Genomic DNA, 72,089 nt, shown 5'->3' on the forward strand with positions numbered 1-72,089 from the left:
GTTATTCTGATGCAATTGTCATCCTTACTCGAAGTATGAGAGGCATGTTCTACTGGCCCTAGAGCTACTTCATTAAAGTGGCACATTAACTCATATTGGCATGTTTTCTGAAACATTCCCTTTAGTTGTCATTATTCAATCGGCAAATACTGTACCCAGTCTGAATTTTTTTCCAGCCGCATCAAATATGATAAGCAATATTTGTTTTTTGTATTACACATGAGCGTTTTCTTCCAAATACATTAAACATTTTCTGCATTACTCTGAGAAGTGTCAAAAAATTAATAGCCGCAACTAAACTTATTGTTCATACTGAGCATACAACGCTTTTATTTGTGCATACACATATTTTTCTTTGCACAGGAGTGCTTTTGCTGGGTACTTTGTCAGATCTTGAAGTCTTGGACAGGTTGATGAGCTCTCTTTATTTATATTTATATCTTTGGGAAAGTGTTGTAAAATGCATCTTTTACACTGATTTGTAATGAATTGCAGTTGATGGGAATGGAAAATTCCCTTTCAAAATCTCTTTGAATTTGATAGCCTTGTTAGTTGCGCACATGGAAATTAATGTGTGCACAAAGTCCAATCATTTCTGCACTTAGAGAAAAATAATTAGAGGAACATTAGTGTGGATATTCAAATGGTGAAAGAGAAGGTGAGTCTAAAGGCCGAGGATTGCAAGAGATGCTATGATGAGGAACATGGATGTTTTTTGATGTGTGTCAAGAAAGGAGATGAGGTTAAGATAAAACGTCTGCGGTGGACCAGGAAGACCGATAATACATTTTCTAAAGCCAGGAGAGTGAGTAAAGATCTTGGTAATGCCGTCCGGTTGGAGGGACGAGAAATTCGGAATAAAGGGTGTTTGTTGAAGTTGTGAATTGCGCAACCCCCTGTAAATATGTTCCCTAGATTACCCACAGAATTCCTTTCCTGTTAAAGAGAAGGAGGTGTGGTATATTGTAAATAGCTTACCTTGTACATATCTCATGTGTGTTCTAAGTGACTGCGTTGCAACATCATTCCAAATGGAAAACTGCACTTGGTTGTCATAAGAACTTGGAGGGTGGAGAATGTTTATGTAGGAATCTGTTGTCAGTTGAGTGGCTCACCAGAATAAGGGAGCTGCAGCCTATCCTGTACTCTTAATAAAGGCCTTGGTGACGTTGCCAGAGGTGTAACTTATTTGAACTACAATACATTCCTTTTCCACAAAGTGGATGAAAAAGCGAACATCAATATGGAAGCATAATGAATGATGATCTAAGAAAGTTAAGCAAAAAGGCTTATAATGTTATGTTATGTTATGTTACTTTGCATTTATATAGCGCCTTATGTACCATTGGTATGATCTCAAGGCGCTGGTAGGTTGAACGCCCTCGTGAACCGTAGTTCGAGTCAGTAGAGAGAGAGAGAGAGAGAGAGAGAGAGAGAGACATAAGGTGTGTGTGAGCACCAGATATGTGTGCAGCAGGTGTGGCACTCGTATGATAGCTGCTTCTTAGCGGTAGGTGTGGTTGTTGGGAGATCAGGAGTATGTGTTCCTTCTGGCAGGGTGATACCAGACTGATTCTGGCTGCGTTAGGCCTGAGGAGAATGCCTAGGCTGGCGGGTGTGCAGCCAGCTGTGTTCAGTTAGGAAGATGGGGAGTATGTGGCAGGTGTTGGTATGAGAACAGCAATACTGAATGTATCATAGTATCACTGTGTTCTAGTTGAGTGGTGGTGTATAGAAGAGAGTAAGCATGGTGATGTCATATGGTGATTTTCAGTAGGTGCTTGAGATCGAGCTCATATCTGAACCATTTATTCTATCTGTTTTATTCACTCAGTCTGTTCAGTCAGCTTCGTCTGGTCAACTCCATCCGTTGAGTCCGAGCCATCCGTAGTGACTACTCGATGCATTCCGTGTACTCAACCATTCCATGTACTCTAACCATTCCATGCACTTCAACCGTTCCATGCACTCCAACCATTCCATGCACTCCAACCATTCCATGCACTCCAACCATTCTTGCACAATGTCCATTCCATGCCCTCTATCTGTTCCATGCATTGCATCTGTCACATGTACTCCCTCAGTTCTATGCAATCCATCTGTTCAATCAGTTCCATGCATTCCTTCTGATCCATGCACTTCGTCCGATCCATGCATTCCAGCCTTTCCACACACTTCATCCTTTCCATACACTCCATCCTTTCCACACACTTCATCCTTTCCACACACCTCATTCTTTCCGCACACGTCATTCATTCCGCACATGTCATATTTTCCGCACACGTCATCCTTTCCACACACGTCATCCTTTCCACACACGTCATCCGTTCCACACACTTCATCCACTCCGCGCACTTCATCCGTTCGGCGCACTTCATTCGCTCCACACACTTCATCTGCTTCACACACTTAATCCGCTCTGCACACTCTTCATCTGCTGCACACACTCTTCATCTGCTCTGCACACTCTTCATCCTTTCCACATACTTCATCCTTTCCACACACTTCATCCTTTCCACATACTTCATCCTTTGCACACACTTCATCCTTTCCACACACTTCATCCTATCCGCACACTTCCTCCTTTCGACACACTTCATCCTTTTGGCACACTTCATCCTTTCCGCACACACCATACTTTCTGCACACGTCGTCCTTTCCGCACATGTCATCCTTTCCACAGACGTCATCCTTCAGCGCACTTCATCCATTCCATGCACTTTATCCGTTCCGCACACTTTATCCGCTCCGCTCACTTCATCCGCTCCACACTCTCCATCCACTCCACACACTTCATCCTTTCCACACACTTCATCCATTCCACACACTTCATCCTTTCTACACACTTCGTCCTTTCCACACACTTCATCCTTTCCACACACTTCATCCATTCCACACACTTCATCCTTTCCACACACATCATCCTTTCCACCTTTCCACACACATCATCCTTTCCACACACGTCATCCGCTTCACACATTTCTTTCGCTCCACACACTTCATCCACTCCACACATTTTATCCGCTCCACACACTCGTCCACTCCACACACTCCATCCACTCCACACTCTTCATCCGCTCCACACTCTTCATCTGCTCCACACTCTTCATCCGCTCTACACTCTTCATTGGCTATACCCTCTTCATCCGTTCCACCCACTTCATCTGTTCCACCCACTTCATCCGTTCTACCCACATCATCCGTTGCATGTACTCCATCCGTCCCATGCACTCCATCCATCCCATGCACTCCATACGTCCCTTGCACTCCATCCATGCCATGCACTTGATTCATCTATTCCATGTGTTCCGTTCATTCCATGCACTCTGTCATTCCATGCCATCTATCTGTTCCATGCACTCTATCTATTCCGTGCACTCCATCGGTATCATGTACTCATCCTTTCCATCCTCTCGTCCACTTTATTCCTCTCGTTGCCTCGTTCCTCTCGTCCATTTAATTTATTTCATCAATTTCCTTAATTTCATCCACTTTGCTGCTTTCATCCAGTTTATTCCTTTCATCCACTTCACTACTTTCATCCACTTCACTCATTCTATTTAGTTTATCTGTTTTAATTTACGTTAGCGGTTATTAGTTTTCGATTTCTCGCTCGGATCATGATGCTGGATTGTTATTTATGATATAGCAGCTTTGGTCTAAGGTCATTGATTGCTGTTGTCCAGTTTCAGTTAAGAGTCGATTTTAGGGGAAGAGCCATGTTTTCAGTAATTTGTGGAAAGAAATGGGGTCCTCATGAGTTGGATGTGGGGTGGAAGTGCGTTCCACAGAGTGGGGGCCAGGGCTGACAATGATGATCCACCTAACCTGACTGAGTTGGTTTTTGGTATGACTAGGAGGCTGGCAGAGCTTGATCTTAGAGTGCGTGGAGGATGGTAGGGTTTTAGTTTGTCTTGAAGATATTGAGGTCCGGTTTTATGCATTGCTCGTGAGAGATGCATAAGGTTTTGAAGGTCACCCTTCGGGCAACCGGAAGCCAGTGCAGAGTTTTGATGGCTGGGGAGATGTGATCTCTTGGCTGCAGCGTTGTGTGCTCTTTGTAGTTTAGTCAGTTGGTACGCGTGGACTCTTAGGTAGCGGGGGATAGCATAGTCCAGTCTTGACATAACAATTGATTGAACCACGGAGAGTCTGTTGCAAAAGGAGAGGTATGGAAAAATGCGCCTAAGAGTTTTAAGGTGGTAGTGGCAGGACTTGGAGATGTTGCTGACTTGGAGCGAGAGGGTTAGGTCTGAGTTTAGGGTGCATCCAAGGTTTTTTACTGAATTTGAGGGTGTCAAGGAATTGCCCATGGCAGATGGCCAGGGTAGTGGGTGTGGAAGAAGTTTGGTGTTGCCACATACCATGATTTCAGGTTTGGAGGGGTTTAGCAAGAGGTGGTTTGTGGGCATCCAGTGATCTATGTCGAGGAGACAGGAAGCGAGGTCGGTTTGGCAGTTGGGTTTTGAATTCAGGAGTTTTAGGATTAGTTGTGTGTCATTGGCGTAGTTGTAGCACAGGATATTGTGTGAGCGGATTATTCGTGGGAGGGTGGACATATAGAGGTTAAACAGGAGGGCTGATAGGCATGTTCCTTATGGAACTCCAGTGTTGACTGGTCGGGCATGGGAAGCATAGGTAGAGAGTAGGGTTATGTGGTTCCTATTGTTGAGGAAGGATGCTATCCATTTGAGAGCGTTTCCACGGATTCCCAGGGTGTGGAGGCGGTCAAGGAGGATTGTTTATGATGGTTCTTGCGTGTTCTCCTGCGCAGGTAGATGTGAACATTTCTTTGAGGGTTGTGGCTGGGCAGGGGTCCAGCAGGGAGCCGGATGGTTTGCGGGCAGAGAAAAATTTGAGAAATTGGTCAGTTGATATTGGAAGGAAGGAGTCGTAAATTGGTTGGATAGCGGTCGCAGGCATTGACATTGCAGGTAGGGTGGGTGGATTGCGTGGTGAGTGTAAGAGAGCTAGTTTGTTGGTTAGAGAGTTTGTTCTTTCGAGAGCTGTGGTGTAAAAGTGTACAGAGAATGAGTCGCACAGTGGTTGTGAGGGGGTGGGAAGGGTGGTGGCATATGATGGTTTGGTGAATTCGGCTATGATTTTGTGAAGTTCCTTGCTGGGGTTTTTACAGTTTAGGATTCAGGAGTTGTAATGGGTTTTTTTTAGCTTTCCGGAGTTCGGCCTTGTAGTGGCGATGGTGCCGGACCAAGGTGGATCTGCTCAGGGCTGTTTTGTCTTTCCGCCATTTGCATTCTAGGGATTTATACAGTTGTTTAGTGGTCTTCAGTTCTGGTGTGAACCATCTAGGAAAAAGGCAATGACGAGCTGATGCTTTGCAAGAGGGGGTGAGCGGGATTAGTGAGGTGTTGAGCCATGAGTCAAAGTCGTCGGCGGTTAGGTGTTCTTTGGGTAGGTGGGTAGGGGGAGGAGACTGAAGGAGTGCATGGGCTAGGTCGGGAAGGATTTTTAGTTTCTTCCAGCATTTGCATAGATTCAGAGGTTCTGGTTCGGGGGTAAGGGGACTGGGTTGGGTGAGCGAATGGCGAAAGAAACAATGAAGTGATTGGACCAAATGATAGGGAAGGGGGGGGTTAGATGTATCAGGTTGTGGGAGCTGAAGATGGCATCAAGTATGTGTCCTTTATAGTGAGTTGGCGGTTAATCGCGTCTAGGCCGTCAACCAGAGAGTGGGTCATAGGGTTGGTGGGGATGTCAAGCCATATGTTGAAATCTCCTAGAAGGGTGAGGGTGGGATGGTTTAGTTGGAGTGTGGCAATAGAGTCGCATAGGTGGTTAGATAATTGTCTATCATAGCCAGGGGGTCTGTAGATGATTAGGAAGCTGTGGGAGAACGAGGGGGGGGAGGATAGTTTTAAGAGGAGTGATTCGCAGGAAGGAATGGATGGCTGATTGTCGATGATTGAGGCGTAGAAGTGAGACTTGAAGATGATTGCTATTCCTCCTCCTCTAGAGGGACGGTTCAGTGGGATGAGGGAGTAGTCGGAGGGGAAGGCTTCATTGGCGATAGGAGCGAAGTCATCAGAGAACCAGGTTTCCGTGATAAAGAGCAGGTCCGGTTTGTCAGAGGCGAGGAGGTCAAAGATGCTGTGGTGTTTTTTGGCATTAAAAAGGATGCAATTTACTTCAGTACAGGAGGATGATGAGGGAGTTGCAGAGGTGGGGGGTGGGAGGAGAGAGGGTGGAAAATGGGGAGTAAGGGGGAGTGGTTGGTGGTCGATAGGAAGAGTAGGCAGGCAGTTGAGTTGGTGGGTCTGGGGGAGGAGGGGTTGTAGTGGTGTGACGGGTTGATTGGATTTGGGTTGGAGGATTTGAAGGTGGGGCGAAGGCAGTTAGGAGTTTCAGTTGTGGTCAGTGAGAATTTGAGGGAGAGGGGTTTCAGGTAGGGTGAGGCAGGGGAGGAGGGTGGTGATGATCGAGATTGGGAGGATGAGGAGGTGGGTCGAGACATGAGTGGCGATGAGTACTGAGAGATTGAGGGAGACCAGGTACGTTTTCTCTTCAGTGTTTTTGTTACGTTTGGTGTGTGAGAGAGGGTAGGATGGTTAGGGGAAGGGGGGGATGGGAGGTAGGGCAGACGGGAAGGGATGCGGGCACGAGGGTGTCATTTTTGGCAGACCTTGGTGGGTTGGGTGGACTCATGGTTTGGTTTAGTTTGAACTATGTTATAGTTGGTGTTGTATGATTTTGTTCACACCTTCCCACTTCAACTATACCACCAGATGTTAATTGTATACACTCTCTATGATTAACTCTACTACAGCTGTACCACAGCGATTATTCACACTTTCTAAGTTCAACTATACAACCAGGTGGGATTATTCACAGTTTCTAAGTTTAACTAAACCACGGGGTGATAGTATTCACATATTATAAGTTCAACTATACCGCAGGGTGATATTATTTACACTTTCTAAGTTCAACTATACCACAGGGTGAGATTAATCACAGTTTTAATATTCAACTATAAAATAGGGTGATATTATTCACACTTTCTAAATGCAATATACCACAGATATGCTATTAGGCGCATTTTCTAAATGCTATTACACCACAGATATAGTATTTGGCACACTTTCTAAATGCAATTACACTACAGACATGTTATTTGGCACAATTTCTAAATGCAACTACACCACAGATATGCTATTAGGTGCACTTTCTAAATGCTATTACACAACAGATATGCTATTTGGCACACTTTCTAAATGTAATTACACCACAGATATGCTATTCGGCACACTTTCTAAATGCAAACTAGACCACAGATAGGCTATTAGGTGGACTTTCTAAATGTGATTATACCACAGATATGCTATTAGGCAGACTTTCCAAATGCAACTACACCACAGATATGCTATTAGGTGGACTTTCTAAATGCAAACTAGACCACAGATATGCTACTAGGCAGACTTTCTAAATGCAATTATACCACAGATATGCTATTCGGCAGACTTTCTGAACGCAACTACACCACAGTTGTGCTATTTGGTGGACTTTCTAAATGCAAACTAGACCACAGATATGCTATTAGGTGGACTTTCTAAATGCAATTATACCACAGATATGCTATTATGTGGACTTTCTAAATGCAAACTAGACCACAAATATGCTATTAGGTGGACTTTCTAAATGCAATTATACCACAGATATGCTATTAGGTGGACTTTCTAAAGGTAATTGCAGCACAGATATGCTATTAGGTGGACTTTCTAAAGGTAAACTACACCACAGATATGCTATTAGGTGGACTTTCTAAATGCAATTATACCACAGATATGCTATTCGGCAGACTTTCTAAATGCAATTACACCACAGATATGCTATTAGGTGGACATTCTAAATGCAGACTAGACCACAGATATGCTATTAGGTGGACTTCCTAAATGCAATTATACCACAGATATGCTATTATGTGGACTTTCTAAATGCAAACTAGACCACAAATATGCTATTAGGTGGACTTTCTAAATGCAATTATACCACAGATATGCTATTAGGTGGACTTTCTAAAGGTAATTGCAGCACAGATATGCTATTAGGTGGACTTTCTAAAGGTAAACTACACCACAGATATGCTATTAGGTGGACTTTCTAAATGCAATTATACCACAGATATGCTATTCGGCAGACTTTCTAAATGCAATTACACCACAGATATGCTATTAGGTGGACATTCTAAATGCAGACTAGACCACAGATATGCTATTAGGTGGACTTTCTAAATGCAATTATACCACAGATATGCTATTATGTGGACTTTCTAAATGCAAACTAGACCACAAATATGCTATTAGGTGGACTTTCTAAATGCAATTATACCACAGATGTGCTATTAGGTGGACTTTCTAAATGCAAACTAGACCACAGATATGCTATTAGGTGGACTTTCTAAATGCAATTATACCACATATATGCTATTATGTGGACTTTCTAAATGCAAACTAGACCACAAATATGCTATTAGGTGGACTTTCTAAATGCCATTATACCACATATGTGCTATTATGTGGACTTTCTAAATGCAGACTAGACCACAGATATGCTATTAGGTGGACTTTCTAAATGCAATTATACCACAGATATGCTATTTGGTGGACTTTCTAAATGCAAACTAGACCACAGATATGCTATTAGGTGGAGTTTCTAAATGCAATTATACCACATATATGCAATTAGGCGGACTTTGTAAATGCAATTATACAACAGATACACTATTCAGCACACTTTCTAAATGCAAACTAGACCACAGATATGCTAATAGGTGGACTTTCTAAATGCAATTATACGACAGACATGCTATTAGGCGGACTTTCTAAATGCAAACTACACCACTGATATGCTATTCAGTGGACTTTCTAAATGTAAACTTCACCACAGATATGCTATTAGGCGGACTTTCTAAATGCAATTATACCACAGATATGCTATTAGGTGGACTTTCTAAGTGCAAACTACACTACAGATATGCTATTAGGGGAACTTTCTAAATGCAATTATACCACAGATATGCTATTAGGTGGATTTTCTAAATGCAAACTAGACCACAGATATGATATTAGGTGGACTTTCTAAATGCAATTATACCACAGATATTCTATTAGGTGGACTTTCTAAATGCAAACTAGACCAGAGCTATGCTATTAGGTGGTCTTTCTAAATGCAATCATACCACAGATATGCTATTAGTTGGGCTTTCTAAATGCAAACTAGACCACAGATATGCCATTAGGTGGACTTTCTAAATGCAACTAGACCACAGATATGCTAATAGGTGGACTTTCTAAATGCAATTATACGACAGACATGCTATTAGGCGGACTTTCTAAATGCAAACTACACCACTGATATGCTATTCAGTGGACTTTCGAAATGTAAACTTCACCACAGATATGCTATTAGGCGGACTTTCTAAATGCAATTATACCACAGATATGCTATTAGGCAGACCTTCTAAATGGAATTATACCACAGATATGCTATTCGGCACACTTTCTAAATGCAATTACAGCACATATATGCTATTAGGTGGACTTTCTAAATGTAAACTCCACCACACACATGCTATTAGGTGGAGTGTCTAAATGCAATTATACCACAGATATTCTATTAGGTGGACTTTCTAAATGCAAACTAGACCAGAGCTATGCTATTAGGTGGACTTTCTAAATGCAATCATACCACAGATATGCTATTAGTTTGGGCTTTCTAAATACAAACTAGACCACAGATATGCCACTAGGTGGACTTTCTAAATGCAAATATACCACAGATATGCTATTAGGTGGACTTTCTAAATGGAATTATACCACAGATATGCTATTCGGCACACTTTCTAAACACAATGACAGCACAGATATGCTATTAGCTGGACTTTCTAAATGTAAACTACACCACAGATATGCTATTAGGCAGACTTTATAAATGCAATTATACCACAGATATGCTATTCGGCACACTTTCTAAATGCAATTACACCACAGATATGCTATTAGGTGGACTATCTAAATGCAGACTAGACCACAGATATGCTATTATGTGGACTTTCTAAATGCAAACTAAACCACAGATATGCTATTAGGCGGACTTTCTAAATGGAATTATACCACAGATCTGCTATTCGGCACACTTTCTAAACGCAATGACAGCACAGATATGCTATTAGCTGGACTTTCTAAATGTAAACTCCACCACACACATGCTATTAGGTGGAGTGTCTAAATGCAATTATACCACAGATATTCTATTAGGTGGACTTTCTAAATGCAAACTAGACCAGAGCTATGCTATTAGGCAGACTTTCTAAATGGAATTATACCACAGATCTGCTATTCGGCACACTTTCTAAACGCAATGACAGCACAGATATGCTATTAGGTGGACTTTCTAAATGTAAACTCCACCACACACATGCTATTAGGTGGAGTGTCTAAATGCAATTATACCACAGATATTCTATTAGGTGGACTTTCTAAATGCAAACTAGACCAGAGCTATGCTATTAGGCAGACTTTCTAAATGGAATTATACCACAGATATGCTATTCGGAACACCTTCTAAATGCAATTACACCACAGATATGCTATTAGGTGGACTTTCTAAATGCAAACTAGATCACAGATATGCGATTAGGCAGACTTTCTAAATGGAATTATACCACAGATCTGCTATTCGGCACACTTTCTAAACGCAATGACAGCACAGATATGCTATTAGGTGGACTTTCTAAATGTAAACTCCACCACACACATGCTATTAGGTGGAGTGTCTAAATGCAATTATACCACAGATATTCTATTAGGTGGACTTTCTAAATGCAAACTAGACCAGAGCTATGCTATTAGGTGGACTTTCTAAATGCAATCATACCACAGATATGCTATTAGTTTGGGCTTTCTAAATACAAACTAGACCACAGATATGCCACTAGGTGGACTTTCTAAATGCAAATATACCACAGATATGCTATTAGGTGGACTTTCTAAATGGAATTATACCACAGATATGCTATTCGGCACACTTTCTAAACACAATGACAGCACAGATATGCTATTAGCTGGACTTTCTAAATGTAAACTACACCACAGATATGCTATTAGGCAGACTTTATAAATGCAATTATACCACAGATATGCTATTCGGCACACTTTCTAAATGCAATTACACCACAGATATGCTATTAGGTGGACTATCTAAATGCAGACTAGACCACAGATATGCTATTATGTGGACTTTCTAAATGCAAACTAAACCACAGATATGCTATTAGGCGGACTTTCTAAATGGAATTATACCACAGATCTGCTATTCGGCACACTTTCTAAACGCAATGACAGCACAGATATGCTATTAGCTGGACTTTCTAAATGTAAACTACACCACAGATATGCTATTAGGCAGACTTTCTAAATGCAATTATACCACAGATATGCTATTCGGCACACTTTCTAAATGCAATTACACCACAGATATGCTATTAGGTGGACTATCTAAATGCAGACTAGACCACAGATATGCTATTATGTGGACTTTCTAAATGCAAACTAAACCACAGATATGCTATAGTCTAAATACAGACTAGACCACAGATATGCTATTAGGCAGACTTTCTAAATTCAATTATACCACAGGTATGCTATTAGGTGGACTTTCTAAGTGCAAACTGCACCACAGATATGCTAGTAGGCGGACTTTCTAAATGCAATTACACCACATATATGCTATTTGGCACACTTTCTAAATGCAATTACACCAGCGATATGCTATAAGGTGGACTTTCCAAATGCAAACTAGACCACAGATAAGCTATTAGGTGGACTTTCTAAATGCAATTATATCACAGATATGCTATTAGGGGGACTTTCTAAATACAATTATACCACAGATATGCTATTTGGCACACTTTCTAAATACAATTACACAACATATATGCTATTAGGTGGACTTTCTAAATGCAAACTAGATCACAGATATGCTATTCGGAACACCTTCTAAATGCAATTACACCACAGATATGCTATTAGGTGGACTTTCTAAATGCAAACTAGATCACAGATATGCGATTAGGCAGACTTTCTAAATGCAATTATACCACAGATATGCTATTCGGCACACTTTCTAAATGCAATTACACCACAGATATGCTATTAGGTGGACTATCTAAATGCAGACTAGACCACAGATATGCTATTATGTGGACTTTCTAAATGCAAACTAAACCACAGATATGCTATAGTCTAAATACAGACTAGACCACAGATATGCTATTAGGCAGACTTTCTAAATTCAATTATACGGCAGGTATGCTATTAGGTGGACTTTCTAAGTGCAAACTGCACCACAGATATGCTATTCGGAACACTTTCTAAGTGAAAACTACACCACAGATATGCTATTAGGCAGACTTTATAAAGGCATATATACCACAGATATGCTATTCGGCACACTTTCTAAATTCAATTACATCACAGATATGCTATTCAGCACACTTTCTAAGTGCAAACTACAACACAGATATGGTATTAGGCGGTCTTTCTAAAGGCAATTAGTTCACAGATATGCTATTCGGCAAACACTTTCTAAATGCAATTATACCACAAATATGATATTCGGCACACTTTCTAAGTGCAAACTACACCACAGATATGCTATTAGGCAGACTTTATAAATGCAATTATACCACAGATATGCTATTCGGCACACTTTCTAAGTGCAAACTACACCACAGATATGCTATTAGGTGGACTTTCTAAATGCAAACTAGACCACAGATATGCTATTATGTGTACTTTCTAAATGCAGGAGTATCGGAGAGGTGGGCACCACAAGTTCCTTTCTTTGCTTCAATTGAATGTACACATTTCTCATTCAGTATCAGATAATATTGATTTTAACCTGGAGCTGCCAGTTCCAACCTAGTCCTATAGCACAAGGACCTTGATAAACTGAAAACAAAAAAACAAGGCAACTCTGCCTTATTATAACTGGCGCATCTCAGTTTGCCCCTCTATAGGGCTGCAAATTTTCCAAAAAATTCGATTTCTTTTTCAATATATTAATCTAATTAAATCAAAAAAGTCAGTTGTATCTGTATAGTCTTAGCCAGGAATGTTTATTCACATTCCCGTCTTTATATAATTGTTGATACACAATATACTGTGTTGGGCGATCATATTTTGCCATCAATATATATTCTGCCAATGCATTTCCGTTAGAACCTTCGTCAGGGCTGTGTATAGGCACTTGATTACATCATCAAGCTAATCATAATTATATATCATGGTAAAAATACAGTATATTAACGAATTCACACATACCATTTGGTTTGTCCCACGAATATTCAATTGTTGCGCCAGATGAAAAATAAATAACCAGAAATAGCCATTTAGTTTCAGCATTATGAACTCTATATGCATTGATTTTTAGGGCAGGAACGAGTCCTACCTGATTGCTTTGAAAGCGTTTTCTCTCTAGTGTTTACAAGCCCCAAGGGCTTCTGTTCCTCTATTTCGTATTGTAACGCCCACGGCCTCACAGTTGCGTGTGTTTAGATGCGTAACGAAACGCATATGTCCATCGTGCCTCTGTTGGAGAGACAAACGATTAGACAGCTATTCTCATATTGCTATTTATATTGTGAAGAGCGGCGAGTATTCGCCGATGCTTACCTAGAGTTCCAGCGTTGTCCTGCCGTCTGAAGAGAGACGTGCACGCGCTTGTCTGTGTGTTTGATTTAAATGTTGTCATGGAGACGGTAGCAAGGCGCCGTGGTCCAACCGGTGTGCTGGAGCACGTACGCCTTGCGCCCCACCCCCGGGTTATAACCCTGGGGCGGGGATGTCTCCATGGCAACCTCTGTACCACTGTGTGCGATTAGGCTGTCAAAGCCTTACTCATGTATTTAACCCTTTTATTCGAATAACTAAACATACTCTCTGTTAAATACACTATGTGTAATTGCACATGAGTTTCTACGGTGTGTTACGTGTATTGCATGATGCATGAACTATGCTGTTCCTACTATTTCTCTTTGCTCTTTTGAAAGGTATGTCTGCCGTGTGTTTAACCCTTTTATTCGAATAGCTAAACATACTCTCTGTTAGATACTCTAGGTGTGGTTTCACATGAGTTTCTACCGTGTGTTACGTGTATTACATGATACATGAACTATGCTGTTCCTACTATTTCTCTTTGCTATTTTGAAAGGTATGTCTGCCGTGTGTTACATGATGCATAAACTACGCTGTTCCTACTATTTCTCTTAGCTGTTATGAGAGGTATGTCTGCCTCATTGGCAACTATAAGCAAAAAATAGCTGAGTGTGTACAAGGCAAACAGCCTTGAGCTCATTACCTAGATTTCAACCAATTATGGGTACTAATGTAATAAGCTGAGAGCAGTGGATCTCAATATGAATATAAAGAGCGCCAGTGGAAATATTCAATTATGTATCATAAGTGCAACCCAAGAGAGTTCACCTAAACGATAATTTAAATAGTGTGTAGTGTTAAAAGTACTTCATCTACAGGTGCAAGCAACAGACATTCACCCAAACTAGTTTTTAAACAATTAAACACGCAATGATTGTTCAGGTAAGCATGGATGTTAATCCAAGTGTCTAGGTCTATCGGTCTCATGCACCAATGCCTGGAATCCATGCCAGATTAACAATTAACAATTAAACACGCAATAATTGTTCAGGTAAGCATGGATGTTAATCCAAGTGTCTAGATCTATCGGTCTCATGCACCAATGCCTGGAATCCATGCCAGGTTATCCGACATCTGTGGGTATTTATGCAAAGTCAAAAATTACAAAAAACACATAAAGTTGATCTCCTCATTCATTCCTCTAGGTATCAGAGAACTCAAACGGCCAATCCAAAAAGTTTCTCGTTGATCCATAGTTTTTTGGAAATGTTCATGTGGATCTCTCTTTTCCACTATCTCTAGGATAGCAAAGCATATTTGTGCCAAGTTATGTTTCTTGTCTTGCCAGTGTCTGGCCACAGCCGAGGTTTTGTTGTTATTGCGTATACAGGATCTGTGTTCATTCCATCTTGTTTTAGCTGTTCTCACAGTTTGGCCAACGTAATGTTCACCACAGGGACATTTTATAGTGTATATCAAGTTCTGAGAGTCACATGTCCCGAAACTTTTTAATTTTATAGTTTCTCCTGTGTACGGATGTTTCAAGGGATCACCTTTCATTATGTAGCCACAGTTGCTACAATTCAGGCAGGGGAAAGTGCCACATCTATTCGTAGTTTTCTTCTTCTGTACTGGTTTCGTTTTTACAAGTTTATCCTTAAGATTGTGGCTTCGTTGATATGCGAATATCGGGACCTCTTTGAATAGGTGTTCTACTCGGTGGTCACAGGTCATTGTGTTCCAGTGTTTTTTAATGATTGTCTTAATGCGGTTACTCTGTCTTGAGTATTTAGATACAAATACTAGGGGAGATTTTTCATCCTTTTTGATTTTTATTTTCAATAGGTCTTCCCTTGTCTGTGTTGCTATGCGTGTTTCCGCTGCCGACACTTCTTCTTTCATGTAACCCCGGTCCAGGAATTTCTTACCCATTTCTTTGACCTCCTTTTCATACTCTATTGGATCACTCACCAATCTTTTCACACGAAGCATCTGGCTGTATGGTAAGTTTTTGATGAGGCTTGGTTGGTGAAAGCTTAGCCGTTGAAGTAAATTATTCCGGTCTGTGGATTTACGAAAAATGGTAGTCTGATATCCTGTCTTTGTTATTCTAATTTGTACATCCAAAAAATGTATACTTTCACAAGAGTATTCATGTGTAAACTGTATTCTTGTGTCTCTGCTGTTTAGGTAATCAAAGAATTCAAGTAGTTCCGATTCGCTGCCTTTCCATATTCCGAATATGTCATCAATATATCTTATCCAGATCCCTAGCTGTTGCTGCCACCGTTGGTTGAGTAGAACATTTTCAGTTTCAAATTTGTGCATGAATGAGTTAGCGTAAGAAGGGGCCATGGTAGCCCCCATCGCTGTGCCAGCTACCTGTAGGTAGTATTTATCTTTGTATCTGAAGTACGAGTTGTTGCTAATGAACTCTAGGAGTGCCATTATAAATTCTTTTTGTGCTCCTATTTCGTCTGCTTTAAGAAGTATCCATTCAACTGCTTCATTTCCTAGATCGTGTGGGATTGACGTGTATAAGCTCTTGACATCGATTGTGAAGCAAATGTTCCCGGAGTCAAATGGTGTTGAATTCAGATGTTGCAAAAAATGGGTGGAGTCTCTAATATATGTGCTTGTTTTTTGAATTAGAGGTTGTAGGAAGTAATCCACATATTTACCAAGGGGTTCTAGGATGCTGTTTATCCCTGCAACGAATGGTCTTCCTGGTGGTTTTACTAAGTCCTTGTGCACCTTTGGGAGAGTATAAAAATGTGGTATCCGTGGATATAAGTTTGTCAAGTATTTCTTTGTGTGATGATTTATCCATTCCAGTTCCTCTGCTTTATCCAAAAGAATCCCCAAATTTTGTTTAATTTCTACTGTTGGGTCATTTGCTAGTTGTGCATAGGTATTAATGTCTCTGAGTTGCCTTTCGCATTCTTCGTTGTAGTCCGTCGTATTCAGTAGTACTAGACCACCACCTTTGTCTGCAGCTCTTTTTGTAATGTTTGAATCACCATATAAATCTTGTATTAGTTTTAGTTCATGTGGTTTCATATTGCGTCCAGTTTTAGACTTGAAATGTATTTTTTCAAAATCTCTCGTTACTTGTTTTTGAAAAATATCTATTGATGGAACACTAATTGGAGGGATAAAGGTGCTTTTACTTCTGAATTCTTTCAGATCGTCTTCTTTTTTCTTTGTGTCTTCAATTTCTAATTCCTCAAAAAACACTTTTAACTTCATTTTCCTAATTAGTTTGTATAGTTCAATTTTGGATTCAAATAATGTGCTATCATATGTTGGCACAAAGCTTAGGCCTTTTTGTAGTGTCTGTAGTTCTTGAGTCGTCAATATCCTTGTTGATAGGTTTATCACAATGTTTTCTTTTGTTGTAACCTTGTATTCGGTTTCCCTCTTTGTCTTTCTCTTCCCCCTTCTTGTTCGCCTCTGCCTTTCTCTAAAAAAGCTGTTCTTCCTCTTGTTGAGGCTTCTGGGGGTCTTGTGTACCCTGAGGCTGTTGGCAGATTCTCTTCTTCCACGTTAGTAGACTCTCTTTCCGTATCTGTTCCTGAACTGGACGTTTCACTAGTGTTCGTAGGTTTAGGTTTTCTTATTGGAGGACCATATTTGTCCATCCAGGTATAAACGTCATCCTTCAAATAGTCGTATGTATCTCTTTTGAATTTTCAAATCTTTTTGGTTTCAAGCTCTGCCTTGTATTCTGCTAATTTACTATTGATTTCTTCCAAGATTATGTCAACCTCTTCTCTATTTAATGTTGCCACGAGTTCCTTTTCTATCTCTTGGATTTCATTGTTAAGGTCTGCTAAATTGTTTGCTAGCTCTTGGATAGTCAGTAGTATAAGGTCCAAGGAACATTTATTTAATATGGCCTCCCTTTTCTTGACAAAACTCTTACTCTCTTTGCATAATGTCGGTCGTAGTTGTATTCTTAGACCTCTTGGGATCCTTTGACTCTTGTGGTATCTCCCTAATGTAATTGCATGCAATTTGCGATTTATTTCTTTACGTATCAGATATTCCAATTGTTTAATCTGTTGTTTAGGATCTTGTGTCTTCTTACTGCTTGCCCCAAATCCGCTGTCTCTTGTGGTGTACATTACGTTGGCCAAACTGTGAGAACAGCTAAAACAAGATGGAATGAACACAGATCCTGTATACGCAATAACAACAAAACCTCGGCTGTGGCCAGACACTGGCAAGACAAAAAACATAACTTGGCACAAATACGCTTTGCTATCCTGGAGATAGTGGAAAAGAGAGATCCACATGAAAATTTCCAAAAAACTATGGATCAACGAGAAACTTTTTGGATTGACCGTTTGAGTTCTCTGATACCTAAAGGAATGAATGAGGAGATCAACTTTATGTGTTTTTGTAATTTTTGACTTTGCATAAATACCCACAGATGTCGGATAACCTGGCATGGATTCCAGGCATTGGTGCATGAGACCGATAGACCTAGACACTTGGATTAACATCCATGCTTACCTGAACAATCATTGCGTGTTTAATTGTTTAAAAACTAGTTTGGGTGAATGTCTGTTGCTTGCACCTGTAGATGAAGTACTTTTAACACTACACACTATTTAAATTATCGTTTAGGTGAACTCTCTTGGGTTGCACTTATGATACATAATTGAATATTTCCACTGGCGCTCTTTATATTCATATTGAGATCCACTGCTCTCAGCTTATTACATTAGTACCCATAATTGGTTGAAATCTAGGTAATGAGCTCAAGGCTGTTTGCCTTGTACACACTCAGCTATTTTTTGCTTATAGTTGCCAATGAGGCAGACACACCTCTCATAACAGCTAAGAGAAATAGTAGGAACAGCGTAGTTTATGCATCATGTAACACACGGCAGACATACCTTTCAAAATAGCAAAGAGAAATAGTAGGAACAGCATAGTTCATGTATCATGTAATACACGTAACACACGGTAGAAACTCATGTGAAACCACACATAGTGTATCTAACAGAGAGTATGTTTAGCTATTCGAATAAAAGGGTTAAACACACGGCAGACATACCTTTCAAAAGAGCAAAGAGAAATAGTAGGAACAGCATAGTTCATGCATCATGCAATAAACGTAACACACCGTAGAAACTCATGTGCAATTACACATAGTGTATTTAACAGAGAGTATGTTTAGTTATTCGAATAAAAGGGTTAAATACATGAGTAAGGCTTTGACAGCCTAATCACACATAGTGGTACAGAGGTTGCCATGGAGACATCCCCGCCCCAGGGTTATAACCCGGGGGTGGGGCGCGAGGCGTATGTGCTCCAGCACACCGGTTGGACCACGGCGCCTCGCTACCGTCTCCATGACAACGTTTAAATCAAACACACAGACAAGCGCGTGCACGTCTCTCTTCAGACGGCAGGACAACGCTGGAACTCTAGGTAAGCATCGGCGAATACTCGCCGCTCTTCACAATATAAATAGCAATATGAGAATAGCTGTCTAATCGTTTGTCTCTCCAACAGAGGCACGATGGACATATGCGTTTCGTTACGCATCTAAACACACGCAGCTTTGAGGCCGTGGGCGTTACAATACGAAATAGAGGAACAGAAGCCCTTGGGGCTTGTAAACACTAGAGAGAAAACGCTTTCAAAGCGATCAGGTAGGACTCGTTTCTGCCCTAAAAATCAATGCATATAGAGTTCATAATGCTGAAACTAAATGGCTATTTCTGGTTATTTATTTTTCATCTGGCGCAACAATTGAATATTCGTGGGACAAACCAAATGGTATGTGTGAATTCGTTAATATACTGTATTTTTACCATGATATATAATTATGATTAGCTTGATGATGTAATTAAGTGCCTATACACAGCCCTGACGAAGGTTCTAACCGAAATGCATTGGCAGAATGAATATTGATGGCAAAATATGATCGCCCAACACAGTATATTGTGTATCAACAATTATATAAAAACGGGAATGTGAATAAACATTCCTGGCTAAAACTATACAGATACAACTGACTTTTTTGATTTAATTAGATTAATATATTGAAAAAGAAATCAAATTTTTTGGAAAATTTGCAGCCCTATAGATGGGCCAACTGAGATGCGCCAGTTATAATAAGGCAGAGTTGCCTTGTTTTTTTGTTTTTACTTTCTAAATGCAAACTACACCACAGATGGAAGAGTTTACAACAGTTTAGCTTCTAGGGTTGAGTGGTAGGGTAGTATGGCATGAAGTAATTCCTTCTGTCCCCGCCCTTGCCACACTTACTTATTGTTGGATTCTTGCTTCTCCTGCCGTTACCTGCAGATACGATCTGGAGCCACCTCCAGTGGGAGACGCTCTTTGTCTTGGGCTCTTTGTCGCAGGGCTGCACGGTCAGAGCGCTGCCCTGGGGAGGGGAGTAATGGTCTAGGTAGCACGACCACAGGACCAATCAGAGCATGATGGGTGGGACGGGAGGCGGGAGGAAGACAGCTAGGAAGCGAGGGTTGTGGGAGGGGATTTCATGGTGCAAACAGGCAAGAAAGGGGGCCAGGGGCCATAAATAGACAAAATCAGGTCCCAATATGCGGATTAGCAGCTGACACTCACCGGGCTGGATGGAACTCCAAATGGAGGCCTCAGTGCAGCAACGGGGGCTAGACTTTCCACAACATGGCCAATGGGCCAATCAGAGCATGATGGGCAGGATGGGAGGCAGGAGGAGGACAGCAAGGAAGCGAGGGTTGCGGGAGAGGATTTCACGGTGCAAACAGGCAAGAAAGGGGGCCAGCGGTTCTAAATAGACAAAAACAGGTCCCAATATGCGGATTATCAGTTGACACTCACCAGGCTGGATGGAACTCCAAATGGAGGCCTTGGTGCAGAACGGGAGCTAGACTTTCCACAACTTGGCCAATGGGCCAATCAGAGCACGATGGGTGGGATGGGAGGCGGGAGGAGGACAGCAAGGAAGCAAGAGTTGTGGAAGGGGATTTCACGGTGCGAACAGGCAAGAAAGAGGGCCATGGGCACTAAATAGACAAAAACAGGTCCCAATATGCGGATTAGCGGCTGACACTCACCGGGCTATATGGAACTCGATAATGACCAACAAAGATTATACTGTGACGTCGAACACATATTATTTTCAGTTTTATAAATGTTCTTGCAAATACACACTTTGTATCTTTGTATATTTAAGGAGCATGTGTCATTAATTTAGCCCAAAGTGGTGCCACAGACATTCACATTTAAACTGCCCAGCAGCCGAGCAGACTAGCAACGTGGACACTTACATAAAGCATTGCACTTAATTCTTTTAAATATTATCTTTCTAGGAAAGTATATTATTTTCAGAGCTTGAACAGTGGTTATTATGAAATGCAATTCTAACATTGTTAGGACACCATTAAGTTTAATTTTAGAACCTGAGAAGATATTATTTCCAATACCGACCTTACAAAATTAGAATCACACGTTGTAAAATAAGCCTTTGAAGTCTCAAAGGTAATATAATATCAAGCTTCATAAAGTTCTTCTGTATTTATAGCTCTAAAATGAAGAGGGATTTCAAAACTAAAATGGCTACATAAAAAATACTTGCAGTCTGAAGTCGATCGCTTAGAAATCGCATAATCATCTATTCAGTCCTTTGACTGGAATGCTATTTTTTACCGCGAATACATGAGTGATACTTATAAACATGTATTATTAACAGTATTCGAACATGACATTGTGATATGCGTCTTCAAGACAGGGAAAGACAGCATCTACTGACTGCTGCCAGACTTCGTTTGTATTGCTTTCCTTGTTATCCATTATACCAGATGCAGTGGCGGGTGTGGGTTCAAAGAGGGGTGAGGGCTTCTGAGCGGGCACCTCCAGTCTAAATTATTCTAGATCACGGCTTGAGATTTTTTTCTAGTGGAGGCAACTTCAATCTCCCCTGAACTAGTGGCAGTGATCGGGAATAGCAAGGGAACTATAACCAACCTAGCAAGGCCTTGCTGTGGGGGCTTTGAAATGGAGCATTTTACGTTGCAATGTTTTAAAGACATTGGATATGAAGTCATACAGTTTCCAATTGTGCTCTAATGCATAATCATGAATAAAACCAATAGATGCCAGGTCACCAACAGCAAAGAGCAGCATTTTAAAACACATTTTCATGACCTCTGTTCCCACAATACATGCAAGCACATCACAGTACACGACTGTCATGATGCTATGCCCACAATACATGTCTACATTGCCGCTCTAACACTCTAAGAATCCAATGCCATGCTGGCCGTTGATCAATACATGCCAACATTTCTGGAAAACAAGATCATGCTGGCATTTCCCAATAAATGCCATAAATGTCACTGTAAGAAAACACTTCCAGGTTTGTTAGGCCCATTATATGGCAGATGCCCATGTAGAGACATGTTCATGCTTGCTGAATGCAAATTGTGGCAACGTTGCCCTGTTTAAAAAATGTTCATGTTGCATGTGCAGTGCATCCAAATAAGCTAGCATACCTCTGTAAACACGGTTCATGCTGCCAGTACAGTTGGCGTAGTACATCCCCACCCCGAAATATGTATGCACACGCGAGAGGGGGTTGGTTAGATGAGTAGGTAGAGATTGAAAAATCCAAGATAACTTTGCGGGTTTGTTAATGTGAACGGTTTGGAAGTTGTTGGTACTGCTTGGGGGACTGTTTCTGGCCACTTTTGGTTAGAAGTATTAAGGCATGTGTGTCCAGAAGAGGCCTCGTGTGCCCATGTTGCTCGCATGTAGTGGCTGGGAGTGTGATAGGTAAGTTCTTTGGAGAGGTGTAGCATTCCCATATTTGATATCTATTGGGATGGGGAATTCACCTGCCATGTGCAAATGGCTAATTTGTTATTTGTTACTCTGGCCCTCATTACAAGTCAGGTGTTAAGGGTTTAATGGCGCCGTCGGCGCCGTTAACCCTTAACGCCTGATTCACACTTTAACGCCTGCTTTTTGCAGGCGTTAAAGTCCAAGGCGCTAAGCGACCTTGGTGCTAATTACGGCAACGGAATTTACGGTGCCGTAATTAGCGCCTTCCCCATCCCCATTATGCCCTATTGGGCAAAAATGGTAATGGGGAAGGGCAAATGGTGAATGGGGAATTACCGCCCCACTCACCTTGGAATGGGGCGGTAATTCCGCCATCCACCATGGCGGAATCCAGCAAGGACCATGGTGCTAATATCACCATGGTCCACCGCCTGACTTGTAATGAGGGCCAATGTGTTTGAAGTTGAGAATGCTAGATCCGGGAGAGGTTAGTGTAGATTATAGACTTGGCGCTATAGAAATATATAAATAAATAAATAAATTGTGAGGGAATGTTAATGCATCCCTCCAGTGTGGCTGTGGGAAATGTCTGTGGTGTTTCCAGCCTGATGTGGGCTGGTATCACTATCAACAGTCATTGTGCAGCAACAACTGGTCCTCGATCAGAGTGGGAAATACAGTAAAGAGGGGGAGATACACAGCAGGTGAAAGCAGTGGGTCCTACGTAAGCAGTAGGTGAAAATAGTTGCAAGATAGAGCTCACAATAGGGGTATACAATGGTAATTGTCAGGGGCAGACTCCTGGTGGGGTCCATGGGAGCAACACAAAGCCAGCATTGTGGAGGTATGATATCTAGGAGCGAAGTAGAGAAATTACTTGGTACACTTAAGAGAAAACACACAGAAGGGTGCATGTTATATTGGTACACCTTGGAGAAAATATTGAAACAAAGAGGGGCTTAGTACTTCTCTGCGCTCACCACCTCACATTCAAACAAGAAAAAAACAAATGTGTAGTTCTGACAAACTCTACTTTGTTTACAGTCAGCAGGCAGCATTGGTTTTAGATTGTGACTCCAAGCCCAATGTCACGTCAAATACTTGATTCAAACACATGCATGATGATGATGATGATGATATCTTCCCAATGTGCCAAACATCAGATATATACTAATCCTCTCACAAAATAACTTTCTTTTTTCAAAGTTGGTTAATTAAACTTTCTTATTTGCTTTACAGCCACTGCCAACACGTGTTTTGACCTTTAACTATAGTTCTTCTTCAGGGCTATTAATTCATCATCCAACAAAATACATTTTAAAATATACATGAAATTCATATTATGTAAAAGCAACAATCAATGTTACAATAGTACAAACCAGAAGCCAGGCCAGCGATGGGTCACATAAAAGGGGGAAAGAAAGGAAAATGACAAAATAAAAAATACTCACAATGACAATTCATTACACTTTACAACTGAGCTAATTTGATTGTACTCTACCAATTGATTGATCACATTCATGCATTTATTATTCACTGTACATACACTTGAATTCCAATGCACTAGTGTATTCTTGAGTTCAACATCAACACTCCTTGCAATGTGTTAAGCAAGGCCTATGTCTATAAATTGGTGTCCCTCTAACAATTTCCTTAGCCATGATATGTGATTTTAATTAATAATTGTACACTTAAAGAACCCGATTTCAAAAATTAAAAACAACATTACCGTTCAAGTTGCTCTTATTCAAACGATCACCTCCATTTCTGTCAAATAAATAGAAGAGGGCATACCTAATCTTAAAGTGTAATTCCACCAAAACATGTTTTTATTACATGGCCATGGTAGTAGCCATGTAGTTATGGTTAAATTGCTGTTTCCATCGGAAGAGCACTTTTTGGACGGCTTATAACTTCTCATCAGACCATCAGAATCATAGTTTAGAACTCAACTTCTCGAGCACCACATCACTGGTTGACCTGAGCCAGCGGTTACTAACAACAATATTGAACCGACGCAATGTTCGAAACAACCCTGGTTAACCATATGAACCATCAAACACCACCGTCAAACAGCACTGAGCACCCCCTTTGAACCTGCTCAATGCCAGCTCACCACGTGGATCAAAATGACCCATCACCCACAAACCTTGTTCAAGTCACACCTACAGCATCTTGAAGCCTGCTTTAACACTGTCAAACTACTTCACATTAGGATCAGGTATTTTAAAGTGACCCTCCCTCTCTGGTCCCCCTTTGTGGCTTGAGATAGTGGTTAGTTCCTTTGTTCTCCTTTTGCCATCAATGCATATCCTTTTCATCAACAATGCTCCATGTCTTGGCTGTTTCACCACCTGACATAGCATCCAGAGTGTTTCTACATTTTTGTGCTGCATCTTCTATCATAATTTACATGGGTGGGTTAGTTGTATAATTGATGTATTTAAGCAAAGTATATACTTTATAGTACCTTGATTGGACGTTATTTTATTTTGAGATTTGTGTACTATTGCTGTTTGAGTTGCTACTGCCTCACCTTCAACCCCCTTCTAAAATGATATTCTTCCCTCAAGTTACCGGAAAAGGCAAGGGAAGTATATATCTTTGTTGTGCCTGCTCTTCCTGTATGACTGGGTTTACATTTGTTTTGTAGTAGGGTGGGGGCAGAGTAAGCATAGCAGAAGTCATTTGTTTCATACCTGGTCTGCCCTTGATTGCAGTACAGGACACACTTCTTGACCCCCACCCCTCAGTGGTCTGTATCCGCCAAATCACTCTCGTTTGCCAAATCCCTACTGGTTGTCCTCTTTTCCCAATAGATCCTGCCAGATCTACTCTCTCCTAATTATCCCAGATCTGACTGTTCTCTCTTACTCTCCCCTTCAAAACTCCTAATCACCCATTGCCTCTTTTCCTATCGTTGTCCCCTACTATCTCCCATTCATCCCTGTTGTGCATGACTCGCATTTGACCCTTTACTCTTCCAATCATCACTGGTGACTGTGTATCTCTCTTTGTCCCATCGATCCAAGCAACCCATGGTCTCTCTTTGGCTCCTTCTCTCTCCCAATAACCCCTTTTGTATGCAGCACTGTTTTCAACAATCTCTCTTGTAGACACCCTCTGTGAGTGTCTGTTGATTTGTTCTTTCTTTGTTTCTATCCTCCCTAGTCTCTCTCACCCTTCCTATCCCCGTATCAATCCAAATAATCCAAAGCAGTCTCACCATTCGTTCTCACAATTCACTAGGCCTATTCCAATGATGCCTGACATCTCTCTCAATCTTTGGCCCTTCTTTCTCTCTAACAATCTCTGCTGGTGTGTGACTGTCTTGCTTTGCTTCATTTCTGCTCTCACAATAAACCCTGGTATGTGGGACTGTCTCACTTAGTTCTTTCTCTCTCTCAATCACCTTTAATGTGTGGCGTCTGCTATTTGCTCCCTATTCTCTCTCCTCGTTCTAAACGCCCACACGCAGTTAAGCTGCATACACCAATTTAACTGGGGACAGCCGTGAGGTGCGGCTCCTGCTTGGCCAGTCCACAGATCCGCTCTGTATAACTACATGGAGGACATAAATAAGCTTGGTTTTCCAGGCTGTCTGCCAGACTGCAAACAAATCCACAACGTAGGTGAGGGAGACTCTTTCGTGGTCCGGCCTTGGATCTCCAGCTGTTTCACCTCTGTGCATTATGGACCGTGTGTCTGAGGTCCTAGCCTTAAGCACACAAAGGAACGAGAGGGTGCATGGAGCTACCTCCTGGGCAAGGATCCCAAAGCACATGATTCCATCAGCAGGAATTGCAATCTGAGCCTGGGTGGTCCGCCCCCTACTTTTGAAAACACAGCACCATCCACCCCAGAACGTCCATCTGGCAAGGGCCTGATAGACCCTGCTGGGGCAGCATTCTCACAAGCTGTAAATACCCTATTAGGAGGGATCAAGAAATATGCCAGGAGTGACTCTGACCCTATAACGCCTTCACCCTTAACCTTAGCAAAGGGACCTGAGAGCTCATCCACTCAAGCAGATGACACTACCACTCTGCAGTTTTTACACATAAAAGGAAGCATTTTGACAGAACTCCAGCGGTGCTATCATTTACAGAACCTCTGTGCCCTAATGGTCACTCTAAATGAGATTGTAGCGGTCATATGTCCGCAGAAAGTCAGTATGGCAACACAAACTGTCACACAATTCTCCACAGCCGAGCTGAAACAGCTAAAAAAAAAAAGGATTATGGCTGCCAAACCAATCCACTAGTAGCTAGTCATGATCAAGCCTCTCAAACCAACCGCATCAATGGTCCCCCACAAGTATTAGTTGTGCGCTCAAATAAACTTCTAATGCCTTGCATCAAGGACCCCAACACACATGTGTTCATCATGGACCATCACAATGTTTTTATTTCCAATACTCTGATAATTACCACTAAAGAGACTTGAGAAACGTTAACAAACAATGTCTTAACATGGCTGTGTCAACGGACACACCCGGGCTCTGTTAAACCTTCGGATCTTAAGGTCATTCATTGAATTGAGCTGAGCGACTGGTGTTCCATGCCAAACAGTGATTGTGTTATAGTAGGGTGCGGTTTAGCTCGCTACCCCGCTATCTCAGTCGGTGTAACTACTTCCCGAGAGGGGACACTAACTGTAAATTACTTCTTTAATGTCTTTCTAGTGGAATTGCATTAAGCTATATGCTAGCTTTACTTTTGTTCTGGTTATATGATGGGCTTGCTCTCCTGTTCAACTAGGGGGTCTATATGCGTTTTTAGGTCGTACTTTGATTATGCTTTATGTTTTATGTTATTTGTTGTTTGCATTATTGTTTGTTATGTTACATGCCATCATGCCTATGGGTCCATTGTGCGCTATATAAGTAAAGTAAAGTAAAGTATATATTAACCCTTTATACCTCCCTGCGAAACTTGGCCTCTTCTTTCTCTGTCGCTGTCTCTCTCTCTCTCACTCTCTCTCTCTCTTTCGCTCTCTCTCTCTCTCTCTCTCTCTCAACCTCTCTCTCTCTCTCTCTCTCTGTCTCTCTCTTTGATCTTTCTTCTCTCACCTTAATGACAACCTCTGTGTAACTGTCTAACTTTGCACCCTTCTATATCTCCAATGTCGCCTGGTATGTCATTCCCTCTCTTTACTTGCCCCCAGGAATCCGTGGTGTGTTTGCCTTTCTCTGTCTTTGACAACCTTTCTCCCTCAGATTCCCTAGTATTTCTCTGACCCCTTGAGTTAGATGCCCCACCTCTTTACCTTTATGACAGCCCACATGCCTCAGTGCTCCCTTTGCCCCCATTCCCATTCAGCTGCCTAATGGGCCACACCCCACTCTGCTGAGTACTTCCCCAGATATTTGCCTTTTTGACAGTATATGCTATGCCGTGACTAGATGAAACTGTTCTTGAATGTTTGCACTGCCTCAGTGAAACCCCATCAGCAATGACCTGTGCCTCCTTGCAAAGCTGGTGAAGGTGCTGACTCCTCTCCACTGCAGAGGCTGGAGGCTGAGTTCCTCTGTACCCAGAGACATCAGCATGATGGGGGAAGTCCTGGCAAGGTAGAGTAGTCGTTCAAGGAAGTTTATCGAAGAGACTCAGGAAGCACTAGTGTTGCAGCCAAATACAGATAAACACACACTTAGACACACATACACACACATACACAGACTCACTCACATAACACAATTTCATTCACCACATTCAGCCACACAAACACTTCTTTTTACATTTTTCAAGCACGCTCATTGTGATATGTTCTTCGCCCACTGGGCCTTGTGTTCTAGTTATTTGCTCCCTTGTCCCATCATTTCTCTTTCCACTCATGCCTTCAGAACATGCTGTGACTCATTTGAGGTTTTGAAAATTAAGATATTCTCAAGGAGTGTAACATTATATTTATGCGGTGATGATGCCACATTGCTGGTGCCAAATGTGCTCTAATAAAAGACACTACTGCTCAGGTAACACTTCCATTCCCCTCACTTTCTAAATCCAAGCCGAGCAGGAAACAGGGGGTTATATGTGTATGTGAAGCATCGGGCTTGGGCGTAAAGGGTGGCCAGCTTCTTTAGCCCCCAGGTCCACCACTAATCAGTCGATGTCTCTCTTTGCCCCTTTTCTGTCCTCTCAACCACCACCGGTGTGCAATTATCTAGCTCCCCCCCCCCCTTCAATCTCTTCCAATGACCCCGGATGTGTCACTCCCTCTCTTTCCCTCTTATTTTACCCAGTCACCCCGGTGTGTGTGTGTGTGTGTGTGTCTATGTCTCTTTGATCTCTTTTCCTCCTCTCGCACCTCTTCTCTCTTTGATCCATTAGGGTCTTCTGCCCTTATTAGAATAGATGCCCCACTTCTAACTTGCTGGCAGTCTTGGTGTCTCAGTATCCATTAACCCAATTGCCAATTCAGCTGCTTAGTGGTCCACACCTCATATCCGATGAGTACTCCCCCAGGTCCTCACCTTCTTCATTATGTGCACTGTGCTAGGCCTAAAATAAACCCTGCCCTATCTCACCTCCTAGAATATAACAGGGTCCTCAACCTCTCCTAATTTCTTGAATGTGCACAACCTTAGTGATGCCACATAAGCAATGATCTGATCCTCCTCGGACTGGCAGTGTGGGTGATCATCCCCCTTCATGGCAGAGGCTGGGGATTGAGCTCCCCTGTGCCTTGTGGCAGTAGCATTATTGTCAAACACTTTGCAATGGAGAATGCAGTGTAGGGAGGCCCAGAGTGGAGGCACAGACATTACTGGTGTCACAGCTACAATTACACACATGTAATCAGTCTCATTCTCTGTCTCTGTCTCTGTCTCTGTCTCTGTCTCCCTCTCTCTCTCTCTCTCTCTCTCTCTCTCTCTCTCTCTCCATCTCTATCTCTCTCTTTCTCTTTCTCTCTCTCTCTCTCTTTCTCCCTCTCCCTGTCTCCCTCTCTCTCTCACACACACACTCTCTCTTTCACACACACACACACACACACACACACACACACACACACACATACAGACTTATATAACATATCTTAATTCACAGCACACACACATGTTTTCTTTAACACTTACATTTTCCAAGCGTGATCACAATAATAGTTTCCTCTCCCACCAGGCTCCCTGCACCAGCTGTGCACTCTCTGGTACCATCCTTTCAAATGTTTCTCCTGCCTTCATACGACACCTGCCTAGCACTGTAGTTTGAAATGTTTAGCACATGCTATGGAAGTTAATGTGTTATTCATGTGTTGAGAGAACCATGTTGTTCAGGCCAAAATTGCTCGTGTTGAAATTTGTAAAGAGCCTACTACTGAGGTATTGGCTAAGTTACACTTCTACACTTCTATTCTAAAACTCACCTGAGTGGACAGCAGGGTTGGATATTAGAATGTGGAGCATGGGCCCAGGTGTGGAAACACATATCTTGTCTCCCTAGTGTTAGAATGGATTTCTAAACTCTTGTCTGGTGGGCATATGTTTAAGAGGCCACCTTTGTTGTAGTGAACAGGGAAAACCTCTGGGAGCTTGGCCAAACCAATCAAGGTAGCATGGAAAGTGCCAAGGCTTAGTCTCAAGAGATGTGAGAGTGGTCAGGGGTCCACAATGAGTCCACACAGTGAAATACCAAGGATTACACTTAGACAGTAAGTATAAAAAATACTAAACTTATTTTAGCCCCAGAAAACAAACTATGAAAAATGACTAATGACAGGTAATATTATCAGACAATACTAAACACTAAGGCCCTCATTACAGGTCTGGTGGAAGGCATGCCGGTTAAACCAGCAGGTAGCCGCCAGACCTGTAATGATTTACTGACATCTGACTAGCCGGAATCACCAGGGCATTACAGCCCCGGCGATCTGGTAAGTCAGGCGGTGGTAAAATGTTGATCACCATTCCCATGGTGTTCCAATGGACTTCATGGGAATGGGGGCCACGGAAGCAAGGGCACTGTTAATAACGGTGCCAGTGCTTCCGTGAAAGTCTGCGGGTGGGTGCCCTTCTGCCCTCCAGGTCTGACCCTGGCTGGAGGAACAGCACCCGGCCCACAGACTCATTGTTTGCCGGTCCAGAAACAACAGTGCTGGTAAGCTTACCGGCACCATTGTTTCCGGACCGGCAAACTTGTATTGAGGGTCTATGAAACATATATACAATAGCAAATAGGCACTGTATAATAATACATTCAAGCCCCAAAATACCTGAAAGGGAAGGAAAGTAATTAGATTTTGCACTGCCAGTTCACAGGAATTGCAATCCTAATTTAAGAAGTGCAACCCTAAATTGAATGGGGCATTGTGCCCAAATGTTTCAAAGGAGTTTCGAATGGTGGGAAAAAGTTAGTGGAGGTATCCTGCGGAAGTGAAGATGGGTACAAAAGTCCTTTGAGCTCTTGGAGGTATTTAGGCAACAAGTATTGGCAAAGCCAAACAGTTGTAAAACTGTTCAAATGTTTCTCAAACTTTTAAAGGGTGGTGATACTGGTATTGTTAAGTACGGTTATAATTTACCACCTTTAATCAGATTTTTCTCCGGTCCTGGCAGGTCATTGGAGGGTCACCAGAGGTCGGATTTCTCATCATTGGTTCCAGTCGAAGAAGCCCAAGAGCTGTGGGTGCAAGAAAAGTTCCAATTGCGTTCAGGAGCTGTGCGTGATCTCTTTCTGAAGAACAATGCAGCAGGCACTGGTGCAGAACCCTTCCAGGTGCTCGACCAGATGCGGGAAAGCTGGTTTAGATTATGGTCACTGATGAGCGGCGACAGCAGGGGACACAGATGTTGCAGTTGAAGACAGCCTCCTATCTTAGGACCCATGGATGGTGGGACGCTGAAGACCCCTTCAGTTTCAAGATGAAACCCAGAACAAAGACTCTTCTACCGTGGTAGCCCAAACTGGAGTCGGTCAGCCGACTGGCTGGCCCAGGGACACTTCTGAAGACTCTAACTTGCTGAGCCACAAAAAGAAGTCAGACCAGTTCCCACTGGTCCAGAGGGCTGAAGCACCAATGAAGGTCTTCAGAGATCAGTTGCCAGGCAGTGCTCCACCGGGCCTGCAGCAATAGTTGGCCACCAGGCCTCTTCAGGATGCTTTGAAGGGTCTTCCTTCTTCTGCACGGCTAAATCTGCTGGAATGGCTGCACATATTTTCTTATCCCAAAGTCAAGTTAGTGATCAGATTCAGCCCCCCAATGGAAAGATCTGCCCCACACATGCAAACCAGCATTGGGGTCCAATCAGGCAACACTGTGGATCTGACTCATGCATGCATTCTAGACATACTGGTACCAGTATGGGAATTGGGACCAGACAGTCATAACCCACTCCCTGGCACTCCACTCACATGGTATGCACTAGCCTGAAAAAAGCCTAGTTTGTCTCTGGGAATGCATGACCATAGAAAGATGCTCCTGACCTGGCAATACAGGAACAAGGCAAATAGACAAATCGGCCAACGAACAAACAAAAAACCTTGTGGCATGGCATGTTGGGACACTAGCCACTGTTACTAGCCAAACACAGTAAATGGTTAAGGCTAAAAGAAAATCACAGTAAAAAGTATGAAAAAGTACCTCTACCACCATTTTGTCCGTAGGCACATCTCAAAGTAACCAAAATCCCTTTGAGTGTAGTCTATGGTAATATAAAAGAAACCCCATTGCTCTTCTTTCTGTTTTAGACTCACTCTTTACTTCACAGTATTCTAAACACTCATCTCGTCTTATTCTTTTTTATATCTATCTGCCCGTTCAACACTGCCGACCACTCTCTTCTACGGGCGTCCCTTTCTTCCTTTGGTTTTACAGGCTCCATTCAATCCTGGTTTCAATCTTATCTATTTCAAAGAACTTTCTCTGTTTCATGGGCTGGCAAATCATCTAAATATGTTTTGCTTGCCCATGACATTTCACAAGAGTCCGTCTTCGGCCCTTTTCTGTTCTCTCTTTAAACCTCCCCTCTTGATGTTGTTATTTCTTCCTTTGCTTTGTCACACCATTTTCTAATTACACTCAACTTCTCAACTTTTTCTCTCCTTTTCTTCTTTTTCTTCTGAGATTAACCACATTCTTTCTGCTTGTTTTCTGGCCATTAAATCTTAAATGTCTTCTCACTATCTTCAACTTAATGCTGGGAAAACTCAGCTTCTCTTTTTCCCTGCTAACACCCTTTCCCCTCTTCTCCCCTTCTTTTATTTCCCCCTACCCTAGCTTAAAATCTTGTATACGGCCTCAAATCATTGGCTCTACATTAACTTTAGTATTTCCTTCTCTCATCAAATTTCCCTAACATTGCACACTAACCGCTTTCACCTACACAATATCCATAGAGCTTGTCAATTTCTTACTTCTCAGGCCTCTATATTGGTGATTTCCTCTTTGATCTTTTCCTGACTCTTTTATTGTTCCTCTGCTCTTTTTGGGCTCTCAATTTCTCATCTTGACCCACTCAACTCTTTTTTGTTAACTCTTCTGTTTGTCTTCTTTTCCTCCTTCCTTTTCCGAGATTCTATCTCTTCCTCTCTTGCTACTCTTGGCTGATTATCTTTTCACACTCAACTTAAATTTAATTTCCCATGCCTAGCCTTCAAATGCCTATATGGTGTTGCTCCTTGTTATCTTTGTGTTCTGGTATATTTCTATACCCCTTCTCGTTCTCTCTGCTCCTCCTCCTCTAAAGTTCTCTTGGGTGGCACCTCACCCCCCCTGTGCTCAATCTCGTTTTCATACTTTCACTCTTTTAGCTCACCGTCACTGGAACACCCGCCCTTACTCTCTTTGCTCTATCTGTCTCTATTCTTTATTTTGTAAGTCATTGACATCTCACCTCTTGTAACATGCTTGATTGATTGTTTTCTTATAACTTATTTGCTTATTCATTTAATTGTACCATTTCCTGTTCTCTGTATAGCACCTTGGCTTAAGGCACTATATAAAACATAAATAATTACAAATTAATACACTGCATTGGAAGATGCATTATTCAATGATAACATGTTACCCAAAAAAGGTAACGAAGTCAAAAGACCAAGGGAAAGATAGTTTCCCAGTACTGACAGTCTGAAGGACTAGTCAGTCTCCCCATAACAATGAGCACAAGCCCACTGGAGTGAAGCTGAAAAGGTGAAAGCATGACTTCAATGTAAAAAGTCAGAGCATGGTAAAAAGTCAGGGCATGGTGTAAAAGAAAAGCAACACGTTTGGGGGTCCATAGAATATGAAGGGAAAGTTGCTAAAAGAGAAAACGTTCCTAACACTTAGCTAATCTGCTGGTCTCACTGCTTTCCTCTCTCCTTGTTCCCACTGTTTTCTCCTCACCAATAACCAATGGTGTATAATTGTCTAGCTCTGCCCATTATCTGTCTCTCAATGAACCCTTGTGTATCACTCCCTTATGTTTCCCTCTTTCTCTCACCCAGTAACCCCTGATGTTTCTCTCCCTGTCTCTGTCTATTTGCCCCCCTCCATCCCTCAATCACCTCAAGCCTCCATCTGTCCCCTTGAGTTATTCACCACCCACGACTCTGTCTGGCAGTGTGGCAGCCTTATGGAGCACTGTGATTGGATTCCAGAGGGTCATGTGACTGTCCGTAGGTGTGTTTTAAGTTTTTTTTATCTTGGCCATATCCTGCTTTGCCAGAGTACCCTGTGCACCATCGCCTGAAAATGAAGCTTACTGGGCAAAAAAACTCAGGGATCTGCCTGGTAGTTGGAAAGCCATTTTGAGAATTGTGATTGGCTACGAAAGGGATATGTGGCACTCTGCCTCCATTATTCAATACAATCAAGGGCAATACAGCAGAAAAGTGTAGCTCCCTGTTTAGACCTGTTGGACTGAAAAGGGTATGTAGCCAGAAGCCCCGCTCAAGCCAGGACTTCACCTTTTAGGGCTGGCACTCTCAGATCCCAACCCTAGGGGTGGACGAGCGAGGAAGGAGCACCTGGGTAGAGGAATCCAATGTTATACTTGCGGAAATGACCCAGGTGAGATGCAGTATTATTCCGGGGAAAGGGACGAGGAAGATGCGCTTCTTGAGGCTTTTATAGGTTGCTCCAACTCAACCTCCACTTCAAGAATCTTCCTTATCCAAAACCAATGACTCTCTTCGTCTGGAAAACCCATTAAAAACTGCAACCTCCAGAATCCCTGCTATCCTGTGTTCTGGAGGACTGGAAATCACTGACGGGTCCATAGGTCAGTGCTCACCCTGTAGAACTTGTAAGACAGGATAGCTGCAGCATGTGAGGAAGGGGGTGCAGGATTCACTTACTCCAACACGACTCAATAATGAGGACTCAGTAAGTTGGCAAAGGGAAGTCTGTTTAATGACAATTACATCAAACAGAGAAACAAATGGAAATCAGCAGCATTGTGATCACCTATCTCGCTCCGGCTTCCTCGAACTTCAGCCGAACAGCAATTCTTATAGGCAAAAATCGTCATCACGGACATCTAATTCTATAAAAAATCATCATGCAATATAATTGGTTAGGAACGGTAACTTAAGTATAGGTGTTATATCTGTATATGATAATAAGGCATGCGGATTGGATAACTCTTATCGGTTGGGCATCTATGCCCATCCCTCTACATTACACGTGATAGACGTCACTACAACTACGACGTCCTATTGGTTACAATATCTATAGGACTCCAGATAACTTGGTCCATTGTGATAGGGCAGGTTACACCCCTAGACATAGATTTCCACTTTTAATTAGCAGCATGCAGAATGGACACCCCTGTGCCTGGTGTCCCAAGTTTCACCCTGCCTCCCTTCCATCAATCAGTGTTTTAGGGTGATGTGTCAATTAGTTGGCTAAGGATGGCCTCGAAACTGTAGTCTCTTATCGTGAAAGGTTATGGAATCCTCGGGTCCTGGATGACATCCGGCGATGGTACTTCTTCGCGCCTGGCTGGTCACGTGTTAGTTCACCATGAATCTGCTTCAGTTTCCAGCTTTTAGTGCATTTAATTCTGTTTCAGCCCTGCCACCTGCATGGGCCCCGCTTATCTTGACCTTCATGAGGCAGGCTGGTATGCTCTGAAGTTTGAGTCTTGTGAGCTGACACTCTCCTCCCCTTCTCTGGTTGACCTTGATTTCCTAGGCATGAGCCGCTCTTTGTTGAGTTTCGATTCCGCTCCTACATTTGCCTTTGGCTGGTTTACTAAACTAAGCCTGTCAGACCTCTTGAAGCCTGGGTACATTACTGCTTTTACAAAATGGAGTCGCACTTGTATAATGTGCCTTGTTGAGGTAGATATATGGTTGGCGCTTGCCGTTCTATCTTCTACTAAGCATTGCAAGGAGTATCAATTTCTTAGCATCTTGCGTTTCAAGCCTATTTACACACGTTTAACAGAACGGTTGCGTCCATCTTGTCTCGTAGCACCGTTTCCTCACGTTTTAACATTGTCTCCTCTCTGTGTCTTTTCCATTCATTTTCCTAGTTACTTGCACTGGCGTGTTATCTTCGATAGCTGCTTTTGTTCATTCATGAGTCTGTTCAGGCCCTTGTGTCATTTCCACTGGCCTTCCATTAAGGCTTTTGGGGTCTCTTCGTGGACCGTGTGTAGGTACTCCTCATTTCGTATCAGCGGCTGGTATGGTTGTCTGATAGGGTACCAAGCTGCCCAGGGTTGTCTAGTTATGGGTGGTTCAACCGGTATGGATCTTCTGATGTATACTGGGCAGAGTCCCAGTGCAGCTCTTTGTAGGTTCATTTGCTCATCATACATCACATACCTTGGCGAGTATGCTCCTGGTACCTCGAAATGAGGGGAAGGGGTGCAGGTCATGTCTGGGACCTCCTCTACACTCCCCCCTCTGGTGGTTCATCAACCACTTCTGCACCCTCTTTTGCATTCATTTCTTTTGGTGTCATGCTCATCGTCTTCTGCGTTGGTACATGATGGTGTGAATGTGTGAGACTTTGGGGTCCATATTTTTATCACTCCCTTCAAACTCCCTGCTGTTTTCACATGCTCGTCTTTGTTCCATGTCATTAGCTGACATTGTCCATTTGGGCTGAAGTGGATCCATTTTCCTTCATACCTTCTTCGTTTCTTAGGGTATGTGAACTTTGTTCCCTCGGTGCAAATTTGCTGGCTTTCATAAAGTCTCTTATTTCTTCATCGGTCAGGTCTCTGGGCTTCCATCCTGGCTCAACATCAACCATTATTTTCATCCCTATGGCTTTCTTTGCAGTTTTCTGGCACTGTGTAATGATTATCTTGATAACACAGAATCCTAGCAATTCTATTGCTAGTAGAGCTCCCAGGAACTTGAATACATCTGCCATCCATTGTGGGACCCACAAAAATAGGTCTCCAAACCAGCTGTCATCGTCCACTAAGTACACACAAGATAACTACTTGCAGACTATGGCCTCAGGAAACTCTCCATGAGGGGCACAGAAAAAAATTCAATTTAGGAACACCTCTTTCAGTTCAAGCAACGGGAGCTCTAATGAAGACCCAGTCCCCAGACTAGGACATTCCAATCGCCGCCCTAGGAATTTGAAAAACAACTACCGAGGGAAGAATAACTCGAATCATGGTGCCTTCCAAAATAAAGGCAGAGCCCCGTCAACTGCACAGCCTTTTTTAGAGAGCAACCCAGAAGACTGGGACCTAGAGCCAACGGTCACCAGAAGCATGCAAGCATTATGGTGAATTTCTCAGAATATACACCTACAGAAGATGAGATTAAAGTCATTGAGAAATGATTGGGATTTGTACCCACCAACAAACATGATCCTTTCAACTTTAGAAAATAATTTTTCACCTTTATGAGAAAAATCCATCTTTTTCAATTCTTTGATGGTATTGACTCTGAACCTGACAACTCGGATTCTAAGCTACACAACAAATCTACTTTCAGTGTCCCCTTGCAAGCACACACCGCAGAGGCCACAGTATTTCAGAAATGTGTACTCCATGATTTAGAGCAATTGGAGAAGAAGACCAAGTCAAAAGGATGTTTACGAACATGACCACACGTGAAAAAAATGCAATGAGAGACCTACTTACGAATGACAAAATTGTTATCCGAAAGGCGGACAAAGGGGGCGCAATAGTACTACAAGACAAAGATAAATACAAACAGGAATGCAATAGACAACTACTCAATTTGGACAACTATCGGCATCTCGATTGTGACCCCACAGACAAACTTAAGGAAATCATTGGGCAAAAAGTGGAAAAAGCTAAACAAAGGGAGTGGATTACACCTAAGGAAGCGGACTTCCTCATTAAAACCAAACCTCGAATCCCCCAGTTTTATACTCTGCCTAAAATTCACAAGTCTCTATTGAACCCGCCAGGCAGACCAATCGTGTCAGGTATGGAATCAGTACTCGAACCATTATCTAGGTTTACTGACACTTTTCAACCTCTTGTTCGAAAGATGGCATCATACATAGATACCACCCAAATGATCAAACTAGTGGAAGGCCTACCTTTTGACTCAGACACAGAAATTCTCTTGGGTTTAGACGTGGTGGCCTTATACACTAGCACCCCACAGAAAGAATCCATCGATATGCTTGAGGAAAAACTATTGAATGATCATACAGTGGGTAATACCCCTATTTCTTTCATCCTTTGGTGCACCAAGATGAGTCTACAAGAAAACTATTTCCATTTCGACAGCGACTTTTACCAACATATCCAGGAGACGGCAATGGGAGCCACATTAGCACCCAACATTGCCAATCTATATATGTAATTTTTTGAGCTCTCTAAAATCTTCCATAATGCTAATCCCTTCCTGAAGAACATTACCGAATGGAAAAGGTATATAGATGACATATTCATCATCTGGAAAGGTACACCAACAGAACTCCAAGATTTTCTTACCTGGATCAATATTCAAAATCGGTTCCTCAAATTCACCTCCAACTCGAGCAAAGAAGTGCTTAACTTTCTAGATATCACAATATCAACAGATACACAGTCCAAAACACTGTATTTGTATTTGTATTTATTTTATTTGTATAGCGCAAACCAGGTCCAGAGGCTACTGGGCGCATATCTTCAAACAGTGGTTACATAACAGTATGACATTACAAAGAACATTTACATTCAGCAGAAGAGTACGATATCATTGATCACAATACAGGTTAGGCAAGTAATATCAAGTAATAATGTTTTCAAAGAGTCAATTGGTCATCTGGGGTGACTAGCCAACGCTTGGCTTTGTGTTTCACTAGGTTCAGGGAGGGCAAGTTTCTGATGGTGAGAGGCACAGAGTTCCACAGTTTGGCTGCTCGGACTGGGAAGCTAACCCCTCTGGCTGCTTGGAGCTTATATCTAGGGATCAGTAGGCTCTGGCTGAGGGAGGACCTTAGTGACCGGGGTGGGCTATATTGAGAGAACTGTGAAGTTAGATAGATGGGGGCCTGGTTATTCATGCATTTGTAAGTCAGGGCAAGAGATTTAAGTGATATCCTTTGGGAGACTGGCATCCAGTGAAGGTTCTTCCTAGTTTCAGAGATGTAAGCTGATCTGGGGATGTTGAGGGCTGCTCTTATGGCATTATTTTGTATGATCTGGAGTTTGTCAAGGTTATATTGGTTAGTGCCTAAGTACAGTGCGTTGCAGTAGTCAAGTTTGGACATGACCAAAGTCCTAGCAAGGGTTATGCAATTAAGAGTAGAGAGGAAAGGGCGACAAGCTGTGATCAACTTGCATGTGTAGGCAGAGGCGGCTGCGACTGCATTTGTTTGTCTGGGGAGGGAGAGAGTGGATTCAAGGTAGATTCCGAAGGTTTTGGTATCTCTAGAGACTTTTATGGAGTTTCCGTCGATATTGAAGGAACTGAACATGGGTTCAGCTTGTTGAGTCTTTGTTGTGTACCTAGGATGAGGAGCTCTGTCTTGTCATCATTGAGACAGAGCTCGTGTTGTGCCATCCAGGCTTGAATGTCATGGCAGATGTCATTTAGAGATTTCGAGTCTACCGAGTAATCACCCATAATGGGAATGAGTATCTGGGTTTCATCGGCATAATTAGTGTAGGTGACACCCAGATAGTCAATCACATCAAACAGAGGTTTAGTGAAACATTGTAGAGGGTAGGGGATACGCACAATCCTTGCAGGACCCCGCAGGGGACTGGCACAGGGTCGGCTGAGGAAGTTGGGGAAAATATTCTCATATGTCTGTTGTCCAGGAATGATTTAATCCAATTAGTGGCATTGTCAGAGAAGTGGGCTGTAGTTTTCACATGATTACATAGTATTTGGTGGTTGGCCAAGTCGAAGGCAGCGGATAGGTCGAATAGTAGAAGCTGGGCTAGTTTGCCTTTGTCTTTTAGATCCTCAATTTGGGTTTTGAGGTCTAAAAGGGCTGTCTCCGTGCCATGCTAAGGTCTGAATCTGGATTGTCTAGTGCCTAGAAGATTGTTAGTTTCCAAGTAGTTCTGTATCTGAAGGTACGCTGCTCTGTCTAAGATTTTTAAGAGAAACGGGACAGTGGTGATGGGTCTATAGTTGGTTGGGACCTCAGGATCTAGGGTAGGTTTTTTTAGAAGAGGGATGACCCAAGCATCCTTCAAATTGTTAGGGACCACTCCCGATTGAAATAAGGAGTTGATAAGAGTTGTTATGAAGGGAGCAAGGTCATGGGCCGATTCCTTAATGGTCAGGGCTGGACATGAGTCCCCTTGGCAATTGGAGGGTTTTAGGTTGCAGATGATTTTTTTAACCTCCAGGGTGGTGAGCGGTGTGAAGTTGAAAGGTGGAGGAGAGTCTAAGGTGGTTGGTTTGGCTGGCAGGGTTTTGTTTAAGAGGGGAGTATGCAGAGAGTTTTGTTTAGCGTTAATTTTAGATTGCAGAGTGGTTATTTTGTTGAGAAGTGAATTTTGTATATTATTGCACCAGGTGCTATCTTTAATGCATGAGTCGGGGGCAGGTGAAGGGGATTCTAATTCTTTAAGAATTTTGAATAATTCTTTTGTGTTGGATTCTGCTTGCGTTATGCGTAGGTTATATGTCTCTTTTTTGGCTTGAAGGATGGTCTCCTTGTAATTAAGTGAGGTGATCAGGAGGGAGGCTTTGTTAGTCGTGCTAGGATGACTTTTCCAGAGAGCTTCGGCCTTACGCTTATCTTTGCACAGGGTGTTAAATTGCGGGGTGAACCAGGAGTTCAGGTGGGAATGTTGTTTGGCTTTTTGCGAATTTTTATCGGAGCTATGATCTCAATGGCTTTGAGCAGGGTGTTGTTGAAGGTGTCTACTAAGACGGTGGGGTCCTTGTGCTGCGCGGCACAAGTGTTTAAGATGGGGAGGATGAGAGGAAGCAATTTCTCCTTGGTAATGTCCTTTTTATTTCTGGTGGGTCTAGCAGGGGCTATAGTAGGTAAGGGCTGAGGGTTGGTGGCTGGCACGAGAAAGGAAATGACGTGATGGTCAGACCAGGCACAAGCAGTGTTGGAGCTGACAGTGGTGTTGCAGTTGAGGTCTGCTAGCCAGTCGAGCGTTCTGCCCTTGTTGTGGATAGGATCGCGAATGCGCTGCTGGAAACCTAGGTTGGCGAGGGTGATTGCCACTTCGGTGGCCATGTGGTCCTTGGGATCGGAGATGCCAAGGTTGAGGTCACCTAATAGCAGTACCTGGGAGTTGGGCTTCGTGTTGGCGGACAATGTAGCTGTAACATCATCAGTGAATGACCCAATTGGTCCTGAAGGTCTATATATAAGGTGGATAGTTGCTGTGCTAGTGGGAGAGAGGGATAGTTTCACTGATAGGGATTCAGCAGAACTGAATTGTGCATTAGTCATAGTTCTCATGGTGATCTTGTCACTGTTTATGAAAGTGACTCCTCCTCCTTTGGACAAGTTGGACTGTCGATCATTTCTAATTTCCGTAATGGCTAGGAAGTCAAGGTTTTGGACAGTGATTAGGTCTGAAATGTCAAGGGCGTGAGCCGTGAGTGATCTGGCATTGATGAGGGCTCCCTTGAGTGATGAGCTAGATGTGGTGGAGGGGGAGGGGTTAGGTAGCGGTGGTGGGATAGGTTGTGAGAGGGCGGTGTGGCTGCGCTGAATGCAGGGTGGTCGGGACAGTCTAGATCTGAGTTTAGTGTTCCTAGATTGTATTGTGCATGGAAGATTTGGTGTAGGTTTGGTGGCAAAGTGCTTAAGCCACAGAGCTGGGTCATTGAGGTACGGATTAATGGGCAGGTCAATGCGGTGGAGCATGGTCGCAGGATGGGTGAAGTGGAAGTCGTGGATGTAAGTGTGGTGTGGCTTAGAAATGCTGGTGGGGGGAATGCTTACAATAAAGGATAAGAATCCTAAAATGGCTAAAGGGTAGAAGCTGGCAGAGGGCAGCGGATACATGTCGTGGCCAGATGGTTCACGTGATAAGTATGGTGTGGTGCCCAAGTGCGGGATTACTATTAAGGTGAACAGTGGCACTTTAAGTAAGTCTAACAGGAACGTTTGTATCGAGATTTAGCAACAGGTTGAATACGACTAACATGGCAGACTGAATGCAACATGAGAATACAGTGTGATGGCAGGCTAGATGTGACTATCAAAGGCAGGCTAAATGCAGCATGAGAGTACAGTGTAGTGGCTGGCTAAGTGCAGCTATCACGCCAGGCTAAATGCAACTATCAGGGTTGGCTAAATGCAGCTATCAAGACAGGCTAAATGCAGCATAAGAATACAGTGTAGTGGCAGGCTGAATTCAGCTACCACGCCAGGCTAAATGCAACTATCAGGACAGGCTAAATGCAGCTATCACGCCAGGCTAAATGCAACTATCAAGACAGGCTAAATGCAGCTATCACGCCAGGCTAAATGCAACTATCAAGACAGGCTAAATGCAACATGAGAATACGGAGTAGTGGCAGGCTGAATTCAGCTATCATGCCAGGCTAAATCCAACTATCAGGACAGGCTAAATGCAGCTATCACGCCAGTCTAAATGCAACTATCAGGACAGGATAAATGCAGCTATCAAGACAGGCTAATTGCAGCTATCACGCCAGGCTAAATGCAACTATCAAGACAGGCTAAATGCAACATGAGAATACAGAGTAGTGGCAGGCTGAATTCAGCTATCACGCCAGGCTAAATGCAACTATAAGGACAGGCTAAAAGGAGCTATCAAGACAGGCTAAATGCAACTATCAAGACAGGCTAAATGCAACTATCAAGACAGGCTAAATGCAGCTATCAAAACAGGCTAAATGCAACATGAGAATACAGTGTAGTGGCAGGCTGAATGAACTATCAGGTAGGCTGAAAGCATTATCAAGTCAGACTAAATGCAGCTTTCAAAAAGATGCAGCGTGCATGTACATGTAAATAGCTAAGTACAACTATCAAGCAGGCTAAATGCAATACAGCTTTCAAACGTGCATTGTACATTTAAATAACTGGATGCCGCTGACCAGTGAGAATAGTAACAAATAAATGCATATACTTGTGCAGTTGTAGGGCCAAATAGTAGGTGTCTCTGACACAGGATAATGCAGCAAAATGTATGTCAAACCTTACAATAAACCAACTGACCGAAACTCAATGCTCCATTACGAGAGCTTTCACCCAAAACATGTGCGGGACAATCTGCTGCTCAGCCAATTTTTGAGACTGAAAAGGAATAGCTCGACCAAAGAAGATTTCCAAGTAACCGCAACCAACATAAAAAACAATTTGGAATTGAGAGGTTATCCTAAACAAATAACCACACAAGCTTTCAAAAGGGCCAAAAATAATCATCGAGAGTCCCTATTGGAATGCAGAGATCAAAGCTCACCGAAAAATCAAGACACAAAACTGGTATTTGTGAACACCTATAAATCATTCATAAAAATTGGCATGTTTTGAGTAAAAGCGAAACCACGGTCCCTAAACCTTTGGTCGCTTTCAAACGCAGCAAAAATATCAAAGATATCACCCGGAATGATATTACTGCCAGAACTGAACAACAAAGAAGCATTACGGAGATTTGGAACAGGCCATTTCCCATGCGGCCATTGTACCTATTGCAACTCTACTAAAAGAAGTAGAAAAGTTGATTTGGGTCTTTGCTCGCTTTGGAAACAAACTAAACACACCAACTGCAATACCAGCATGGTCATTTATGCCATGTGGTGCCCCTGCAAGAAATTCTATATTGGGAAAACAGACAGGAAGGTGAAATTAAGGAAAGGGGAGCACAAGAGTTGCTTAAGGAACAGAACTGCCAATGCCCCATTGGTCGATCATTGGATCGAATTTGGACATAAAACCGAGGACATACAATGGACAGTTATATACAAACTAACACCCAGTCCTGACACCAATAGAGACAAATGCCTGCTTTTTCGGACGGAACAACAAATAATCGTTTTAACTAAAAGTGCAATTTCAGGGCTCAATGAGAAAATTGATTGGCTTAACATCTAAGTATGATTGGTAATTGGAACTCGATCTGGACATACGGATCAAGATGGAGTGTTCCTTAACTTAACTCCACCTATTCTCTTTTTGTCCTTATGGAGGCTGAGAGTGCATTTATAGTATGTATATACTCGCCTGCCATTGGACTTTTTCGGATCCACTCCTATGGCGGATTTGTTCACCGCATATCTGAGCCTGGAGTGCTGTTATGACCTAGTTAAATCTGCCCCCCTGATTCAGTTCTCTTACTTTCTTCCATGCGGATTGTCCCCGCATCGAGGTGTCCGACTTGCGAATTTGGCCGCGAGTGAGTGTACCATGCTAAACGCCACGTGATAGTAGAGACACTAATAGGAACCCACAAGTGTGTGAGGCGATCGCGCCTCCACCAATACAAAAACAATATCACGTGACTCATCACATGACTTTATGTGCTCCAATCACTACGTAATCGTAGAGACACCATTCCGTATTTAAAGGAAATCTGGGCTCCACATTACGCATGCATCCAGACACGCCCACGTCGACACCCGGAAGATGGCGCTGCACGGAAAGAAGACAGAACTCACTGAGGTAGGAAGCAGACGTTCACTATGAGGCGAATGCTCGAGGGGCTCGAATTACCCTAGTTGTAACTCCATTTCCCCCTGCCTCTCTCCTCTTTTGTTTTTGCCAGCTGTCTGCGTACGACAGAACGAGCAGTCGCATTTTATTCCCGAGGAGCAGCCTTACCAAATATGGCTCCCCACTCCCTATTGGATCCCTAGCTTTGGGAATACCTACGCCATTTAAGAACACACAGGACGCTTTGCCCTGAAGGTAATTGTTGTCCAGCTTCATGACTATAGGGGCGGCCTTTTCCTTCCTCCTCACTATGTCTAATATGGGCTTGTGTTTGCTCCTCTCTGTCTCCACGCTCATACAGACAACAGAGCTACCAGTTGGACTTCAAATGTGGTTCCGCCCGCCAGCACCCCACAGTGATGATTTCTACGCTCTGTGCACTTATCGCCTATAGAGCACCCTTTGGTGGAATGTTTGATGGGTCAGTTTATACCACCTCATTGATGGTAAGCCATGTTTATAAATACACATCAGTGATAGTGCTAGGAAATATTGCATAATCGTGTAATATCTTCTCCGGGTTGTAGCAGAGGCTTGTCTTAAGGAGCCTCCTATGATGTAGTTATTCATGAGAAGCACTATGTAGTTTCCGGACCCCTGTGTTGTTCCTATGTTGGTTTTAAGTGTTCATTCAATTGACACAAATTGAGAAGCCAAATCGAGTTAGTTAGAAACTCGCAACTGGTAATTGAATACTGGTGTTTTTTTGGCAGGACATTTAGATACAAGTTCTGATTGTCTTTTCTTGTTTTCTTTTTTCCTTAGGTAACACGTGGACTTAACAAGGTTTTTGCTTTTTTGAATGTATACTTAGCAGAAATTAGTAGTGGCAATTTTATTCCACGCCACTATCTGTATTTCTCTGTAGATAGAACTGAATTGTTAAACACCCAATTGTTGCGTTGGTTTCTGTTTTTAATCTATCTCAAGCTCACAGCGCCATGGGCGCAACACAGTGTGTACATTGTTGACATAGACCTGACAGCTCCCTGACGAATTTCCCTTCATTTGGTTTATACCCCTTTTTTGTGTGTGGTTGATGGAAAGAAACATGTTGGATGATTGTGTGTTGAGAAGGGTGTGTATGGAATATTTTGAATGAGAGAATGCTATGCCTTTTGAGAAAATCCTGCTTATTTTGCTAAAACAACTGCGTATTTGCATTTGCACAAGACACTTTATTTGCAAAATACCTCAAACTTTGGAGGACAGTGACATTGCCCAGCCCTTCACACCCATTAGACTGAGTGTCTATTCTATGTTGTTGCACTGATGTCTTTTTATTGTTGAAGTTGAAGAACAAGAGAGGCTTAGTCGAGTGGAAGTAAATCACACTGTACCTCTCCCTTGAATCATTCAATGTCAGTACAATACTTACAAATGTTCTGTTCTGTTCTTCATTGTGTATATATTTTTTCTGTGTATTTTTATGATTGACTTTTATATATCAATAAAATTCATATATTTTTCTAGACTGTAGAAGCTGCCTGCTAATTTAATGAAATAAGGGCAGACCATTTTTCAATCACATTGTTGGTCCAGAGGTTACGTGTATGGAATAGAAACAAGATGCCCGTTTGACCCTAATGTAAATTACTAAAGGTTTTTGACCTCTTTGAGGGTGGTCTTCCCCTTCTACCTCCTTTTGTGTTATAGGTATCGTCCACTTCATCACTTTCATCGATCATCTGGTTTTTCAGGCTTGTCAACATGCTTATGGCCTCTGTTAGGGTTCCATTTTTTTCATTGTGTGATGGTACAAATGTGCAACATGATTCTCTGATTTTTGCACAAACACCTCCATCCATTGCAGTGATCATTTCAAGCACATATCTGTTTTGGAGGGTCATCAGTCTAATTGTTCTCAGCTCTTCTTTGATCGCGTTGAATCCTTTTATAGTGGTATTGATGGTCTGCAATAAATCCCATCTGGTTATCTGCAACCATTAAGCATTCACTCCAACTTGGATGTGGGGCAAGAGTAGTGTTGTGAATACTGTTGAGGTGAGGCTGAACAGCCTGTGTTCGTACAGGATTGCATGGAATGCCTCTTCTGATTTCGGAGAAAAGTAATTTTCCCTCTTCATCCTGGATACCAGTTCCACAGATTTCCTTCTTCTTAGATGAGCATCTGCTTTCGGGAAACTGTCCAACTTCAGGTCACTCTTAGGGATCACTAGTGCGGGAACATGGATGTCCATTAGTGTGCATATGCCTCCCCAGTTTTTCAGCAGCCTCATGTATGCCTTAGAGCCACACGCCCAGTAATGGTCCATGATAACTGCGGTACCTTGTGTCATTCCTGGGGCTTCAAAGATTCTTCTGCAGTTTTGATTCTCTCCCATCTTCCTTGTGCCATTGTTTCTGAAGCATAGTTTTGGGCTCTCCAGTGGCACTATCTGCAGGGGTCCCCCTCTATCTTTGACCCATGTTAGTAACTTTACTAGTTTCGGCCACAGAGGTTTGCATAACCTCTGCAAATTCTCTATTGCTTCCTTGCAGGCTCCAAGGACCATCCATGCTCGGCAAATTACTACTCCGTCCTCCCATCCATCTGGGGAGACCACTGACCCCCAGATCTGCATTTGGCCTCTGTTCTTCCGGATTTGAGCCTCTTCTGCAGTCTTCCCTCGAACGTTCAGTCTTGGGTTAACTTCCCATCTTATCCCTGATCCTTTGATGCCAGGGTTCTTGTACCTGATCACATGATTTCTGGTGTGCGCTCTGTTTCTTGTTTTAATGTCCTGGACATAGCCATCTTCATCTGGGTAATCCTTTTCATTGGCCCATATCAACAAGGCGTCTTTTCCCATAAATTGTCCTCTGGTGTTGCACATTGCTACATGTGACATACAGTGTGCTGTAGGGACATCAATTTCTACAGCCACGAAGATCTTGGATTTTCCCATGCTGTATGGTAAGAGAGCACAGACAAAGCATTCTCCTTCCGACTCACTTCGTCCTACTTCCTTCATGTGCTGGTACCATATGTTGTTTCCGAGATGGGCTGTGCTGTCCAGTTAATCATTAAGTTCATTGTTCTCTTCATGTGGGCTTCTCTTGATTCTCAGCGTTCTTCTGTAGTTTGCTATGACTATGTCTCTAAATGCGTCTGTGCTGCTTTTCCTCTCTGGGTGTCTCGGTGGAGCAGGCTACCTCGACTGCATCGCTGTGGTAGGAGAAGGTTTTGTGTTTCTCTTCCTCTCCTCTTGTTGGTTTTCATCGTGGTTCTCTGGCCGCCATTGGCTCACCATCTCCTCAGCGTGAGGCTGAGTTATAGATCTGGTGCTTGTTTGCAGTGCTTGAGCTGGCGTGTTTGTCGTTATAGTCTCTGCAGTTCTATGTTCCAGCTCCTTGTGCAGTTTCTTTGCTCTGACTATGAATGGGAACAAATAGTCTATCAGCATTTGTGTTTTCTCTGTGAATTCCTTTGTGGCTACTTCTGTTCTTTTGAGGGATTTTGCTATGCCCTCTCTTTCTAGTGGTTCACTTGGCTCCTCTTGAGTACTTCCACTGTTTTCTGGAAACGATTGTTCGGTAGGCAGTCTCCCCTTCTTTGCTGTCTTCATAGGAGGCCCTGTAGCCACTGACACATGCCCTTGTCTGTGTCCATCCTGTGTGTGGTTGCGTGCAGTGGTCAGTGCAGCGTTTTCATTCATTCCGTGCTGACCCTGTCTCCAGCTTTTCTCTTCATTTGCTACCTCAAATGTGTCTAAATAATTGCTTATTACATTTAAATTTAATCCGCTACTTTTATCATCAGGTTTTCTTGGGACTGGAATGACTATATAGGGTCTGGGTGCTTTCGTAGGCCCCAGATGTTCATTATCTGGTGGGTGCACTGAGATCGGGACACTTCGTGCACCAATAAAGAAACCAGTTCTGATTGTTAACGACAGAAAAACAATAATAATAACTGAATCAGGCTTGTCCCACCGGACTAAGGAACTCTAGACTAGGCACTAGACTACCCAAACAGCCTGCACCTCTGTCCCAGACCAAACTGAATAAGGCCTGTCCTACCGGACTAAGGAACTCTAGACTTGGCACTAGACTACCCAAACAGCCTGGGCCCCTCGCCCAGACGTAACAGAGTCAAGTCTGTCCCACGGACTAAGGAACCTCAGACTAGGCACCAGACTTCCCAAACCACCAAGTGCACACCTACCTCTTAGCCACACTAAGAAGGAGCTCTAACACACCAGCCGTAACATGCACACAAGGAAACCTAGCTGCAATCAAACCCCTCGCACCAAATCCTTTGAAACTTTGCCCAACAAGGTCCACACTAGCAATAACACTGAAATAACACAAAACCTCAAGGGAGGTCTCATCAACGCTAGATCTCTAATAGCCCACGCCTCGGAAATTGCTGACATCATCACCTGTAACCAACTTGACTTCCTAGCAGTTACCGAAACATGGCTACACAAAGCCGCTGGCCCTGCCCTCATGATAGCCATACCCCCAAACTTCACCATCTTCAGAAAAGACAGGGAAACTTCCAAAGGAGGAGGCATAGCTCTTATCTGCAGGGCCAACCTCACCATCAAAGAAATAGACAGCCTCACTATGCCATCAGCTGAACTACTTTCCCTAAAACTAGAAATCTCTGCCACACGTACCATCACAATACACCTTATCTACAGACCCCCAGGCCCACTAGGCATCTTTGAAGAAGACTTAACCACCTTATTAAACACTAATGCCAAACCGGGAACACAAATCATCCTATTAGGCGATTTTAACTTAGGTTACAAGGACCTAAAAGACTCCAATGCCTTCCACCATAGCTAACACTATTGGGGAAGCAGGCCTCACTATTCGGAATAACGGCCCTACACACTCTAAAGGCCACACATTGGACTGGGTCGCAGACATCAATTGCGTTTTCCTCATAACGGCAATTGAACCTTGCATATGGACAGATCACTATCTGATCTCACTGACCATTTCAGACCTTCCACAACCCAAATCTACCAAACCTCATGCTCCACCTGCCCTCACCCGCTGCAAAAAAAATATAACACTTGCAAATCTTCTCCCCCTGATCCAACCTATCACTAATCACTCTAGCCAGATCTCTAACCCCAACGATCTAGTCGACCTGTACAACAACACCATCAACTCGGCGATTGACGCCATTGCGCCGTTGAAACCCACTAAATCAAAACCTATTGCCCATCTGAACACCTGGTTCACCCCGTGCTAAAAGCCCTACGCAAAGAGAAGCGACATGCAGAAGCCTGTTGGAGAAAAAAACCCTCTCCCCACAACAAAAACCTTCTCACTGCCCTTACTAACAGCTACAAAAAACAAATCATTCAGGCAAAAAAAGAGACCGTTAATGACAGAATCAAAAAAGTGAATTCGAATACCAGGGAAATCTTCTCCATTCTGAGAGAATTAGAATCCCCAATTGCACCCATAGATTCTTGCTCCAAAGACAAAGCCTGGTGCACTAACATTCAAAAAGCCCTATGCAACAAAATCATAATGTTAAAAGACAAAATACTAGCCAAAAAATCCGCCCTCCACAACATCGCCCTCTCTACACAAGAAACCATCCTCTAGGAACTTGCCACCAACCAAACTAAACCCCCTAACCAATTTAGCTTTAGAGCCATTTTTACTGCGGAAACTAAGAACATCATCTTGTCCTTGAAACCATCCCGATGCCTTGGGGACACCTGTCCTGCCCCAATTATTAAAGAGGCTGCACATGAACTAGCCCCCTTCGTCACATCATTTATTAACTCCTCATTTAAATCATGCTCTGTGCCAACTAACCTTAAAGACGCCTGGATACTACCTCTCCTAAAAAAGGTTAACCTGGACCCCAATGTCCCAACGAACTATGTGCCCATAACAACTGTCCCGTTCCTCCTTAAAATCTTAGATAAAGCTGCATATCTTCAGATCCAAGCTTATCTGGAGAGCAACAATCTACTAGGGACAAGACAATCAGGATTTAGGCCAAGACATGGAACCGAAGCGGCTCTCCTTGATCTTAAAAACCAACTAGACGAGCGCAAAGACAGAGGAGATGTCTCTATTCTCCTACTCCTAGACCTATCAGCTGCCTTCAACCTGGTAGCTCACAAGGTACTTTGCAATCACCTCAAATCGGCAGCCAACTTCTCTACTAAAGCCACGGCATGGATACATTCATTCCTGGACCAGAGAACATAAGAGTCTTCTCACTTTCATCAGCAGCGGATCCAGTCCCCATCACCTGCGGAGTCCCTCAAGGGTCAAGTGTTTCCCCTACGTTATACAATATTTTTACAAAGCCTCTCTTTGATATATTGGACAAACTAGGGGTCTCATATACTAACTACGCCGATGATACACAGATTCTTATCCCAATCCAAGGTGATTATGAAAAAGACACCAGACTCATAAACAAAATTTAGCAAATCATCCAAACCTGGATGGCCACACATGGCCTATGTCTTAACGACGGTAAGACTGAGCTCTTAATCATCGGGTCTACCAATAAACTGAACAAACTACCCCAGCTATACAATTCCATCACGATCGATGGCATAAAAATCAAGGTAGCCAAGGAAGTTAAAACCTTAGGTTTTTACTTAGACTCAGCTCTCACCCTCGACAAGCAAGTAAATGCTGCAGCCTCAGCAACCAGTTACACCTGCAAACTCATCCACGCCTGCAAACCATACCTTTCCACAGATAGCTGCACCACCATAGTGCAAGCCCTCAGCCTCTCTAAATTAGACTACTGTAATGCACTGTACCTAGGCACCAGTAAACATAACATTAACAAACTCCAAACCCTGCAGAACAATGCCCTTAGAACAGCCCTAGGAATACCCAAAGGACAACACATATCTGTCCATAGAAGAGCCGTCAACTGGTTGGCCATCAATGACCGTATCAAATTCAAAACTCTGAACATTACACACATTTGTCTGAACAACAAAGCTCCTGCATACCTGACAGAAAAATTCACTAAGCATACCTCTGATCGTACCATCAGAAAGGTCCTCTCAAATAGCATCAAAGTCCCCAACTTTAAACTGAAAAGAACTGATGGGTCCAGTTTCCCGGTCCTAGCAGCGCAGCTCTGGAACTCCATCCCAGATGCACTTAGAGCGACCCCTTCCTTCCATGTGTTCAAAGCTAACGGTAAACTCTGGCTTAACACCAACGACCGCTAAATGCCCCAACTGCACCAAATACTCTGTATATTTATTGTAAATACTTGTAACTGTAACAGATCTTTCATGTAAGTCATCCGACATTGCAACACAAATAAGGTTTTGATATATGTAACATATCTCACATGTCAGTAAGAAATGCTTGATATATGATCCCGTAATATATGATCCTGTAACATAAGAAATGTAACTTATTCATGTACCTGTAACCCAAGATTTATTTTCTGCAAGCGCCCAGTTGCTTAACGGCCAGGCGCGCTCTATGAATAAATAAACAATACAATATACATATACACATAATTGTTCGGAATGACAATTTGCAGCATTTTCTTCCAGAGAAGTGGGGGCGTCCTTCTGTTTGGGGTAAAACCAAGTTACTGTTCTGGGCCCCATTTCGAATGAGTTCATAGTCAGTTATTTATTCCTTCTCTTGCTCTGGTCTCGTAGTTTGAGAGTTCTTTAGTATTAAAGTGACGAGTACTTCTCCAAATGACCCCCCTCATGTGAGTGACAACGGTAGTCTCTGGGTACTCAGTACAGTTTCTGTGCTAGACTATGGAAAAGGGTTAGGCTAGCAACTTTGGTATATCACATTCATTATGCATATCGATAATAGGTGAGGTCCCAATGCACGCCTCGAATTTGCATTGGTCCTGAGGACATGCTGGAACTTGCTCAGTGCGAAAGAAGGAAAAGATGGAACTGCTAAAAATCACACAAAAAAAATGTTGTAAAAATAAAAACCAAAGTACAAATAAAAGTGAACATATGAAAAAATAGGAAAAAATTAGAAAAATGCAGAAAAATGAAAATAAGATGGTGGAGTTTTTGCGTCCGCTCCTTTCACTCGGTCTCTCGGCGACAAGTTGAAGAACAGTGTCTCTCTCCTCGATATGCTCCACGGCGGAAGGATGACGAAAGGGATAATAAGAAAAATAGAAGAAAAATAAAAATAACTAGGATCAATGATGTCGTAATCCTCGTTTCTGCTCTTCTCGATCTGTCCTTGGCGGAAAGTTTATTGGGATATCCTCTTCACAAGGCTCTCCTCAGCAGTTGATGAACATAATTACTTCTCAGTTGCGCTATGATGGCTCTCAGGAGCTTGTTTAATTGTGCATTCTTTACTGGGTCTCTGAGGAATGCGGGTACGTCAACATTGCTGGGTCTACCCACTAGTTCTGGAAAGTTCTCAATGAGGTGAAAGAAGACATGGTATGCATATGTGCTGTCTTCTGGTGACAATGACATTTGCTCTGATTTTCTGGTCTCTAGATCACAGGCCGTTCTTGTGACGTGAACAGTCTTTACACTTTCCTGCTGCATGGATTGTGACCACGTAGTTCAGTTTGTACCACACTCGGTTTAGGAATTCATTGTTTCTTGGATCTTTGATAAAGATTAAGGTATCTATGGTTCTCCCGACAGGTCCTGGGCATTCCTCTATGATGCAGAAGAAGAGCGTGTATGTCAGTTCATCAGTGATCACTTGTGGTGGAAGCATCTGTACCCTTATCACTGTACTCGGGCAGTGCAATGAAGGCTTCCGTGATGGGTAGTGCAGTTGCTTTAATGCTACTTTTAGAAGGGTGACAGGCATTACTGGTTTACCAGTGCTGTCTTGCCTCCACAACCCATCAGAGGGGTTTAAAGAACACCTTCGACGCTACCACAAATTGTTCTCCTCCTGAGGTGCCTCCGCCTGGAGCTCCATTAGCTGAGTCTGCCCCATATTGCTATAGGCTTCTGGTGTGGCTCGCGCTATCATCATCCTCTCATTGGTACGTGCCACGTCCACGTCCATGATTGTTTCAGTTTTGGATGCCAATGCGCTTGGCTTCCGTGTTTGCGTCATGATTTCCACGTGACACAAAATCCGTCCCCTTGGTATGAACGGTGCATTTCACGACCGCTATGCCCACTGGGAGCTGTAGTGTTTTTATCAGCCTGTCCAATAAGGCTGCATGTTGCACTGGCGTGCCGTCCGCTCGGAGGTAGCCCCTCCTTTTCCAGCGTGCTAGACCTGCATGTAGTGTGGACGTAACATAGGCTGAGTCACTGTACACAGTTACTTCCTGGTCTGCATGATTCTCAATGGCGAGTATCAGTGCCAGAAGTTCTGCAGCTTGCACCGAATAGTGAGAGGGTATTCGCGCAATGATGAGTACTCAAAACTCTCCATTCGCTAAGTGTTTTTTCATGGCCATGCCTGTATACCTTTGTCCGTCTTCTTGGTCAATTCTCGAAGAACCGTCAATAAAGACAATCTCTCCACTTGACAGGGTGTTTTCCTTTACCCTGGGGATCTCATCATAGAATTCCTCATAATTCGCACAGTCATGCATAGGTTCTCCTTCTGTGACTGGCTCAGCTATGAACGTAGCAGGGTTCACAGTTTTACATCACACTATTTCAATCGATTGGTTAATCACCTCATAGGCGGATGCTCTTTGAGATGTCAGTGTGCCCTTTGGCTTCTCTAGTATGGCGAACAGCGAATGTTCAACATACAATGTCATGGAGCACCCCATCACAATGGATGATGCCTTTTCGATAGCGAATGCGGCAGCAGCTAGATTTTGTTCGCATGGGAAGTGGCCCTTCATGACCGGATCCAGACTCCCGCTGTAATATGTTAGGGGCTTGTACCCCAGCGAGGTTCGCTGCACGAGCACTGATGTCATAAAATTACCAGCAGAGTGTGAGAACAGGTAGATTTCCTCTGCATAATTTAGAATCCCGAGAACTGGGGCCTTACAAATTGCCCCCTTGAGTTCTGCAAACCCTTTCTCCATTGCCTCAGTCCATTCAAGTTCTCCTTTTGTTGCCTGGGCTATCTTTAAAGCCTGAAGCAAGGGCTTGGTATACGAGCTGTAGTCAAAGACCCATGCTCTGACATAATTGCACAGGCCAAAGAAGCTCTGCATTTGTTTTATCGTGTGCGGCTTGGCTGTGTTCATGATGGCTTCAGCGCTTTCTGGGGTTACCTTTTTCCCCTCATGAGAGATCATGTTGTCCTATGTACAACACCTCCTGTTGACAGTACTGCAACTTTTCCTTATCAACTTTGTATCCCTTTTCAGCCAATGTAGTCAATAGCTGGACAGAGTTGCACCTGCATTGCTCTTCAGTGGTGCTGCAGATCAGAATGTCATCTACATACTGCAAAACAGCACTGTCCAACGCAATATTGCTTAGGTCCATTTGCAGGACTTTGTTGAAAATAGACAGGGTCTCGCATTACCCCTGTGGCAACCTCTTACTTTTCAGGCGAATCTGTCTGAAAGTGAATGACGTCAGGTCCTGAGAGTCACGGTGCAGTGGAATTGAGAAAAATTTATTTTTCAAATCAATCACTGTGAAATATTTTGACTCAGTGGGTATTTTACAGTATTGCGGATGGGTTGGGGACTAGAGGGAACTCAGCTTCAACTATATCGTTTAATGCTCGTAAATCTTGGATTAAACGCCAGGACCCTCCCTTTGATTTTTTGACAGGGTAAATCACTGTATTGCAAGGTTATTCTGATGTCACTAGGATGCCCTGCTCCATCATGGCGGAAATTGTCTTCACAATCCCTTCATCTGCCTCTCTGGACATGCAATATTGTCGCGCTCGTGGTAAAATTGCTCCTGGTTTCAGTTTAATTTTCACTTCACCTGCCCTCTTCAGGAGACGTACATCATAGGGTCCTGCAGTCCATACTGCGGCAGGCACTTGGGCCATGTCGTCATCAAAGTATTCTGGACGTACCAGCGCCAACATCATTCTTTGTGGCACCTCCCGTCTGATCATTTTGACCCAAAATGTGAGATTTACTTCCACTCTCGTCTCCTCTAGGTCAGGGTGCTCTTCGAACAGATCGTCATCGGTGACATCAGTCACTCGATACCCTTCCTTGATGGCGATAATTGCACACCATTGTCTGCCTTCGTCATTATATCCTTCGACCAATACCACTTTCCCTCGCACTGCAGCATATTGTATCATTAAGGGAAATACTTGTCCCTCCTCTTCGTGCATGGGTATTCTTGCTATGAACAGAAACTCATCAGGGGTTCTCATAGTTTTGTCTGCAAGGCCTGGCAGTCCCACCATAAGCACCCGCACGCCATATGCAAAGACTTCTGGCTCTAACGGTACAGCTCTCATGGCTATACGTCCTGAGTATGCTCTGATCATTTTGCACACGTTTGATTAATGCATTCTTGGAGTGGAGCACACGATACCATTCTCGGTAAACGAGATGGTCATGTTTAATTTAGTCATCAGGTCTCGGCCCAGAATATTTACTGGGGTCTGACATGAATACAATAGGGGTACATTCATTTTGCGCTCTCCCACTGAGACTAGTAGTGCGTCTGGAAAGGGAACTCTACTATGAACTCCAGTAAAACTCTGAGTATCTATAGCCTCGCCGGACAAGGAAAATGTGCCCTCTCGTATGCAAGAGCATGTTGCACCCGTGTCAACTAAGAAGGAATATTCTTTCCCCCCTATGGGCACATTCACCCTTGGTTCCCTGTAAGGGTCTGGTGTCACTGATAGGATAGAGCACATCAGAGTCCGCCGTGAGCTATCCTATTTCATATATAAATTCGGCCCACTGTATACTTGTTGATCTGCCCCAGCCCCAGGGTTAACTCCCCCTCCGGAGCTAGTGCCATGTGACATTTGCGGTGGTGTCTGCTGGGATGGTCCCTGCGGCAAGTTCTCCATGTTCGGTGGTTGAACCACTTGCTGTGCACCTTGCTGCACGCCTGACTCCTGCAGCTGTACTGTGTAATTTTGTGCACCGCCATTTTGCAGGACGGCAAGCTGATTCACCATGCCTGTCCCCATCCCTTGGCTGTTTTGCCACATGCCTTGGCTTTTGCACATACGCGCCACATGCCCTGACATTCCACACAGCCAACACACTGGCGGTGGTCGGGCCATCTGTCCATCTGGCATAGCTGGACCGCCCATCTACGCGTTCTGAAAGCCATTTTGATTATTCTGAAATCCTCCCTGGTTACCTTGAAACCCTCCTTGATTACTCTGCCATCCTCTTCCTCCAAAACCCTTTCCTCTTGGGTAAAATCCTGTGTTACCCTGATTATTCTGCGATGGGTTGGTCGCTTGTCGTGCACTTGGTTCAGCTGGGCTGGTGAGCATGGCTCCCTCGAGAGCATACTTCGAGAGCTTCTTTTGCACCAGCTTTGCGTCCTCGCCCTTACGAGTTGCCTCCTTTTCCCGGTTCTTTTCTTGCAACAATCTACAGTAGTGTGCAATTGTCAACTGTATTTCTGCCCATGGTTTTGATTCTACTCCTACCAATTTTTTTGAGCTGCTTCTGCACCGGTTCAGGAAACCCCTGGCATAATATGTGGTAGAATACAGGGATAGATTTCGTCCAAGACTCAGAAAATTCTGGATATAAATCAACGGGTCCTCTGACTCTTTCATTTTCCGAGTCATTATAGCACCCATATCAGAAGTGTCTGGATATAGCGTTTGCAGCGCTTTCCACACTGCTGCCCTACAGTTATTAAATGGCGCTCCATCATGGGAGGTGTTAGTTAGGGTTACCCTAGGATAGCCTGCCCATTTCCATACATCATCTGCTCTTTCTCAAAGTATGGCAATTAGGAGGCCCTTAATGTCCCCTACAGCTAAGGTGACACCCCACGTCATTTTCTCTAACTCGTGTATCTACTTTCCAGCTCCAGATGTCAGCATTGGAAGCTTATTTTTAAGGTTCTCTCGGTCCATATGTGGCCATGGAATATACTGTGGTCTGGCTCCCCCCTTTTCTAGCAACGGGAATTGGAATGCACAGTCCTCCTTCTCTTTCCCCATCGCTCTCCGGTCTGTCGCCGGGGTGGCATTCCTGCCTTGCCATCTGCCTGGCAATGCCCTTAATCTGTCTGCATAGGCAGGTGCTGACGCCCCCCTCTGACCATGGGGTGTTCCTTCATGTCGGCCGGACAGTGCGTCAGACTTCGGTGCCCTACTTGTGGACCCGCTAGCGTCTGACCATCGTACCCCTCGGTCCCCTGGGAGCCATTTTTCGCACCGTCTCCCCTCTTCATGTGCCACATCCTCCATTTCCCCACCGGAGTCAGATTCTGAATACTCCCAGTTTACACAACTCCTAGCATCTTCTTCGTTCTACCCAATCTCCAGCCTGTCTAGGGACAGTCCCCTGCTCCCACTACTTCTGGTGACATCCTCAGTGTCATATAGCTGAGTGCTCTCTAAGCGCTCATCTTCCCTTCCCCCATCGGATATCTGCTCTAGCCCCATCTCATCGTATATTTTATCAATCGTTTCCCCGATGCTTCTGGTGTCAAAGTCATCTTCAATATTTGTCCCGCTTGTACCTGGTACTGCATCGCTTGCAGGAAAGAATTCTTCTATGTCTTCCCATTCTACTGTAGGATTGGGTTTAATCACTTCCCGCTCCAAATATTCAAGATCCCGTGCCCTCTGTCTGTGCTTACGTTCTATTTCCTCATCTATTTCCTTTCGCTTCTTTGCTTCTTCTCGAGCCTTATCTACTTCCTTCATCTGTTCATTTCTACGTTCTTTTTCCCTTCTACTTACCTCATCTTCCCACTTTTTTACTTTCCTTTTGTGCACTCTCCTTTCTTCCTCTAACCTTAACATGTTCTATCTGTACTTTTTATAGGCTGCATACTGTGTGCGACTGAGCGGTATTCCTTGCTCTTAGCGATATAGTTGTTCTCGCCTTAGCCTATCTTTCTTTCTAGTCCTTTCATCTCTTTCTTCCATCCCTTTCTCTCTCTCTCTCCTTTGAGTCTCATCAGACCTCTCCCTTGGCCTCAAATCATCACTTCCTTTTCCATCCAACTTCAGTAATATTTGACCTCCCATCCCTTCATCTTTCACGAATGCTATCTCATCACCTCTACCTTCATTTCCTTTACGATTATTTCCCTCTTTCTCCTTATCTGGAGGTGCACAACTCTATGCCCAATCTTTCCCTTAATTTTTTGCATCTCTCTTTGTCTCTTGAGACCGCGGAGGCGATATTTTTTTTCTGTCCTTTTTCCTTATTATCGTCACTACTGTTCGTAGGCGACTCATATGCGGGGTTCCTATACCCCGTGGCTGCCTTAAGTTCTCTTAGTGGGTAAAGACCCTCTGACTTGCTTCCTTCAATGACTGGTTCAGGCGGGGCTGGTGGCACGGTAGGCGTCTCACCCCCCTACATACATACATTTAGTATCCAGTCTCTGGGTGGTTCTTCCACCTTTGTTTCTTTAAACATTTTCCACAACTCTAGAACAGCAAAATGTTTCTCTAACTTCTTGCCCAAATATGTGGCGTGTAGGAAGGTAGTGAGGTGCTGTAAAACAGCCTTAGAGAGTGACACTGTTACGCTCACCTGGTTCCCACGGGGACGTCGATCTGGACCGGCCTGGTGCCACGTAGAGCCGAGATGACTGACTAGACACCCCCACTTACTTCGTTTGCCGGCTCGTATGAATATCTTTCTGATGGTTTAGAAAGGTGGGCTCTCCATCCTGCATCGAGCGCAGGGGCGCGTAGATGACCAGTTACTTCATTGGCGTGGAGGAATTGGTGAGTTCCAGTATTGACTCTAGGATCCAATAGTTTGTAAGAGTTCAAATGTCTGATCTTCACTCTTTCCGATTCCTTGTAGGTTGCCAACTTAACCACCACGAAGAGTCCAAAGGGCAGTTGGTGAGAGTCAGGTAAGTCTATAGTGGTTTTCCCCTTAGGGGCCGGGGTACGACGATGATGCAGAGTTAACTGCGCCGACCCGATATGAGGTGAGTTCCCTCTGCGGTAAATCAGGTAAGTCTTTGGGGGATAGCTTGTAATGCCCAGTGGTTTCCCCTTAGGGGCCGGGGTGCGGCGGTGATGCAGAGTTAACTGCGCCGACCCGAGATGAGGTCAGTACCCCCCGTGGTAATCCGGTAAGTCTTTGGGGGTAGCTTGTATTGCCCTTTTGCATTCCCGTGCTCACCTGGCTTTTCTTGTCCCCTTAGATATCGGAGAGCGGTTTGGAAATGCAGAGACTGCGATGGAGTGAGGAAAAGCTGCACTGGATGGTGAGTACAGCGCGGCGCTGCGAGGTGCGTGACGATGCGCGTGCAATGACTCCTTCTTCAAGATCGACGGCGCGATGGATCAAGAATTCAGGTAAGGTTTCAAGTTTGAACCTCTTCTCCTTCTTTCTTTTCGTTTCCAGGTGGTCCAGGACTGAAGCGGGCGTGGCTGAAGACTGGAATATGCTGGAGGCACGGTGAGCGTTACGCTGCTGAATGCAGAATAACGCGAAGCATGTGTGGCTGTCCGGGCATGGTTTAAATAGCCTAGGAAGAAGTCCCAGGTAAGTATTCTTCCACAGCCCCCACCCAAGAAAAAAGTAGTCCCTTAGGAAAATAGACCCTCCTAAGCCCCATTTGGCTTGTGGCTTCGTGCAGCATGGTCTGCACCAGGTGAGTATGCAGCATGGTCTGCATTATGTAAGTTTTCTGAAATGAGCCTGGCGCCCATCTCGCCAGGAATGACTTTATCCTTATGAGCCGCCAGGACTGCACCCAAACAGCCCCTAACTGGGGTTTTTGGGCATGCTCCAAATGGCATGATGCCTTCTTCTGGGGTTGCTGGGCCTGGTCTGGCTTCCCGAGGGCAGGCATCATGACAGACACGTTCTGGGGCCACGGCATAAACATGTTATTGCGGTACCCTTAACCCACTCCGTGCTGTATTTCTTTAGTTTGGGTGCATGCTTGGGCAGTTGCATGCACAAATGCGCAAGCAGGGTAACTTCCTCCATTTTTAATTTCGTCACTAACAGTATTAACAGAGTTCGTTAACCCTCCAATGCTATGAGCGAGCACCACATACGCAAGCTCCAATCCAATCTTTTCCCGCCAAATATATACCAACAATTTACTCAAAACCCATCAATTCAATGGCGATTCTCTCTTAGTTACAGAATCGCGTAAAACCAAAATGCTTTTCAACCAATCATTAATACAAATATTTTACATTTGACATACAACAAGACACATATGACAGACACTCCACAGACTAAACAAACACCAGCTGGACACACGTATACCTGCCTTCTAATCAATACCCCGTCATGGGGTGTAAACAAACCCCTTTGATGCCGTCTTTAATCGTCACCGTAGCCTAAATTGTCCCCCCACTGGGGGCTATTAGTTCATGTTTCTTCTGACCACTCTTTAAAGCAGAGGAATAAGGCGAATCCTTATGTTTTTATCTCAGGTGCCCCCCTGATAACCTTTACGTTTTTATCTCAGGTGCCCCCCTGATAATCCTTACGTTTTTATCTCAGGTGCCCCCCTGATAATCCTTACGTTTTTATTTCAGGTGCCCCCCTGATAATCCTTACATTTTATCTCGGGTTTTCCCCCCGGTATCCACTCTTTATTTCTTATGCTCGAGTCATTACCCCCTATATATGTATATATATATATATATATACACAGTCTTCTCTACTTCTAACTACTTTATTTTTTCTCTGCCGCCCTCCGTTACCTTTCCCCTACAAGACATTTGCCAAAGTAACGAGTTTATTGTTCAACTCACCAATCGCATCTTTTCCTCTCTGGAACTTCGGGATCACCGCCCCTTCCTCTTCCCTCATTTAAGGTTTTCGTCCGATTGACTGCCCGTGTGAATGAGAAGGGTTATGCTTGGAAAGGCGGGTTCCTTCAGACCCACTGCAGATTTTTGAAATTTTACTCTATCATTGTCCACGGGGAGCTACTCAGTCTACTCAGCCAGAATGCCGAAAGGACTCATGATCTTGCCAAAGGCCTAGAGTTACTTCGTGCCGTCGGTCTAAGGTGTCTTATTATTATATAATCAATAGTTAATGGCCGAAACCATCCTCTGCTACCAAGTGTTCTGGAGGAGAGGAAATCACTGACGGGCCCATAGGTCAGCGCTCACCCTCTAGAACTTGTAAGACAGGATAGCTGCACCATGTGAGGAAGGGGGCGCAGTATTCACTTATTCCAACACGACTCAATAATGAGGACTCAGTAAGTTGGCAAAGGGAAGTCCGTTTAATGACAATTACATCAAACAGAGAAACAAATGGAAATCAGCAGCATTGCGATCACCTGTCTCGCTCCGACTTCCTCGAATATCAGTCGAACAGCAATTCTTACAAGGCAAAAATCATCATCACTGACGTCTAATTCTATAAAAAATCATCATGCAATATAATTGGTTAGGAAAGGTAACTTAAGTATAGGTGTTATATCTGTATATGATAGTAGGGCATGCAGATTGGATAACTCTTATCGGGTGGGCGTCTATGCCCATCCATCTACATTACGCGTGATAGACATCACTACAACTATGACATCCTATTGGTTACAATATCTATAGAACTCCAGATAACTTGGTCCATTGTGATTGGGCAGGTTACACCCCAAGACATAAATGTCCACTTTTAATTAGCGGCATGCAGAATGGACAAGCCTGTGCCTGGTGTCCCAAGTTTCACCCTGCCTCCCTTCCATCAATCAGTGTTTTAGGGCGATGTGTCAATTAGTTGGCTAAGGATGACCTCGAAACTGTAGTCTCTTATCGGGAAAAGTTATGGCATCCTTGGGTCCTGAATGACATCAGGTGATGGTACTTCTTCGCGCCTGGCTGGTCACATGTTAGTTCACCATGAATCTGCTTCAGTTTCCAGCTTTTAGTGCATTTAATTCTGTTCCAGCCCTGCCACCTGCATGGGCCCCCCCTTATCTTGACCTTCATGAGGCAGGCTGGTATGCTCTGAAGTTGGAGTCTTGTGAGCTGACGCTCTTCTCCCCTTCTCTGGTTGATCTTGATTTCCTAGGCATAAGCCGCTCTTTGTTGAGTTTCGATTCCGCTCCTTCACTTGCCTTTGGCTGGTTTACAAAACTTGGCCTGTCAGGCCTCTGGCAGCCTGGGTACATTTCTGCTTTTACAAAATGGAGTTGCACTTGTATAATGTGCCTTGTTGAGGTACATATATGGTTGGCGCTTGCCGCTCTATCTTCTACTAAGCATTGCAAGCAGTATCGATTTCTTAGCATTTTGCGTTTCAAGCCTATTTACACACGTTTAACAGGACAGTTGCTTCCATCTTGTCATGTAGCACCGTTTCTTCACGTTTTAACATTGTCTCCTCGCTGTGTCTATTCGATTCATTTTCGTAGTTACTTGCACTGGCGTGTTATCTTCGATAGCTGCTTTTGTTCATTCACAAGTCTGTTCAGGCCCTTGTGTCATTTCCACTGGCCTTCCATTAAGGCTTTTGGGGTCTCTTCGTGGACCGTGTGTAGGTACTCCTCATTTCGTATCAGCGGCTGGTATGGCTGTCTGATAGGGTACTGTGCTGCCCAGGGTTGTCTGGATATGGGTGCCTCAACCGGTATGGATCTTCTGATGTATGCTGGGCAGAGTCCCAGTGCAGCTCTTTGTAGGTTCATTTGCTCTTCATACGTCACATACCTTGGCGAGTACGCTCCTGGTTCCTCAAAATGAGGGGAAGGGGTGCAGGCCATGTCTGGGACCTCCTCTACACCTGTCTTCTACTCGGATATTCCCAATCATTCTACTTCACATCCCTCTGATAATGAATTTCCAAACAACCAATATACCTTGACAAAACATTACCTTTCTCACAATACCCTCTGTTCAGTCAAAAATTCTGACTATCTCCATTTGCTTCATAATCCCTACCAATCCCATCCCTCTGATTGTCCCTTTCCAAACTCCCAGTCAAATGTGACCAACAACTTCAGTTCCCACAAACCCCCTTACTCATTCCACTAATCCTACCCGAATACTTCTAGTTATTCTCTTTCCCGTCCTTCTGGTTATTATTTCCTGCATTCCCAACCGGCTCAGATAAAACACCACCATTCGCACAAATTCCCTTGTTTATTTTACAATAAAAATCCTGATAATTCCCGTTTGTCTCACAAACCCCCTGATACAAAGGTAGATTTGAAAAGAGGCTGTTACAGTAGTCAAGCCTAGAGAGAACCAGAGCTCTATAGACAGTGAGCTTTTGGGGGAAGGAGAGGAAAGGAAGAATACCTCTGAGGAGGTGCAGCTCGTACTTTGACTTCTTAGAGACAATGGAAATGTGAGGAGAGGAGTGTGTGGTGTCGAAGATAACCCTGAGGTTCTTAGCCTCACATGTGGGAGCAGGAGGAGGTCCAAGGGAGGCCAGCCAGAGAGTGGCGGAAAAGAGGTGTGCCGATGAGGATGATATGTAGTCGGGGATGGGATATGATCCAATTAATGATAGTTGGAGAATAATTTACATGAAGAAAAGACAAATAGGAATTTCCATAACCTATACACAGTATTAGGAAAAGGAGGAATTAAAAGCTTTGTCCGAGGTGACTCTGAAATCTTTGAGTCAATAGGCAAATCCAATCAAATCCCTTTTTACACCGAAAGGGTAAGATCTGGGGTAAGTATGTCACCTCTCTTCAAGCCCATCGAACAGCAAATGGGAATCTAATTCCTTCCCATGACCACACAAACCATCTCACTTCTCCGAAAGAATGTTGAGGCCAACACTTATTATCTTTTTTGCTCTCAAGATTATTTGTTACAGGGAAGGGACAAAGACCCTCATTACAACTCTGGCAGTAGCCGTGCCGTTAAAAATGGGACGGCTTCCGCCGTAGTTGCATTTTTTCCGGCACCCATGAATGGGCAAGAACCGGGTCATGCCGAGTTAGGATGCCGGAATCAAGGGCCTCCTCGTCCGCATTCTGCCCCATAGGGCTGAATGGGGATGGGGACGTTGGATGCACTGGCACAATTCTGCATGTGCCGGTGCATCTGACGTGCTCTGCTCGCGTGTGCCGTTACACCCGCCAGGAAAAATCTGGCGGGTGAAACGGTTCCCGCAAGCAGAGCCCGTAGTATCGCGGTCCGGGAAGTACAGTACAGTCATGCTTACCGGTACCGTACTTCCCAGACCGCCATGCTCGTAATGAGGGCCAAAGTCTTAGTTTCATTACACATAAGAGTAAGATGTCACTTAGGCTGGTCCTTCTTCATCTTACCCTCTAAAGAGGCCACTGGAAATTGTTACCCCTTTTTCTCTGCGAAGATGAATTCACCTTTATTTTCCTAAACATTTCCTCAAACCCCATAACAATCCATAGGAGAGACAGAGTAGGGATCCACCCACAGAGGGCCCAACATATGAGACCTTGGGCGAAATATCTTCTGAAAACATCAGGAGACCAACAAATCCCTACTACTGAAAATAAGATCTCAGAAACCCTTCCTTGCTATTCAAAGGGAAAAGTAGAGGGCGAGCAAGAGAGAGAGAAGGTGAGAAACCCAAATGGGAAGTTGCCAGAAGAACTATATGTTGGCCAGGAGGAGCAAGAACTGGAGGAAAACTATGTCACACATTTTTTAGGCCCCTGCATAAAGATAGGAGAGGGTCAACGTCCACTATATCTATAGAAGAATTGGAAGCCTCTCAAGCAGAATGATGCTTATTTTGTGGAGAGTGGGGACATAATGTGGAGGCTTGTCCTGATAAAATAGAAGAAGAGTTAAGGGACACTCAAAATATGGGGAAGGAAAATCGAGAGGGAAAGGGAAAGGAGAGAACTTGCTAGAATGTCTCCTATTCAAACCATAATCCACCTAGAAAAGGTTAAAAATCCCATTGGTGATGATCCCGATATTATGCTGGAAACCTTGGAACAACATTCTACATGTCCCATGGTGGAATTTCCACATAAAACCCCATTCTCCAAAAACCAAAAAGTATAGTGGAAAGGCATGTGGGAAGCCTGAGGGTATTCTCCCAGGTAAGCCTCAGGAATCCCTTATTCAGGAGGCAAGGGGAGGGTTGGCACTCTTAGATCCTAACCCTGGCGGTGGACAAGCAAGGGAGGATTACCTGGGTAGGGTAACCTGGGGTTATGCTTGGGAAAATGCCCCATGTGATATGCAGTATTATACCGGGGAAAGGGATGAGGAAGAAGAGCTTCTTGAAGCACCAACTCAACCTCTCTTCCACTTCAAGAAACGTCCTTATCCGAAAACAACAACCCCTCTGCACCTGGAAACCCATTATAAACTGCAACTCCCAGAATCCCTGCTATTCTCTCTCCTACTCAAATATTCCCAATCATTCTACTTCACGTCCCTCTGATAATTCATTTCTGAACACCCAATCTACCTTGACAAAACATTACCTTTCCCACAATCCCTCTGTTCAGTCCATGATTCCGACTATCCCCGTTTGCTTCATAATACCAGTAACCAGTCCCTTTGATTATCACTTTGCAAACTCCCATTCAAATATGAACAACAACTACAGTTCCCACAAACCCTCTTACTCCTTCCACAAATCCTTCCCAATACTCTCAGTTATTCTTTTTCCCGTCCTTCTGATTATTATTTCCTGCATTCCCAACCGGTTCAGATAAAACACTAATGTTCCAACAAACCCCCTTGTTTATTTTATGATACAAATCCCGGTCATTGCTGTTTGTCTCTGATACAAAGGTTGTAATTCCCTATAGAACCTTTCCCCTTTCCGACATGGACACTTTTTTACAATATGACAGTCAACAGATTAATGTAAAACCTGTTTACCTGACATGTCCCAACCCAAGGGTCAGGTAAAGTCAGGCAATTGATCAGAATCACACACACCTAATGGCCCTTTCTGTTCCTCACAGTGATAAAAGGTGGAGCACAACAGCATACAAAAGTTAAGAGAAGTGAATCCTGCATGGTGAAAATTAGCACATGAACTGTGTTTCATGAAGATTAGCAAGAGTGAACCCAGCCGGCGGTTGCTAATGAAAAGGGGCGGAGTCTAAAAGTCTTATGAGGAGTTGTTGGTAAAAGCTGTCGAGAGTGAGCCCGGCAGAGGGAAGCCAACAATACAGAATAGTGTGGAACGGAGTGAACCCGACCAAGGGGTATGTACATGAACAATGTGTTACAAAAGTCGACACGAGTGAACCCGGAAGAGGGAAGCTGACAACCAAAAGTTCGAGAGTGAACTCGGCAGAGGGAAGCTGATAACCAGGGGGCAAAGCCTGAAGAACTGTTTAAGATGTGTGAATGCGAGAAGCTTTGAAAGACAAGGGGAGGTGAAATATGAGGGTGACTGAGAGGGTGACAAGGAAAGTGTCAACCTTGCCCTTTCCCACCAAGGCCCGTGAAGCCTCCGCAAAGCGAATAATAAGTCTGCGAACAATAACCAACGTGTGCTGCAGCAGATATCTACAGAACACAAGACCCCCCTCCGCTGATAACAAAGTCAGGGAGAGACGTTCGTCTTGGTGTTACCAACCTTGACTCCAAGGAGAAAGAAAACCAAGTGGTTCATCACAGCCTTTAAGTCGAAGGGAGAACTGATAAGAAACAGAACTGTTTGGAATGAAAAGTTGCAATCTCTGTGTGATTACCCAATGGTAAAGACTACCATAACCAGAAGGCCTTGGGAAGAGGTGAAGAATGATCAAAGTGGTCATACAGGGGTCTTGTAAAATCCTCTGTACTGTTGAAAGTCTTTGACAAACAGAGAATTGTGAAAGTTAAGGGAAGTGAATCCTGCATGGTGAAAGTTAAAAGAAGTGAATCCTGCATGGTGCAAATTAGCACATGAACTGTGTTTCATGAAGAATAGCAGGAGTGAACCCGGCCGAGGGTTGCTAATGAAAAGGGGTGGTGTCCCATGAGGAGTTGTTGGTAAAAGCTGGCAAGAGTGAGCCCGGCTGAGGGAAGCCGATAATACAGAATAGTGTGGAATTAAGTGAACCCGACGAAGGGGTATGTACATGAACAATGTCTTACAAAAGTCGACAAGAGTGAACCCGGCAGAGGGAAGCCCGCAATCAAAAGTTGCGAGAGTGAACTCGGCAGAGGGAAGCTGACAACCAGGGGGCAAAGCCTGAAGAATTGTTTAAGAAGTGTGAAAGCGAGAAGCATTGAAAGACAAGGGGAGGTGAACTGTTCCCCTTGTCGTTTGGGATCTGAGTCCGGCCGAGGGAGATCCAGGGGTGGAAAGTCACCACCCAAAAGTTCACTGAGAAAAGAACTGTTTCGTTAAGTTGTTGAACACGACTTGTGAGGGGTCTACGCCCAGAAGAGGGAGTCCCAGGGGTGAAGCCATTGCCCAACGTGTTTGTAGAACTTTGTGTTTTTTTTTGTTGAGATCATCACACCTCGAAGTCAACAGACTTTTATTTGAACTAACAAAGAACCTGGTAGCTGCTACAGAACTGTTCGCTCGTGCTGGGAAGGCTCGAGGTGTGCTGTGCTCCAAAGTTATACGTTGTCCCGTGCTAAAAACATGGGGAAGGGAGACCTCAAGGCAATCACATCCTGACTTATTATTGGTGAACACTTTTCCTTTATTTGAACACCCTATCCCACACTCTTTCTGTAATTAGTTGTAAGAATTGGCAATAGGTTTTTTGTGTAGGCCTTTTTATTTTGACAAAGATGCTACAAGGACTGCCTTATTTTTCATTTCATGGTTCACGCTTGCTCCCATCTTAGATTTAGGTTTCGGTTGGGTGTTTTTCCATCCGGCATTTACAGTTTAATAAACGCCCTTGAACTGCGGTCACTTGTGTCTGTCTTTACTCTTGTCACCATTAGTTCCTTCCAGATCCTTCCACTCATTGGCTATCCCTTCACCAAGGCACATTGCTGTTTTGGGCCTGTTACCTGACGTTTGGTCGCCTATAACCCCACTATTCCCCAACTCAGAATGTACACTTGCTTCTTCTCAGCCAACCATCCACACCTTCCCTTTTCACTCACCCACATACCGTTTCGATCTCTTGGGCTGCTCCCTTTCTTCATTCTCTTCACTTGTCTATTTCTTCTACCCATCATCATTCATGTTGACTTTGCTCCATTTCTCCTTCAACTCCCTCTTTTCCTTCCCTTCTCTCCTAGTATTCAGCCTACACTTGATGTAACTTCTGGATCACTCTCTAGCTGAACATTGTTCACCCATGCATCCGTACCCCTCCAATAAAACACTCCCATGCTCCCAGAATCTCCAACCTCATCTGTCCCCCTGCCTATCGTACAGCATCCTCTCCTCTCCACCACCTCCTATCACTCTTTCACTTTGCCTCTGAAATACAACATCTCTCTGCAACTAATCCTCCTACATCAGTAAGGACTTTGACCATTATCACCCTCAATGTTCACTTCTTGTTGTCACAGAAGCCTGGATCTCCCCTCATTGCTTTGCTAAACTAGCAATAAGGCCCTCAACATTGCCCCTCTACCCTCATCTGACATGAATTCCTCCACTTTTGAATAAACCACTATTCAACTCCTGATCTGGCTCTCTATTGACCCTCTGCTCCTCTTAACTTCTTCCCTGATCTGATCCTTCTCCTTGAATCACTTCCTGTTGAAATCACTTCCTGTTGCCATGTTGGGGTCATTTAACCTCCACAAGCTGCACAAGCCACCTGCAGAGAAACTTAACTACCTTCTTTCAGACCACTCGCTCTCCTCCCTCCACCCACAGCCAGCCTACCCACTTTGGTGAGAACTTAGTTGACCTTGTCTTTCTCTCTAATTCGCTTTCTACCTCTGGCATCTCCATTGACCCCTCTGCCCCTGATGATTAGCAGTGTTCACCTTAACACCTTGGGCTCTCCACTTTCTACTTCTCATTTCAATGATGAAGAACAAATTCAAGCAGTACTCTCCTGCTTCTTACCTTGAATATGTGAGGATGTCTTTCCTCTCTCTTTCCCCTAATTATGTCTCTTGCATTGACCATGATTTCTCTGACTCTCACTATGCACTTATGTCTCCATTTCACCAACATTATCCTACCCGCACATTCACACCTTCCTTCCACCATCCTCAGCCATGGATAAACTTTGAAATTCAGAATCTCAAAACAAACATGAGCTGTGACCTACAATTCTGCCACACATTAAGGACACCTATCCTATCCTAGTCTACACAAATTCCCTTGTTGCCGTAATCTCTCTGGACTCTACCTAATACCACTACTTCACAAATCTAATATCCTCCCGTCTGTAAGAGGTATTTTCTGGTGGTATTTTTGGTTGGTGGTGTTTTGGTATTTCTTGGTATAGGGAGCTGCCTTGTGATTGTTTTTATACCGGGGTCACTAACTGTAAGCGAGGACTGGACTTAGTACACTGTAAAACATAACTTCATGCCCTTGTGGTATCTTATTCACAATACCACGCCATGCCCTTTTGGCAGTATCTCAGAATACATTTACCACGTAAACCAAATATGAACATTCATTCATTCAGTAATTTCATTCAAAGCCTCTTGGAAGAGCACAATTTACAGTGACTATCTGCGCTTTGCATTTGACCACATGTGAAACATGGAATTGCCGCCTGCAGTAAAATGCAATTACCACTTACTTCACATCTGCATGATAACACAAGAGACCGGCACACATAAATACCAGAGCTGACTTGTTTCTTTTGCAAGCACTTTATAAGTAATTGAGCCTCACGAATAAAATAAGACAGCACATGTAATGCATTGAAGAGATATGTGCCTTTGTTAATTTACACATGTTGACTTCACAATCTGTTAAATGTATGCAATGCATTTACAATTCTAGCAGCAATACTTAGCAAGCATTTTGCTCTCTCCCACCCCAGGTGATGATCCCTCCAGAAGTTCAGAGAATTACTGCAGCCCTCTCTTCCACCTCTAACTTGGCAGAGAACAATGCACAAAGCTCTGACAGTGGTGATTTCTATTCTTTTCAATTATAATTTTTTGGCAGCGTATTGCACATTGGGAAATACATTTCACTTCAGTATAATGGGGAGCGAACAGACTTTGGGATGCCAAATATGTAGAACCCATGCAAAATCGATATCTACATTTGTGATTTTAAAGCTACACGCACCTGAATTAACCAGACACTCACCAAGAATGAAACGTAACTATGTGCACCTACAGACCACCTACTTTCAGCGTCTTATTAGGAATAACGCATGCAAGGGAGATTCCTCTCATCTACCTCTATTCTCCTCTGAGTTTGGAAAGAGCCCACAAAGTATTTTCCTCAGCCTGCCTGTCAGCACTTGTTGCACGCACTCAGGGTCAGCCAGACTCCAATCTGTTAAAGTTATTCAATGCATTTACAATTCCAGCAGCAATACTTAGCACACATGAGTCTCACACTCTTGCTCACTAATGGGACCAATTTTGTATCATGTGGAGCCCTAGCTAAATTTCAGAGTCACCATTGAAATTCAGAGGTACCTCTCTATACACTTCACAATGACCCCTCCAAACCTTCGTCTACCCTCTAATCTATTCTCACACCTCCCAAGCCAATATTCATCAGTTCCACCCTTTCTGTATATACTTTACTTGCTGTTTTTTCTCTAAAACCTCTAAAATTCATGATTCTCCCCCCTTATGCTCTCCTTATGTCGTCAACCACCTCTCCCCTGACATCTTCTACTCCTGACTACTTCTCCCCTACCTCTCCTATTGCATTAGCACCCATGCCAGCAGTGTCAATCCATTTTGCACTAATAGTGGCACTTCCTCTCCCCAAATGGTCAAACGCTTAGTCTCAGTCACTTGCCCTTATCTCTCTGAGCTCTTTAACCTCAATCTTTCCGCTGGACATGATATGATATGGCATTTATAACGCGCCTATACACAAGTGTTTCAAGGTGTGACGAGGCAAGGGAGGGGGAACAGAGGGAAGACAAACAACGATCCTACTAGGCCAGGTGTCATTCAGATCGTGCAAGTGGATGGGAAGGGGAAGGAGAAGAAGTGGGGGAAGGGCGAGAGGACAATGCAGTACATGGGATAAGAAAATAATTAACTACGTAAAAGTACGGCCAGCAGGTGGCAAGTGCAAGGGTAAGTGCAGACATCAGGTGTCAAGTGCGGGTAGTGGGACTGTAGGGATACAGAAAACAGTCCCTTAGTGCGGTGGTTGCCAGGAAGGCAGTGCAGGAGTGCAACTGGCGGGGGAGGGGACCTGGGCCCGAATTCAGAGGGTGGCCAGGTAACCAGTGCAATTTCAGTGTCAGACTCTTCCATGCCTCTGTTTTTACCTCTATTGAATAAACCCTCTGCTGACCCAAGCATCCTAGAAAACTATCACCCAGTTTCTCTCCTTACTTATCGTTCAAAAGTCTTTGAGTGAGTCATCTTCAGGCAGATCATTAAATAACTTGAGGATAATGGCCTTGGGGATTCACTTCACTCTGGCTTCTGTAGTAAATACTCCATCCAGACCGCACTAATGCATCTCTCAAGCCTCTTCTCTAATGCTCACCATTTCAACTTCTCTTTTATACTCATCCTTTTGCAACTTTATGCTGATTTCATAACAGGTAACCA

This window comes from Ambystoma mexicanum, chromosome 1q, assembly GCF_040938575.1.
Source record: "Ambystoma mexicanum isolate Mex_15411 chromosome 1q, UKY_AmexF1_1, whole genome shotgun sequence".
NCBI classification, from domain to species: domain Eukaryota; kingdom Metazoa; phylum Chordata; class Amphibia; order Caudata; family Ambystomatidae; genus Ambystoma; species Ambystoma mexicanum.